The 72,089-nt window shown below is 42.7% G+C and overlaps 1 protein-coding gene across 1 annotated transcript; it reads left to right on the top strand.

Moving 5' to 3' along the window:
* The first annotated feature begins 17,256 nt into the window (after window positions 1-17,256).
* Window positions 17,257-69,055, top strand: FGF9 (fibroblast growth factor 9). Its single transcript, XM_073583034.1, has 3 exons — window positions 17,257-18,278; window positions 56,285-56,388; window positions 67,308-69,055. The coding sequence occupies exons 1-3, from the start codon at window positions 18,002-18,004 to the stop codon at window positions 67,551-67,553; spliced, it is 627 nt and encodes a 208-aa protein (XP_073439135.1). The 5' UTR covers window positions 17,257-18,001; the 3' UTR covers window positions 67,554-69,055.
* The last annotated feature ends 3,034 nt before the right edge of the window (window positions 69,056-72,089 follow it).

Here is a 72,089-nt window from a genome sequence, read left to right as displayed (position 1 = left end):
AAGGGGAAAACTAACTGCCCCAGAGCAGACCCCAAAGGAATAGACAGCCCCCACACATGTATTGACGGTGAAACTAGATTAAAACACAAACACAGGCAGGAAAATAGGCTGAGCAAACGATGGGGCCTAAACTAACTAGAAAGGAAAGACACTGTCTGCAATCTGCCCAAAACCCTACAAAATAATGTCCAACACTTCTAATAGCAAAATTAACCCTGAAGTCACTAGACTTCTCCCACTATATCAGCACTCTGAAATATTCTGAGACAGAGCAAAAAGAGACCAATCTAATAAGGGACAAAAAGCAAATTGGCAAATACAGATAAATAAGAGTGGAAATTCAGCACAGCCCCAGCCGGGGCTGGCTGACCACACAAAAAACTGAATAGAACAAAATCAAGTCTGAACATTAGCAGAAAAACTTAGCTTGAGCTGACTGGAACAGAGCTGAGAACCAAGACCTGACAAGCAGAAGGAATCACCAGCACCAGAGTAGGGCGTTGGCTGTCTTAAATCCAATATGAGATTCCTGAGGTCCAATCGTCATCCTCATTATCAGGTGGCAGATCTCTACTGATTAAATCAGCCTCACTACCTCCTGTTACCACCAGAGGGAGCCTGGAAGGAGAACTCACAACTGGTAGACCAGAAAATGAACTCACAACAGGGCCCACACTGACTAGACAGGACAGGAAAGGAAAGACACTGTCTGCAATCACGCAAAAAACCCTGCAAAAAGTCCAACACGTCTGATGCAAAAAACTCTGAAGTCACACGACTTCGCCCCCCACTATATCAGCACTCTGGTATATTCTGAAAGCAGAGCAAAAAGAGACCAATCTAAAGCCCCCGTTACACATAGCGATATCGCTAGCAATATCGCTGTAACGTCACTGATTTTGTGACGTAGCAGCGATATTGCTAGCGATATCGCTATGTCTGATACTTACCTCCGACCGGCTCCCCCACTGCTCACCGCTGGTCGCGCGAGAACGTCCTGGACCATTTCTCGTCAGGCACTTCCTGCTGGGATTCCTGTGGTGCCGACGAGCGACGCGTGGACGCGGGTGGGAGGACGTCAGGATCGCCGCGTCTGACAGGTAAGTAGCGACCCCCGACCCCTGCTATGTCGCTGGTGAGATCTGCCTGTGTGGCAGCTCACTAGCGACCACTTAGCGATGCACTAGCGATCCATATTGTTGTCGGGATCGCTGGTGCATCGCTAAGTGTAACGGTACCCTAACAGGGGATCAAATAAACTGGCACAAGCAGTAACATATGGGTTATGATTCAGCACAGCCCCAGTCGGAGCTGGCTGACCCGCACCAAGAAGAGATAGCTAAAACCAGATCAAATGCAAACAGAATAGCAAATAAACCACTTAGCTGAACATGCAGGGACAGAGCTGGAGAAATCAGACCTCAGTAGGAATAGGAAGCAAATCACCAGCAGGGATAGAGGGAGTCGGCTGTCTTAAATCCCAATCTGAAACCCCAGATCTCCAATCGTCATCATCATTATCAGGTGGCAAGCCTCTGTCAATCAGACCAGCTCCATTACCTCCAGTAACCACAAGAGGGAGCCCAGAAAGAGAACTCGCAACCCGTCTGTCGATCTGACCAGCTCCATTACATTCAGTAATAACCAGAGGGAGGCCAGAAAGCGAATTCACAACAGACCCCCTTGCTTGAGATCTGAAATTCGGCTGCCACTTAATCCTGGCTTCTCTTCAGATCATACTATCTGATATGGTCTCCCTCTCTTGGCACACAAACCCCTGTTTCACTGCAGGTCTGCAAGCAACGGGACCATAGGGAAATTCACTTCTCAATACTTTCAATATCTGCCTAACAACAGGAAACTGCATTCCCTTGTGCCCACATAATTCCTTCCATCTTGGACTGGCTTCAATAGGTAACCCTGTCTGAAGCTAACCCACTGTTGTAGAGCACAAAACAAATAAAACAACATTTAAAATATGACAATGCATTATATAAATATAATATCTTCAAGGGGCTGTGGGCAACTTCTCTACTCCTATATGCCATGGATGTTCTAAAGTTGAGATGGCGTTAAGACTACCTATAAAGGGTATTCCTATGCTAAACATTTATAACGTATCTACAGGACATGCCTATATGATTGGTGCTGGTCCTAGATGATGGTCTTGTCGATCAGTAGAAAGGCAGTTGCCTATATGCTGGCTCTCTCCCTTGATTTCTATGGAGCTGAGCAACTGCTTGCCAATGGCAGCAGACCACGAGACTGCTATGGGGTCTGTGAGCTAGAGGGGCATCACCTTCTGCCTGGCATTTGGTCAGTCTATTTCTCCTGTCCTGACATCTACCAATGTACAGCAGAAGTCGGGAGGATTTATGTGGTTCTTAACCCATTTCAAACCTTTTGAGTTTTAGCTGTTTTACACAACATGCTCATGCTAGTAACTTCTGAAGTTAGAGTTAGGTCTGACATCTTCAGATCAAACCCTTTGCTGCCGTGGTGAACATTAACCATGGCATCTAAGTGGTTAAGCAGGGGGAGAACCTCGATCACCCTCATTGCATCATTGCAGCGAGATTGCTCAAACATGATGGCGTGGTCACTGGCAGTTCAGGTTCCCACTTAGACCTTCACAATAGGATCCCAGATTTCTATGTACACCCCTGGTGCTATTTTCAGAGTGCCCGTAAAAAAGTATGCCAACACTTTATTCCTGGCAGCATTAGACAGGGCCCATTCTGTTGTTGAACAAACTCATTACATAGATGTCCACTGTTCAAATCACTGGTTCCCAAACTTTTTCAAGCCAGAGAATCCCAAAATCAGTAGAGATCCCACTGATAAACTGTTGTCCATATGGATGACAGGTTTGAGTGTAATGGTTTGCATCAAAGGACGTTTCCCAACTGAGAAAGAATCAGAGGATGAAAATAGTCAAGGATTGGTGGGCACAACGACCAATACAGACATAAAGCCAAGCGTTCCTAAAAGGTGGGCCCCAGAACAAATACATGAATATTAATAACCTGCATTGTTAAAGCAGCTTTGAGTATCCTCCAATATTGGGGTCTAAATCTATGGACCCTCAGTGACCCCGAGTTGCTTTAGGTACTAATCACTATTTTTCTTTCTTGCCGCTCTTTCTTTCTTCCCGTTGTTCAAACAGTCATAACTTTATTTTTCTCATCGACATAGCCAAAGGAGGGCCTGTTCGTTGCGGGGTTAATTTTAGTTTTGAAAGACACCGTTCACATTACTTTATACTGTATGGAAAAAAACAGGAAATCAAATTCCTAGTGAGTTGAAATGGCGAAAATCAGTAAAAGTGACCTAGAAATATAATTCTTCAGGTCAATCCAATTACGGGATATCAAACAAGTTTTTGGGGTTTTTTTTTACTAAGTTAGTGGCTAAAAAAATTCTGAACTTTTTTTTTTTTTAAATTTGATTAGTTCCACCATTTTTTTCCGAGAACCATATGGTATTTTTTTTTATATTTCTGTCAATAGGGCTGTATTAAGGCTTGTTTTTTGCATGCCGACTCGCTGACGCTTTATTGATACTATTTGGGGTTACATTGCCCAATTTGATTTTTATTGAAATTTTTGTAGGTGTTGAGGTGACAAAAAAAGACGACAATTATAAAGTTTGATTTTTTTTTTTACTTTTATGGTGATAAGCGTACGGTTTAAACAATTTTATAATTTCATACACTGGACTTTTATAGATGGGAAGGTTTTGAGGTTTTAGTTTGTTTTTAATAAAAAAAAAATATATTCTGCATTTATGAGAACTGTATACTGCAATTCTTCAAGAGATCTAATCACGGTCTGCTATGTGCACCATATTGAAATTAAGCAGCGGACAAAACGAAGAGAACCAAAAATAAGAAGTAAAATATCAAATTTATTAATAAATATTAAAAATAATAAAAGACATAGTTCATTATTACTTAGAAAATACCCAGTGAATGGACCAAAAAGACCAAACACACAGAAAATATCATCAAAGGAATAAACACATCCCTTGGCAAGTTTAGATTAATAAAACCATACTGCACATATATTATCAATACCATGGTAAGGCTTAACTAAGATCATGGGTAAACAGACAGTGTGCTGAAAGATAATAAAGTAAAAGGCTATGTGCACACGCTGCGGCTTTTGCTGCGGTTCCGCTACGGTTTCGGCCCTGCAGAACTGCAGCAGTTCCGCAGACATGGTACAGTACCATGTAACCCTATGGGTTTTCAAAACCGCTGTGCTCACGCTGCATTTTTTTCCGTGCGGTTTTGCTGCGGTTTATAAACCACAGCATGTCAATTGTTTCTGCGGATTCCGCTGCGGTTTCACACCTTTAACATAGTAGAGGTGTGAAACCGCAGGGCAAAACCGCAGGTCACTTTTCCTGCGGTTTTACCTGCGGTTCCGCGGGGAAAAACCCGCAGGTGATTCCACAGTGTGTGCACAAAGCCAAATAGTGCATTGTAGTATCTAAAAATCAATCAAAATAGACACTACCTGATAAATCCCAGTTGTAACATTATTGCACATATGATAGAAATATATTACCTCTGCTCTGGAGCGCCAATTACACCAAAGGTACAAAAGAACGATGTGGATGGTCAGCTGGTTCCACCCCGCCCCGACGCGCGTTTCGCCCTTAGCTTCTTCCTGGACATTTGGGTTTATTATGGTAATTTGAAGTGCCAATAATTGTTGTTTATTTGAGGACAGTTCTTGTGTGTAATTATATGCGCACCATATGACAGCTACAGGGACCTTCAACAAGCCCCCGTCTGCTATAGTTGGACGATGGGTCGGGTGATGGATGCCCAAAATGGACACCTGGGTTTGATCGTGCGGCTTATATGGCACTGCAAGTGATTGACAGTGGCCTATAAGTGGCAGCAGTGATGGTGGTAGCTACAAATGTTGCTGTTGGAAGCAGATGCTGGCTTTGCAATATGGCCGTCATCTGACCGAGTGGAGCCGGCTTATCTACTGAGCTCACGCCCCACACCACAATAGGCTCCATGATGAATATTTCAGACAGAGTATTAAGTGGTTAAAGGGAATGGGTCATAAGAAAAAGAGTAAATAACCTTTTGTTTAATTAACATAAGTTTTTTTCTTTAATTGCATTTAAGCAGTCATCTCATCATCATCATAGCAGGCAGGATAACAATGAGAGGGTAACACATGATCCATCATATATAACAATGATGTCACGGCTCACCACCTCCACCCTCTCTGCACAAGGGCGTCTGCACAGATCACAGAGCATGCCCATAAAACTCTCTCCTAGAAATCAATGATTCTCCTACGGAATATTACTATGGCTGGTTTCACATTAGCGTTGAAACAACGCTGCGCACTGCGTCGGTAAGCCCCGCCCCGATCCGGCTCCCTGCCCGCCCCATCCGGGATCACCGCCTACTATCGCATTTGCACGCATGCGATCGGCGCACCCTATCTTTAGCATAGGGTGCGCAGATCATGCGCTGCCAGTGTGAAAGTAGCGTGCTGCGCACTTTTGACGGTGCGCCGTGCGCGCCGAAATGCAACATTCGGCGCATACGGCGCACCGTCAAAAGTGCGCAGCACGCTACTTTCACACTGGCAGCGCATAATCTGCGCACCCTATGCTAAAGATAGGGTGCGCCGATCGCATGCGTGCAAATGCGATAGTAGGCGTGATCCCGGATGGGGCGGGCAGGGTGCCGGATCGGGGCGGGGCTTACCGACGCAGTGCGCAGCGTTGTTTCAACGCTAATGTGAAACCAGCCTAACTATGGTCTTTGTGACTGTTTGTCTACCCCACCTGAGAGCAGCATAATAGAGACCCTGATTCCAGCGACGTATCACTTATTGGGCTGCTTGCTGTTATTTTGATAAAATTACTTTTATTTGCTGAAGATTTAGCAGTTCTCTAAATGCTGAGCTCTGTATAAACCCATCCACACCCCTGATTGGCAGCTTTCTGCCTGTGCACAGTGTACACAGTGAAAGGTGCCAATCAGTGCTGGGGGCAGGGTTATACAGTGCTCATGAAAATGGCAGTAGGTTTACTATTCCTCTAGTGATAATTTCCTGCTGATAAAAATAGATTTGATCAAAACTACAGCAAGCAGCCCAGTAAGTGATACATCGCTGGTTTTAGTGTCTCTATCTCTACATTATGCCGCTCCTAGATTAGGTGGCAAAAACCTGGTGACATATTCCCTTTAAGTTTGCATGTAGGAAGCAATAAGCAAAAAAATTAAGAAATTCTGTGCAGAGGTTGTACATAGCCGTTAAAGATACAGGAACCTGTTCCCGATTCCTTAAGGAGCTCAACAATTAAAGAGAATGGTAGAACTATGATAAAGTGAAAGAAAAGGTTAAAAAAAAAAGAGATAGGGGGAATTCATCAAGGCGAACAAAAAGCCCATTGATATAAGGTACACTAGATATATTAAAGGGTGTACGTGTACCCCTCCTAATAAATTTAGTTTAGCATATGTTTTGGGTTGTCCATGAACTAGAAACTGAAATTAATTCATCCCCTTGCCATCTTTTAACTAAGACTTTATCTAAAGAGGCACTGAAATCCAGAGAGTATGCAGAGGATTACAAAAATGTTTCAAAAACAGCGCCACATGAGTCCACAGGTTGAGTGCGGTATTGCAATTCAACTACCTTGAAGTGAACGGGGCCAAGGTGTAATAAGATTCACAACCTAAAGGACAGATGAGGCACCATTTATGGAAGACAGTGGCTATGTGTTTCTAATCCTTGTATATCGTCTTTATACCCCCCCAATATGGTTACATCCGTAGCTGGTGTGAAACGTCATAGCTTCCATTTAATAGGATTTCAGTGTGAATCAAACACCTTTCATAGTTTATTTTCCACATTGATTCCTATTGACTCATAAAAGCCGAGCAATCTGGCATCATAATCACATCATCACATTATCACTCCCTTACGTCAGTCAGGTCTGCGCAGTTTACGTCCACTGGATTTCCGTTAGGCTTAATGCATCGGAGATAGGGGCACCATCGAAGAGGCGATAAGATCATCGCTGTCAAAATGATCAGGCACCATCATATCTCACAAAGTAAATCCCTTGCAATAACTACTTTAGCTGATTCTTCATCTACTTCCCCGGAGACTGATAAGATAATTATGAATTTGCCTGTTTGGTCTGTGTCATCGTGCTGCTTTTATCCTTTGCATTATCTTTATAGACTCATGTGATTACACGATTGGGCCGGATCCACAGCAAGAGCCGATCTTTTTCGACTCTGTGATCTAGCTATGGGCAGCTTTGAAATGGGAAAACTGATTTGCATGTGGTTACTTTTAGTTTGTAAAACCGCAGTCTGCAATTTTTATTAATTTTAAGACTCCCAGATATCCAGTTGGGTAATAGATTCAAGTTTCAGATTTCTCTCTGTAGGAGTATCCCTCCCAGTAATACAGGCTGGATGTGAAGTCTGTGTATAACCAGCTAATATGTCAGCACAGCTTCTATCCTACACTTATTTCATCTTCATGTGATTTCCTTTTTTTTTTTTTTACATTTTTTTATAGACTTGTTTTATCTGCCCTACCTCTCAACGGGTAATGTCCTCCTTTCTTAACTCCTCTAAGTATTTTGTCTTCAGATTTGTGCAATGAGAGGACATAGAATGTACAAAGTAAAGCAGCAGTAGTAAAAATGGTGTGGAGGACAATAATTGTCAGATATACCTTTGACCTCAAGGTTTTGAGCCTCTTTGTCACATCCTGTAATTTCTTAAGTTTCATGGGGTTAGATCAAAACACCCTCCACATGCTCGGCCTCCTAATTACCCTTCAGTCTGAATGTTTAACTTGTGCCTCTTAATTGCTCAGAGAGTTAACAAGCCCTCGGCCCCTAGTTTTATGTGACATTCATTGCTGGTGTTGCACATAATTGCACTGGCTAAAAGTGACATTTGTCCAAGTTTCTTCCGTTTACGGCTTTAGGCCATGTCCCCATTACTTGTCCCCAGTTCAATATTCACATGGATCTATACATTTTGCTTAGAGGTGGACCTGTAGAATAATGGGATCATCTACGAAGATCAGTAGGTGACCTTCAAATATTTCTGTAGGACGGAGCTAAGAATCTCCAAAAAGGAGATCACAAGGATTAGAGCATGGTTTTGATGCAGATTTTGCTTATTATTTTAAGTCCAAAATTAAATTTGAAATAGTAGAATGAAGACTGATGTAAGAAGTCATTACACATTTATAACGCTCATTCCTAATTATTTTCTCGAATAAACATGCAGCCGATGAACGTTGGTTTGGTTGATAATTTAAATGGAATAGGTTTTGCTATGTAATCAGTAGGAGATCGTGGCTTAAACACAGAATTCAGGGATGTGTAACTTATCAGTCTCTATGCTGTTTACTTACAATGGAGGTTTTATCACTAGGACATTATCATTGCTGTGATTAGCTTCCTCTCCTGGGATAAGCAGCTCACTTTCAATAGGCAATGTACATACAGAGCTTGGTGTGGGCTGGGTTAGCTGTGCTGTGGGTGGGATTAGCTTTTTCAGCTTTGCTACATTCTACTGCTGCAACCAGAACGTTAAGTGACACATCGCTGGAATCAGGATATCTACCCCTAAATTATGCTGCTCTCAGATGAAGTACCAAAAACCTGCTGACAGATTCCCTTTACTAGTCCGCATGAAGAATCCATTGTTGGCTGTACATTGCCAGATTTTAATCGGGGATGTGCTGTCGATAACATATATGCTTCATGGACAGAACCAATGAGTTAATGAGGATTCTGTCCCCCATACACTTCCATAAGCTATCAAAAAGCAACGTATGCAATAGATTGAAGCTCATTAATGGGCAGAAATCAGTCAACCCAAATGGCTTAAAGAGTAGGGTTTTTTAATTAGGTTTTATCTTTGTTACAGGTACTGCAAATCAGTGAGGATCCAGCTCGCACCGATCGCTGCCCAGCAGGCGGAAGCTCCGAGTTCCAGCATGCGGAAGCTCCGAGTTCCAGCATGAGCCTGCGCACAAATTACTGTATGGGCACAATGGAGTCTTTTTACACACAAGAAGCATAGCCCAAACGGTGATCTAGGATAAACATCTAACTCACATGTCCTATACAATGCAGGTAAACAGCACCACGGGCCGACCAGCAACATTGATTCTGGTGGCCCACTATTCAGCTACATGAAATATCGCATTACCCTCATTCACAAATGTTTCTATATAAAGGAGGTAGTTTTTTTTTTAAATGAAGGTTGAGAGGACGCCCTTTTCTGTACATAGTGTAACAAACATATTGTGTCAATTACTGCTCATATAGGTGGAGTGGAGACTTCATTCCTGCATGGGGGGCCCACCAGAGGATTTTCCTGTTCCCCGGTGGGCCAGTCCAAGCCTGAATGTAAAGAGTTTTCTAAAATCAGTGTGTGTGTGTGTGGGGGGAGTAATTGCATCATTTCTGATGGTTCTTGAGTGACATGGGGGTCATGGATACTTGCACTGAATGGCATCACAGAAGTGGGAATACCGAACATAAAATGTACTTGTATGTTGGACATACCCACTTCCGGCACTGGATATATCAGCATTCTAGTGTCAGGTAAAGGAGTGCAATACTTGCACAAGATTGCAGGCGATTAAATCATTGTGTAAGTAACCGTTGCTCCGATTCCTCGAGTGACTGTCCTAATAAGCCCTACACTGACACAATAAACTACACAGAATTACTCTAAGGCCTCAGTCACACCAGTACCCATTATAGTCTATGGGACTGTTCACGTCCTGGTTTTTTATCACGGACTATGTGAATGTGTTGGGAATCTTTTAGATTAATTGACGTCCAACCACTGTCGGTTACCCCAACCCCACTGATCGACCTTTGACGGTTGCTGCCTGTGTGTCAGATAGGCTTTTCACCTTCTGACATTTGGTGATTTTCGGGAGATTTTGAGTGGGCTGCTGTCCAATTCTTGATGGATTCCTCAACCCCTTGTCCTGTTTTCATCTATAACACGCATTGTAGTTTATAAGTATACGCACCATTGTGTCCTATATAAAGTATTTTATTGATATCCCGACAGGATCTTTGAAGACATAGGTGTATAACTTTGTATGTAGCCCCCCTTCTCACATACAGCACCATGGAATTAATGGCGCTATAGAAATAAATAATAATAATAATAAAATAGGTGACCATTTCAACAATTGCATAATCAGCCATTGTCATTTTTGCATGTGACACGTTTTGATTTATGTTCTTCTTTTAAAGAAGTAATATTAAAAGCTATACTAATGCTGGGGCTAAGATTGATTTGTGAATTTTTTTTCCCATACCTGATGATATTGTTATATTGACTATGTACGTCATAAAGGACATCTGAATGAGGTCATAGGGGTAAGACCCATGGACATTACCATTCTTTTTTGTTTTTTTAAATGTCAGAGTAAAAAAAATATATAATAATAATAATAATAAATATATTTTTCTTAAACTGACATTTAAAAAGCATAAAAGAATGAATGGTAATCTCCATGGGTCTTAATTAGTAACTGATGAATAGCCAAAATTTGTATTGTAATAGCCACTGATTTGCAGCGCAGAATCAGGACTACAAACTGTCCCACAAGTGAACGTAGTCGTAAAGGGGCCGAAAAGTTATATTGCTCCAGACCAACATGTCAGACGTGCCAACAGATCACGTTTGGTTGGATTTTCCCCTCCATGTGATCAGATGGCGATGCCGGCACGAAAGTGAAGCGAAGGCTCGGCTCCATGCTTTCCATAGTGTAAAGTTATATTTCGGGACATTTAGGAATGAATTTCGGGGTCGCAGAACGCATAGTAGTAAATGAGGCTTTTATATTTTATGGCAGATTCTCCCTAAGCCTCTCTGTGCTATGCAGTAAAGGACAGAGATAATCCGTCACCATAATGTCCTATGCAACAACTGTATACATAATGCCAGCCGGCCATGTGACTGTTACAGAAGTATTTAATGTCGGCTGAGATCATAATTCATCTCCCGAGGATGCGTTATGTGACCATTTAATACGTTCTGTATTAAATATATAATTTTATTTATGTGTCCATTTAATACGTTATATATTAAATATATAATTATATTTATGTGACCATTTAATACGTTATATTATATATTTATATAGAGATTTATGTGTCCATTTAATACGTTCTGTATTAAATATATAATTATATTTATGTGTCCATTTAATGTTATATATTATATATTTATATATATAGATTTATATGGCTATTTAACACGTTATGTATTAAATACATATATATAATTATATTTATGTGGCCATTTAATATGATATATATTATATATAGATTTGTGTGTCTCTTTAACACATCATGTATTAAATACATATATATATATATATGTGTCCATTTAATATATTATATATTTATATATATAGATTTGTGTGTCTATTTAACACGTCATGTATTAAATACATATATATATTTATGTGGCCATTTAATATGTTATATAGTATATATATTATTAAATGGCCATTTAATGCGGTTACACAGATAGCGTGAACGGAGACTGGAGAAAACCCCATATAAAAGCTAGGAGTAAGGCTATAGGTAGCCATCTTATGGCAAGGCCAGGATATATCTCACTTATAAGGTCCGGTGTCTCGTTATAGAAGTATAATAATCCGGAAGTTCATTCTTTGCCATTGTAATGCAGTCTGGTGCTCTCTGTTATCAGCCATTTCAGGCTCAGGAGTGGCTGACCGCCCCCATAACCAGACATGGGTTTCTGGAAAACCATTCTTTAATCTTGATGGTAAACCTGACTCACAATCAAATAACGCCCGCAGGCAAATTAACTTCAAAACCGGATGATGTGCTGCCAACGAGGGGGAACTGTGCCGTCTCCACTCTGTATCCCAACAGCTGGCTCAGTCAGTGATCCCGTAACATGGCTAGATTTCTGCAAAACGTCTCGCTTATATCCTGTCACACAGACGATCAAAGGGGTTTTCTGGTATATATATAAAAAAAAAAAAAAAATTTAAATAAATCATATATCCTACTATGGCATTTTGGCTTTAAAGACGGAGGTCCCCTGTTTAGGACCTTTATCTATTTTCCAGAGTAAAGAACCCCGTCAAATCGTAAGTCTCGCACTGGAGGACCCGGCTCATCCATCTTTATCCATAGCCTAATGATTTCATTGAGGATTGTGTAATGCTTCGTTTGTCCAGTGGAGGCACTGCAGGGATATTGAACACTTGCTGACAAACTCTCCCCCAGATTAAAATGTGATCCCTGAGATCAACAACGATCAGCTGTAAGAGGACCAGTCTAAAAATAAAGAAAAGTACTGCAGCTAATAGTTAAATCTAGGAAAGCTCAGTAATAACCCCGGCAGGAGATGAATGCTGGATATTTCTTACTATTTCTGGAGTCCTATAAAGCAGAACATAACCCACTTGTAGGGCTCCACATACCTGTTCAATTATTGTTCAAGAGACCTAAAAAGGTGGGAAGTGGTTGTAATAAAAATTGGTTATTCACTTAAAGGGAATCGGTCACCAGATTTTTGCCCCCTAATCTGAGAGCAGCATAATGTAGGGGCAAAAATCCTGATTCCTGTGATGTGTCACTTACTGCGCTGTGTGCTGTAGTTTTAATAAAATCATTATTTGTTTTATCAGCAGGAGATTATCAGTAAAGGACTAGTAAACCTGCTGCCATGTAGTCCGTTATATTCATGAGCTCTGTATAACCCCGCCCCCTACACCGATTGGCAGCTTTCAGTGCACACTATGCAAAGGCAGAAAGCAGCCAATCAGTGGTGTGGGCGGGGCTATACAAAGATCTACTTTCAGAGAACTGGGTAGATCTGAAGAAGAAGAAATGGTGATTTTATCAAAATGACAGCAAGCAGCCCAGTAAGTGATTCATAGCTGGAATCATGGTCTCGGTCTCTACATTATGCTGCTGTCAGATGGGGTAGCAAAAACCTGGTGACAGATTCCCTTTAAGTTTCCTAGAAGTAGATGTGGATACCTGGACAAGTGTCCTTTTACAAGTGATCCAGCTCTCGGATACAATGTATCACCACTTTCTGTGTCTCTGTGCTGTCGGAAGCAGTGCCAAGAGTCTGAGTGTGGATATGATAAAGAAAAAAAAGTTCCAACCTTACAGAAAGAAAATACTGCCTGAAATCAGTGGGTGTAATGCACCAACTAGACCTCTGGGGGCAGTGTTTCTCCTGGCATTAACCACATTTATATTCTCTCCTGGATCCCAATTATCTGTCCTAGTTCTTCAGCGATCTGAGGAGCGATCGCCACTTCCCGGCCATCATCCACATATCTGAAGCGGAGCCTGGTGCACAATTATAGATCCTAGAGACACTTTTCGGGTGCGATGTCCGGCTTCAGTCACACAGAAAAATCAGTGTATATATTCTCAGTAGCTATGGAGGGAGACTGACACATGACACAAAACTTTTACAAGATGATTATATCATGGAATAAAGCGGTAATATGACCTGAGAAAAAAATAATGCAGTCTAATATCCAGGATCAGTAAAGTAGCTGGAGTGAATGTGACGGAGCTGCAATATCGGGTGCAACCTGGGAGCAAGGGTGGCGCCACCTATGGGAAAAAAAAAAAAAAAGCTAAGCATTTTTTTCTTAATCTTATGCAACTCCTTTAATAATCTATGTATAGATGTGAATAGTGTCCGACAGACGAATTACAACTCTTGTATGAAATCAAAGCAATCAAATAAAAGGATCATCCCTCCCTAAAAAGAACACCCACACCTTTATGCTTTTTACACTTTTAATTGCGATCTGATAAGGCATGAAAAGCAGAAGAATCAATTGTCCAACTTTTCTCAAAATTAATACGCTGTACGTAGTCTTTACATCTACCTCCAGAAGTAGCGAGACCCTTCTAAAAAGACCCCATCTTCGAGAAGACCACACCGCCTCCTTAGGCTACGTTCACATGTTGCGTTTTTGCGGCTGCTTTTTTTAATGCTCTCTTGGCAGTAAAGAAGCCGCTTTAATAACGCAGGTTTTGCCGCTTTTTTTCATGCTGATACAGTTTGGTGTGTCGTTCCTGGGTTTTCTGCGCTTTTTTGCACTTACTCATTGCTTTCTATGGGTGAAATAAACTCTGAAAGAAGAGACACGCTGCAGTCTGCAAAAACAGCCTAAGCCAGACAAGATTTCCTGTAACAAACAGATTTTTAGTTCCAACATATAATATACCAGCAGGGACCCCTTATCTGAGATGAACACCCTGCTAGAAGACCACTTTTCAAAGCCATGTTGAAGTAGCCGCCTATAAGGGTGTGTGCACACGTTGCGGATTCTGGTGCGGATTCTCCTGCGGTGTACAGTACCATGAAAGTCAAAGAAAAATGAAAAACGCTGCGGATTTTTCCGCGCTGATATGCTGCGGTTTTGAATTTGCAGCATGTCAATTCTTTGTGCGGATTCCGCTGCGTTTTTACACCTCTTCAATCATGAGAATCCGCAGGTGTAAAAATGCAGGTGAAATCCGCACAAAAACTGCAGAACATCTGCACTAAATCCGCAGGTAAAACACAGGTCCTTTCACCTGCGGATGTAGCAAAATCCGCGCGGAAAAATCTGCAACATGTGCACACAGCCTAAAAGATTAATTGTATCATCATTGTCCCCCCCTCGGATTGGCGATAACTTGCTGATCCGCGGGGGTCCGACCTCTGGGACCCCTAACAATCCTTTGCACAGGGCTCTGGGTGTCATCCGAGTGCAGCCACACGAACACAGACAATGGGGAAGATGAGAAGTTAAGTTCTCCATCTTCTCGGCACCTGTGATACGATTCTCTCATCCACGACAGGAGACTACATGACCCGGCACTAGCGCATCAATAAAACATTTATAGAAACATATCTTTTAACCTCGTGTTAACTTGTAACACTATTTCATGTTAGCCCTCATTAGTTGGAAATCTATTTGATAGCCATAGCTTGTCGTTTAGTTACCAAGATGGAACCCCGGGGGGCATCAGTCATTGTTAATGCAACCTATGAAGATTTGCAATTCAAATGTGTGGTGCTCGTCCCCCCCTCCCCAACATGTTTCACCAATATATCGGCATCATCAGGGGATCGGACAATGGCATTAATGAAGGCAAATGTGAAATAACTTATGTTTTATTGACCCGTTAGTAAGGAGTCAATTAGGGCAGCTTCTGCCCTTTACAGCCACGTGCACATGGTCAGTATTTTACCTCAGTAGTTGAGAGAGAAAAACCAGGAGTGGGCGATAAATACAGAAGTGGTGACGTGTTTCTATTATACTTTTCCTCTGATTGTTCCTCTCCTGGTTTTGGCTTATAAATACTGAGGTAAAATACTGACCAAATACTGAGCGTGTGAACGTGGCTTTTGTAGAAATATCTTCCCCCCTACAGGCCAATTCATCTCCATCTAGCTATATATTTTGATTCTGTCATCTGAGACACCTGTCCCATAGTAATCTGACATTCTGATCGAGTGTCATTTACATCGCGGACTGGAGAGAATTGTTGCTTGTGTCACCGTGACCTAAGATGAGTCGCAGAGCCCCGTCTGTAGGATCGGGGGGAGTCTCAGGGACCCATCTTTAGGATCGGGGGGAGTCTCAGAGCCCCGTCTTTAGGATCAGGGGGAGTCTCAGAGCCCCGTCTTTAGGATCGGGGGGGGGGGGGGGAGTCTCAGAGCCCCGTCTTTAGGATCGGGGGGAGTCTCAGGGACCCATCTTTAGGATCGGGGGGAGTCTCAGAGCCCCGTCTTTAGGATCAGGGGGAGTCTCAGAGCCCCGTCTTTAGGATCGGGGGGGGGGGGGGGGGAGTCTCAGAGCCCCGTCTTTAGGATCGGGGGGAGTCTCAGGGACCCATCTTTAGGATCGGGGGGAGTCTCAGAGCCCCGTCTTTAGGATCAGGGGGAGTCTCAGAGCCCCGTCTTTAGGATCGGGGGGGGGGGGGGGGAGTCTCAGAGCCCCGTCTTTAGGATCGGGGGGAGTCTCAGGGACCCATCTTTAGGATCGGGGGGAGTCCCAGAGCGCAGTCTTTAGGATCGGGGGGAGTCTCAGAACCAACCCCTTCTTTAGGATCGGGGGGAGTCCCAGAGCGCAGTCTTTAGGATCGGGGGGAGTCTCAGAGCCCCATCTTTAGGATCGGGGGGAGTCTCAGAGCCCCATCTTTAGGATCGGGGGGGGGTCTCAGAGCCCCATCTTTAGGATCGGGGGGAGTCCCAGAGCACCATCTTTAGGATCGGGGGGAGTCCCAGAGCACCATCTTTAGGATCGGGGGGAGTCCCAGAGCACCATCTTTAGGATCGGGGGGAGTCTCAGAGCGCAGTCTTTAGGATCGGGGGGAGTCTCAGAGCCCCATCTTTAGGATCGGGGGGGGGTCTCAGAGCCCCATCTTTAGGATCGGGGGGGGGTCTCAGAGCCCCATCTTTAGGATCGGGGGGAGGGTCTCAGAGCCCCATCTTTAGGATCGGGGGGAGGGTCTCAGAGCCCCATCTTTAGGATCGGGGGGAGGGTCTCAGAGCCCCATCTTTAGGATCGGGGGGGGTCTCAGAGCCCCATCTTTAGGATCGGGGGGGGGGGTCTCAGAGCCCCATCTTTAGGATCAGGGGGGGGGGTCTCAGAGCCCCATCTTTAGGATCAGGGGGGGGGGTCTCAGAGCCCCATCTTTAGGATCGGGGGGGGGTCTCAGAGCCCCATCTTTAGAATCGGGGGGGGTCTCAGAGCCCCATCTTTAGGATCGGGGGGGGGGTCTCAGAGCCCCATCTTTAGGATCGGGGGGGGGTCTCAGAGCCCCATCTTTAGGATCGGGGGGGGTCTCAGAGCCCCATCTTTAGAATCGGGGGGGGTCTCAGAGCCCCATCTTTAGGATCTGGGGGGGGGGTCTCAACAGCAATTTATCATCTATTTTTTGGATAGGCAATAACTTATAAAGATGGGAATAGCCCCCCTCCCCCCCCAAAAAAAAAAAGTATAATAAAAGAAAATAAGTGCTCAGTGCATTCTCCGCATTATTGCAGTAATTAGAGGCCCCGTCTCCTCACACGTTGCGACCTCAATACGTAGCTGTTCCATCCACATTAATGGATCATTCTGAGACAGGACGCGTTTCCTATCCTCCGCGCAAAGTGGAGGAAAGCTCCGAGTACACCCAGGACACCGCCAGCCTCCCACTCGTGATGTGAGTGGGCCCCGTGGGAGCGCGGGTCCCGCATCGCCTGCTGCAGACACTGCCGCAGAGCCGCGGGGATGTGAGCCGGGCTGCAGCCAGCGGGCGGTAGGACCCGGGAGGACGCGGCTTGGCAGGAAGGCAGTATAGGCTACCTTAAACCCAGCCCAATGCCTGCTGCTGCGCCACTCTGCGAGCTGGATGGAAGAGCCACAGCAGCAGCAGCTTCATCAGCAGCAGCGCTCGTGTGCCCGGCGCAGACACCTGTTCCCGGGCTGCAGCCCCTGCTCCCTCCTGCAGCCGCCACCTGAAAAGTTTCCGTGCGCTCCTCCCGATGTGTGCAGCGCGCTCTCCAGCCCAGACAGCGCATGCCTCCCCGGGGTCCGTACAGTCTGACGTAGCCTGGACATCCTCACACAAGCCGGGCTGCTGGAAGTTGGCACGAGCTCTGCTGGTCTTCTGCCCAATGGAGGGCGTCCACCATCCCCCCCTGAGCGCCACTGCAGGGGCTGACCACGGAGCCCTGCTCGCCTGCTGAGGTGCGCGGACAGCACCATGTCACGAGTGGCCGCCGCGGCTTCTTCCCTCAGGTTTGACCTTGAACCTCTTCAGCGCCAGCACCACCGTGTCTTCTTGATGGATTGAGGAGCGCAGCATCCTCCCCCTCCCTCACTGAGTCACGCACGGTGTCCACATATATACACACCTGCCCTCCCCGCCTCACACGCCGCAGCTGCCTCCCGGCCTGATGGCTCCCTTGGGGGAAGTTGGCAACTATTTCGCAGTGCAGGATGCGGTGTCTTTTGGGAACGTACCTGTCCTGCCCGCGGATAACCCCCTGCTGTTCAGCGACCACCTGAGCCAGGCGGAGGCTGGGGGGCTGCCCAGGGGCTCCGCAGTCACGGACCTGGAACACTTAAAGGGGATTCTCCGAAGGAGGCAGCTCTACTGCAGGACTGGCTTCCACCTGGAGATCTTTCCTAATGGGACTATCCAGGGGACGAGGCAGGACCACAGCAGATTTGGTAGGTCACACCTGCAGGTGCATGCTGGGGGGCACCGGGGTCCAATGTGCATGACCGGACCTGGCTGTGGTATTGACTGACTACTTGTCAGGACCCCAAATTAGGGGGCACCAAGGTCTGCACCTTGCCATGGTAGTTGTTGGTGCCCCCCCCAATATGAGGGTCCTAAGTTGTAGACCTTGCCATGGTATGTGCTGAATATTCTAAGTAGTTGTTAAGACCCCCAAATTGGGGGGGGGGGGGCACCCAGCTCTGGACCTTGCTATGGAAGTAGCAGTCAGGACCTGCAGTTTGGGGGGCACCAAGTTCTACTATGAATGTGTGGACCCTGCTGTACTTGTTGGTCATTCTAAGTAGTCGGGACCCCCCAAATTAGGGGTCGCCAAGGTCTATTGTGCCTGCACGGACCCTCTGATAAGGATTGATGGCTTGGGATCTACCCTAGAGCACTGTGCAGCCCCCTCCTGGCTATTATTGATCCCTTCTATTTGGAGAGGTGGTGCAGGGTGGTCGTACAGAAGGCACAGATGTGTGTGTGGCCATTTGCTTCCCCCAAATTCCTGTGTGATCGCCAATCTGCAGGATCCAGGGATAAATCCCATGGACTCATCTTACAGAGCACATACCAGGGGGCTGTCACTTCTATAGGGTGCTATTTGTGACTCAGCATTAAGAGCTGGAGACTGGAGGGCGCATAGCTATACGAGCCCCCCACCCCAATCCCCTGCTACCTTTGATTAACCCTTGAGATGATGCTGGGACATTGATCTGCATTGCTGCAAGTTTCAGAAATGTTGCAGTTGCTTTGACTGTGTGTAGAGCCCCATCCATCCACCTGATCAGTGTCGGACATGTTTAGAGGATCAGTGCTATCAATGTGTCATCTGCAGATGCTCTGGGAGTAGTGGAGGCTGGGTGCTTTCATTGCAGCAGTGGCTGCACTTGGGAAGTACTTGCATGCTGTATTCTAGGAGGTGTGATCACTGCTATCCTGTATGGGGGCAGGACTGTGTGATGGGGGTCCAGGCTATGCCATATGGGGGCAGGACTGTGTGATGGGGGTCCAGGCTATGCTGCATGGAGGCAGGACTGTGTGATGGGGGTCCAGGCTATGCTGCATGGAGGCAGGACTGTGTGATGGGGGTCCAGGCTATGCCATATGGGGGCAGGACTGTGTGATGGGGGTCCAGGCTATGCTGCATGGAGGCAGGACTGTGTGATGGGGGTCCAGGCTATGCTGCATGGGGGCAGGACTGTGTGATGGGGGTCCAGGCTATGCTGCATGGGGGCAGGACTGTGTGATGGGGGTCCAGGCTATGCTGTATGGCGGCAGGACTGTGTGATGGGGGTCCAGGCTATGCCGTATGGCAGCAGGACTGTGTGATGGGGGTCCAGGCTATGCCGTATGGCAGCAGGACTGTGTGATGGGGGTCCAGGCTATGCCGTATGGCAGCAGGACTGTGTGATGGGGGTCCAGGCTATCCTGTATGGGAGCAGGACTGTGTGATGGGGGTCCGGGCTATCCTGTATGGAGGCAGGACTGTGTGATGGGGGTCCGGGCTATCCTGTATGGAGGCAGGACTGTGTGATGGGCGTCCGGGCTATCCTGTATGGGAGCAGGACTGTGTGATGGGAGTCCAGGCTATGGGGGCAGGACTGTGTGATGGGAGTCCAGGCTATCCTGTATGGGGCCAGGACTGTGTGATGGGAGTCCAGGCTATCCTGTATGGGGCCAGGACTGTGTGATGGGAGTCCAGGCTATGCTGTATGGGAGCAGGACTGTGTGATGGGAGTCCAGGCTATGCTGTATGGGGGCAGGACTGTGTGATGGGGGTCCGGGCTATGCTGTATGGGAGCAGGACTGTGTGATGGGGGTCCGGGCTATCCTGTATGGGGCCAGGACTGTGTGATGGGGGTCCAGGCTATCCTGTATGGAGGCAGGACTGTGTGATGGGGGTCCAGGCTATCCTGTATGGGGCCAGGATTGTGTGATGGGGGTCCAGGCTATCCTGTATGGAGGCAGGACTGTGTGATGGGGGTCCAGGCTATCCTGTATGGGGGCAGGACTGTGTGATGGGAGTCCAGGCTATCCTGTATGGGGGCAGGACTGTGTGATGGGGGTCCGGGCTATCCTGTATGGGGGCAGGACTGTGTGATGGGGGTCCGGGCTATCCTGTATGGGGGCAGGACTGTGTGATGGGGGTCCGGGCTATCCTGTATGGGGGCAGGACTGTGTGATGGGAGTCCGGGCTATGCTGTATGGGGGCAGGACTGTGTGATGGGAGTCCAGGCTATCCTGTATGGAGGCCAGGACTGTGTGATGGGCGTCCAGGCTATGGGGGCAGGACTGTGTGATGGGAGTCCAGGCTATCCTGTATGGGGGCAGGACTGTGTGATGGGGGTCCGGGCTATCCTGTATGGAGGCAGGACTGTGTGATGGGAGTCCAGGCTATCCTGTATGGGGGCAGGACTGTGTGATGGGGGTCCAGGCTATCCTGTATGGGGGCAGGACTGTGTGATGGGGGTCCGGGCTATCCTGTATGGGGGCAGGACTGTGTGATGGGGGTCCGGGCTATCCTGTATGGAGGCAGGACTGTGTGATGGGGGTCCGGGCTATCCTGTATGGGGGCAGGACTGTGTGATGGGGGTCCAGGCTATCCTGTATGGGGGCAGGACTGTGTGATGGGGGTCCAGGCTATCCTGTATGGGGGCAGGACTGTGTGATGGGGGTCCAGGCTATCCTGTATGGGGGCAGGACTGTGTGATGGGGGTCCGGGCTATCCTGTATGGAGGCAGGACTGTGTGATGGGGGTCCGGGCTATCCTGTATGGGGGCAGGACTGTGTGATGGGGGTCCAGGCTATCCTGTATGGGGGCAGGACTGTGTGATGGGGGTCCGGGCTATCCTGTATGGAGGCAGGACTGTGTGATGGGCGTCCGGGCTATCCTGTATGGGGGCAGGACTGTGTGATGGGGGTCCGGGCTATCCTGTATGGAGGCAGGACTGTGTGATGGGAGTCCGGGCTATCCTGTATGGGGGCAGGACTGTGTGATGGGGGTCCGGGCTATCCTGTATGGAGGCAGGACTGTGTGATGGGAGTCCAGGCTATCCTGTATGGGGGCAGGACTGTGTGATGGGGGTCCGGGCTATCCTGTATGGAGGCAGGACTGTGTGATGGGGGTCCGGGCTATCCTGTATGGAGGCAGGACTGTGTGATGGGGGTCCGGGCTATCCTGTATGGGGGCAGGACTGTGTGATGGGGGTCCGGGCTATCCTGTATGGGGGCAGGACTGTGTGATGGGGGTCCGGGCTATCCTGTATGGAGGCAGGACTGTGTGATGGGCGTCCAGGCTATCCTGTATGGGGGCAGGACTGTGTGATGGAGATTTAGGCTACCACCCATTACTTACTTTTCTCCTGCAGCAGCAGATCTCCCCCCCCCCCCCCATGTGTGATCCACCATGCCTATAGCTGTCCCTCCCCATTAGGCTCAGGCATGATGCAGTGAGGTGTGCGCGGTACATCGGGGAGAGCGGCACGGGCTGCATTGCTCCCAGTCCGGGCTCCACGCCTCCAGCAGGTGTCTAGTGTATTTGTGCGCCGCGCCACCCCTGGGTCCTGAGCACCGCCGGCTTCTTCCGCACGTGTGGAAGCCCGGAGAAGGGGAAAGAGCAGCAGCTGCGGCGCTACTCCAGACATTACGGGGATCGCTCAATTTCCCAGTGCTTGGAATTGACAGGACATTTATTAACCTGTTCGTTTCCGGGAACTACTCCGGCAGAAGGGAAGAATCTGTACAGTTCCCTACAGCATGACAGTGATCAGGGGAGTTTTTCATTTATAGAGGTGAAAGTCCTATAAATTGATCATGGATGATGGAAAAAAAATTAATGCACAGAGAATTAATTATTTAAAAAACTGCATTTTTTTATTTAAAATTTACATATATACATACATTAATTTTCCTAAAATGCGAGGACGCCGCGTCGAACTATTGTGACTCATCGGATTGTCACGTGAACTAATTATTTATTATTATTATTTTTATTGTGAAACGTTTTGTTAATTATCGCGTCCGTTATTAAAAAAAAATAAATAAATACACCCAACGGTTATCATTACCTGTTGCCGTTATCAGTCGTTACGGGGTGGAACACTATTTGGAAAAAGGGGGTGTGATTCCAACTTTAAAACTTTTTTTTTTTGTCCCCCCCCCCCCCCCCCATCCCTATGGGGATCTGTAGTTTGACCTATAACTAGATTTTTATTTACTTTTTTCCTCTGAAAATTTTAGGCAAATCGTTGACGCCAGTTATTCCACCTAATGGAGATCTAGGAGACGGCGATCCGTCTTTCCTATTGTATCATTAGCTGAGAGTTTTCCTAATGTAGCAATGATAGTATTCAGTCCTAGTACGAATACATTGATTCAGATAATAAAAATAAAAATAAATAAATGATAAAAAAAAATTGCCTAATGCCTGGAAGATTTTTTTTAAATTTTTTTTTTTTTTTTTTTTTAAAGGTCCGTTCAGCTTTAAAAGGCTCCTTAATCTCTTCGCCTTCCACCTGCTTACAGGTGGAATGTGTTCACTTTAGCGCACACATCATAAAAGGCCCAGCGCCTGCAGATGATAGGAATGTTATATTGTGACCATGCTGGTGGGAATTTCCTCCTTCCTTCTTCTCCTGCCTGGCCTCAGACTTCTTTATCATTTAGTTAATATGTATTTTTTTTTTTGCTGCAGTTATTCAGTGACGGCCGGGATTTGAACCTGTGAAGTTTTGTAATTTTTTTTTTCTTTTTTGCATTCTTGTGACTTTCTTTAGCCTGGAGCATGGGGGAAATCTGCATTTCAACTTGAGAGATTACTGCTTATCTATTCCCTTGTTTTACATGTGGATTGGTGCTAATTGGTTTAAGTAATTGTCACTGTGAAAAATCCTGTGTGCCTCCTTCATGTCACGACTGATTAATGACGTGGAGAAACATTTGCCGCCGTGCTCGTGGCCGCCCGGCGGATCCTAATTAATAATTGATACGATAAATATGGCTGTGTTTAGGCTTAAAAGCTACATAGGTTGGAGAACACCACCCTGTGACTCTTCCCTTTTTAAATGTTTTGCCGTGAGGATGTTGTAGTCTGCGATCAGCTCGGATTAATAAACTGCTGTGAACGGAGGCTTGGAAATGATGAGCGGAAGGGAAACCCCATTATGTTGGCGGCTGCTGTTGGTCTATATTGGTTGCGCTCGGAGCTCACACCGATTTTGTGATCTAGATGTTGATCTGACACCCAGCCTTGTAGTTTCGTCTAGACCTTGATGAAATGGGAGAACCTGTGTGGTCTGGTCAAGACGGCATTAGTCTTAAATGTGCATTTTTGTCCCATTGACTTGGTAATATATTAAAAAGTATGTCAAGATTTTCGGTGCCGGAGCAGTGAAGGATCAGGAGTGATCCCTAAAAAGTAGTAGGGCTGATGCACTTGGAAATTCTAATAACGCAAACAACTATCCATGTGCATGATAAGTAGTTGGCAAGTGATTTGTGGGCTGCCACTTTGTTATAGTGCCTGATCTGAAGGCAGTATGTTAAGAGTAGGGATGAGCAGACCCGTGGACGTTTGGGTTCGTCGTGTTAGACCAAAGTTCCGTTCTGGTACCGGAACTGAACCTGAAATCCATAGCAATCAATGTTGACTCAAACTTTGGATCTCTGTCTCGTGGTGTCTCTCATGGTTCGCTTCTCGCTAATAAAGATTAAGTGTAACTCATTTTTTGTTAAATACCTGTTTCTGTGTTTAGGAGTCATGTGGGCGGTGCTAGTTATCTCTGTATGCTCAGTTACTGAGTAGAAGTGCCCACTGGACTCAGGGTTTAAAAAGAACTTTTAAACAGGTAAAGGGTTTAAAAAGAACTTTTAAACAGGTAAAAAGTGGACAGTTTTTTGTTGTTTCTTGCTTTTATTTTATTCCCACTGTGCCCCCGATTATTCCAGTTTTTGTTTTTTGTAAATCCGCCATATGGTTCCAGAGATATGGGTCTTTTTATTAAGTGATAATTTGCCGTTTTCTAAGGGGGTGTGGTTAAAAGGCTATTTATGATGAGCAGCCTAAAGACATGCCCCCCCAGAGACTACTTTCAGCCACTCCCACCTTGGTACGTGTCATAAAAATTAGAAATAAATTAAAAGGCCCATATCTCTGGATCCGTAAGGCGTATTTCCAAAAATAAAAAAGGTTCACTCAAGGGGAACATCAGGAATAAATTAATCACAAAAGCTGGCCACTTTTGACTTGGTGACAAGTATTCCTTTAAGTGAATAAGATATAAGGAATTCTGAATCATCTAGGACTTTGGGGCTCCAGGGGCTCTCCAATACTGCTCTAAAGCTTATCTTTGGTGTAAGGCCTTGGAAATGCTGTAATATAACAGATTAACTACGTATAACTGGTCATGATGATGGATGTAATATCTCAAAAGTCTTTATATCCAAATATGCTGGAATACTAAGCCCTGTAGGATGAGTTTACGGTCTATACTGTGCTATGACAGGAGTAATTTTCTTATCTATGAGAATGCAGAACTCAGACTGATATTCGCATTATTAAGTATCCAGATGTCTAATTATCCCGTGTAAATCCAGCCTGAGGTCATTTAGTCTGACCACACCTTATGGCGAAGAGAAGTCTTTCTTCCCTGTAAAGAGAGTACGGTAATTAGTGGTCCGTATACCGTGCCGGTGACATGAGGTGAGCTGCACCTATGCAGGTGGTGCTGTAGGAGTGGCATTCTGTATTGCAGTCTGCCATCGTGTAGGGCATATCTAGTCTTTGTAAATCCAGTAATTCCTTATACAGTGGGCGTACCTCTAGCATCAGCAGAACGGCTGCACGCACAGCGCTACAAAAAAAAAGTAAGAAAAAAAAAAAATCCTTGGAGCATGCAGAATGGCAAAGTCAAGAGAGGAGGTGACCTCCATCTACTGACGCAGGGCACAGAAAATGTTTTAATGCTGCATCTCCTATCCACACAGAAATGTGCTTACAAAGCCTGGCACACTGACACCGGGCACCGCTCCTCGTTCTACTGCAGAACATTGCAGATTCACTCAAAGTAGATCTATACATAGGATCCGAACAGAACTGCCATTTTGATTTCGCTCTGCCGTTCCTGATGCCCTCTAAATGTTGGGACATGACCGCTCACGTGGATGCCATCAGATGTTTGCAGTCACTGCAGTCTTTCTCCTCCTCTGTGCTCGATGCTCAGTGATTCATAGTTGTACTCTACTTCTTGTCGTAGGATGTAGCTCATGCTCGTTTTCTTACAAAGTTGCCTAAATAGTGACTGCAAGTTTTTGTATCATATTCACATAGATCATTTTGTGAAGAACCAAGTTAGTAATCTATATATTCACCAATATGGCTACCACACTCTTTTCCTAAAGTCCTGGATAGTAAATCTTCCTTCTGCTGCCATACGGAGGTGGTGAATGTATATCTGCATGTCTAACCTAAGTCCGTGTGTGAAATGTAATGAAGGCTATATTGGTCTTAACCAAGCTTTCCAAAAAAAGGTTGAATTTTTAACATCCAGAAAAAGAAACTCAAAACTCTTCTGCCAAGTTCACAAACTTCAAATTTTGCCGTTGAAATGGAGTAAAATCTGTGCTACATCCAGATACTTGGTGCATTTTCAACCTCGGCAGCAGTTTTCACTACGAGCCTTGCCCCCTTTCGAGACGAGCCTTGCCCTATTTCAGATATTTCCATATAAACCCTGCCCTGCTCCACTCCTTGAATGTTTCTTTGGATGACATCATGGCAGTAGGAAAACTTTGGGGACCACTGCTTTTTAAGAGCTCACCAAAGGCATCTACTGTGTCCATAGATTTTGCAACTTTTCTAGGAGTACAAGAAGTTTCCTGACTTTCCAAGAGCCTCCTAAATGTTTTTGGAGTGTTGGCAACTATGTAGAAAGTACGTTTTTGGGGTACAAGGAATTGGCAGGTGTTGTAAACCTTTTGTCAGCAAGAGGACTCCTTACTTTTTACTATTTGGATCTATATATATATATATATATATATATATATATATATATATATATATATTTACTATGGTGGAAACAACCACAACAGTCACTTCTGGGAAGTGTTATCTGAACGAGCCCAATGGTCCCGCTCTACCATATGAAGGCTTTGTTACAGATTTTACACTGGGGCCCCAGGAGTGTACAGCAGCCCATATCGGTTGTGGCTATCATAGAATGATCCATAGTTGATTGCACTGAGTTACAGTTGTGCTCAAAAGTTTACATACCCCTGCAGAATTTTTGCTTTCTTGTCTTTTTTCAGAGAATATGAATGATAACACCAAAACTTTTTTCTCCACTCATGGTTAGTGGTTGGGTGAAGCCATTTATTGTTAAACTACTGTGTTTTCTCTTTTTAAATCATAATGACAACCCAAAACATCCAAATGGCCCTGATCAAAAGTTCACATACCCTGGTGATTTTGGTCTGCACAGAAGTTGACATAAATGGGTTTGAATGGCTTCTAGAGGTAACATCTCACCTGTGACCTGTTTGCTTGTAATTACTGTGTGCGCATAAAAGCTGAGTGAGTTTCTGTGATCCTGACAGACTTACATCATTCATGCAGCCACTGACGTTTTTGGATTGTGAGTCATGGGGAAAGCAAAAGAATTGTCGACGGATCTACGGGAAAAGGTAGTTGAACTGTATAAAACAGGAAAGGGATACAAAAAGATATCCAAGGAATTGATAATGCCAGTCGGCAGCATTCAAACTGTGATTAACAAATGGAAAAGCAAGGGCTCTGTAAAAACAAAACCACGGTCAGGTAGAGCAGCAAAAATGTTGTCCACAACTGTCAGGAAAATTGTTTGGGATGCAAAGAAAAACCCACAAATAACATCAGCTGAAATACTGGACTCTCTGAAAACTAGCAGTGTGCCTGTTTCAAGATGCACAATAAGGAGGCACTTGAAGAAAAATGGGCTGCATGGTTGAGTCGCCAGAAGAAAGTCATTACTGTGCAAATACAACAAAGTGTCTCGCCTACAGTATGCAAAACAGCACAGAGGCAAGCCTCAAAACTTCTGGAACAAGGTAATTTGGAGTGATGAGACCAAAATTGAACTTTTTGGCCACAACCATAAACGTTACATTTTGAGAGAAGTCAACAAGGCCTATGATGAAAGGAACACCATTCCTACTGTAAAGCATGGAGGTGGATTGCTGATGTTTTGGGGATGTGTGAGCTACAAAGGCACAGGAAACTTGGTCAAAGTTGAAGGAAAGATGAATGCAGCACGTTATCAGCAAATACTGGAGGTAAATTTGCAATCATCAGCTCAGAAGCTGACTTGTCACTGGCTACAGCAGAACAAAGTGAAGGTTCTGGAGTGGCCATCTGAGTCTCCTGACCTCAATATCATTGAGCCACTCTGGTGAGATCTCAAGTTCATGCTAGACAGCCCAGAAATTTACTTGAACTGGAGGCTTTATGCCAAGAAGAGGGCAGCTTTACCATCTTAGAAAATAAAGAACCTCATTCAGAACTACCACAAAAGACTTCAAGCTGTATTGATGTTAGAGGAGGCAATACACGGTATAAAGAAATGGGGTACGTGAACTTTTGATCAGGGTCATTTGAATGTTTTGGGTTGTCATTATGATTTAAAATGAGAAAATACAGCAGTTTGACAATAATTGGCTTCATCCAACCACTGACCATGAGTGGAGAAAAAGTTTTGGTGTTATCATTCATATTCTCTGAAAAAAGGCCAAGAAAGCAATAATTCTACTGGGTATGTAAACTTTTGAGCACAACTGTGCATGAGTCACGACACTGAAGGCATGCTGATCCATGTAGTATGTCCTTATCTACAAGCTGTATGGGTAAGTTTGCACAAAAAGCAAGGACTGCTGCGCTAGAGCTCTCTGATAGAGCACCATGCCGCTGTTTTTCAAGGTCAGGAATACTGGACATAAGTCGTAGGTACGCACATTATAAGTGCCACTCTGGCTTTTTCATATGTATTTTTACCACCAGTTAGGTATCTGTAATGCTTGTTCTGTGTATAGTATAATACTTATCCGGATACCCTCTTCTTCTGTTTCAAGCGCCGCTCCGGTTCCTTTCCACCATCTTGTGACCGCAGCTCTTACTGGCCCGAAATCGATGCCAACGGTTACTTTCTGTCTTAATGTAAGCCTATGACAGTCTCATTCGGAGTCTCATAGTGTTACCCTGAGAAGTGACTTCCGATCCACCCAACAAACACCTGAGTGGCCCGGATAGTCACAAAGTGCAGAAGAAGACCGGAGCTGCATTAGAAGAGAAAGATGCGGGAACGGGGCTTTTTAAAGGGTTGTAGGCAGTTATGTATTCAGAGTTTCAAGTTCTAAATTGGGAATATAAAAACAGAGATGGAATTATACTGTATTGTAATGGTTAGATCACTTGGGTCCCCAACTTCTCATCCCCCACAAAAAAAAAAGTTTCACTCCTATGCCAGGAACACCTTGACGCCCCGGCTTCTGGGGTTTGTTCTCCTCTAAACTGAGGTCAAGGGCTTCAGTGCAAGCAAGGTGAGAGAGGAGTTTCTATCATGTCTAATCTCCAGCTTTGTTTATCATGGCGCAGGCTTTCCTATACAAGCAATGGCACGCAGAAACCTTCAGAAAAGTTTCTATTATTTCTGAAAACTATCTATATATCCACCCAACCCTGCTCCTTGTGAATTGCAGGTGATTTCAGGATCAAAGTGATTGAAGGCTCAGAGCATTGATTCAGGGTTCTGGTATTTGCTTTGTTTCTGTCATTATTTTGGTTGGTGTTTTATCAAGACTCATTTCCTGAGTGTTTTTTTTTTTTTTTTTTTTCCCCTGCATAAGCTAAAATGTTTTGGGCAATTATATTATTAAAGGAACTCTCCGGACTGGATGGATGCACTATGTTAGGCCAAGTGCAGGGTCTGTTCAATATTTAGTTTAGAAAGTCTGAGACGGCGCCAAACTTATGGCAGAGTCTCATGCTGGATGATAAATGTGGTGCACTTTGTCAGTTTTACTTTCGGGCTACTTTTTTGGCACGTGTTTCATTTTAAGCCATAACTATGTTCATCTAAGCCATGCCCCCTTCCTTGTCAGTGTGAGGGGCAAAAATTGTCTAAAGCAAAAGTTGTTGCTTCAAGTTTTATACATCAAAGTGGTTATGTAAATATGTCGAATAATTGCAACATTGAGTTGTGCTAAAATTTTGCCACTTTTGGTGTTTTCATACCAGAGCTGAAGAGGGGGCCGGATGCTGTGTGGTTACACCCACCAGTCAATTTCAGGAAAAGTTCCACTGTTTTTTAAGCCAGAAATGATACTCCAGTCACTGACTGGAGTTATATTTCTGCCAAAGTGCCCAGAGGTGCACTCCAGTGATATTCATTAAGTGGTATGTGCCTCTTAATGAATTTGGCACATCTTGTTCCTGCACGTCCCTCTTTGAGGATGGTGTACGAAACGCCATTCTTAAAGGAGTTGCCATGGACTTTGATGGTCTCATCTACCCTCTATTGATTTGAATAGTTGGCAGTTGTGCAGTACCCGGCCGTGGCCACTGTTCCGTTGACTGAGCTGTGCTGTGCAGAACTGCCGCTGACACGGGGAACAGCTAATTGGCGAGGGTGCTAGGTGTCGCGCCCCCACCGATGAGACCTTGATGACCTATCCTAAGGATAGGCCATCCATGTTAAAGTCCTAGACAACCCCTTTAATGAATTGGGGCCTGTGACTTTTCATTACCTGCAAAAATGGAACACCTTTTGGTACATTTTCTTCAAGGTTTTGGTGTAAGTACATTGTTCCTGTAACTTATTGTAACACTTTCAGTAATTCTAATTTATGCCCTTGTATTTCTAAGTGTATTAAATCGGTTATATGTTGTTTTGCCATTGAAAATGCTGTATGATTATTGAGACTTGTCCGTTTTTGATCCAAGTCGTGGATCTTTGGGTTTTTGATAATCCTCATGCCTGTGCTGAATGTTTTTAATATTGCAGTGTGTGGGAGAAGCTTTGTAATTATATTATTTATTTTTGTAAAATATAATTAGTGATGAAATACAGATTGGAAATCTGAATGAGGCTTGATGGCTAGTTCATATAAATTTCAAAAACTTGGAGTTTCTGCTCCAAAAACTCAGCAAAAAAGACTCATTTTGCACATACCCTAAGAATCGCAAACTTTTCTATTTGTTTGGAAAAGTTTTATCTACCAGTTTTCTGTTGCAGCAGACAATGCCAACCTGATGTTGTTGAATATGGTGCAGCAGGGGGTAGATTGGATCATTGTACAAATGGTTTGCCTATATTGTAGTGACCAATGCCTTGTAGTGACCAATGCGTTGTATAGGAAAGATGTATATCTTTGTACCGTGTTAGCCAGTAGATAGAAAAATATTCAGAATTGAGAGTCCTCAGTGGTTGATACCTTTTTAATGGCTAACTGAAAAGATGGTAACAGATTGCAAGCTTTCGAGACTACTCAGGTCTCTTCATCAGGCATAGACTAATACAAAATCTGAAGGGTCACATATTTATGCACAATACAGCACAGAAATAACGCAATAGATAAGACAAGTGACGTGAAGCAGAATTATGATTATGGGAGAGGGAGAAATATAAATATTGCTCCAGTTCATAGATAAGGAGTCCGGATGTTTTATTGTCCTCTGATTGGGGTCTCCTAATGTGTTGTGATGCCCCCACAAGGTCTTAGGAGCAAATTCCTTAATTGATGTAAAAAGACATAAATCCATGCGACACATTAATTCCTGCTGGAGACCTGAGTAGTCTCGAAAGCTTGCAGTGTGTTACCATCTTTTCAGTTAGCCATTAAAAGGTATCAACCACTGAGGACTCTCAATTCTGAATATTTTTCAATGCGTTGTAGGGACAAGTGTGTTCTACGGACAAATGCGTAGTCCTCTCTTTAAAGAAATATTAAAAAAATCTAAACTTTTGTTAACCAATGTTGTACTATAGGTGTAGTTATGTTGGTGTATTCCGTGTGGACCAAGTTATTGTAACCTATGCATTACTTTCATTAATTTTCCAAAAGTTTTCATCCATTCCATTCAATTTGTCAGCACTATTGGCCGTCGTTCTGCAGCCTTAGCTCACCCAGTCTGCTAGATGCCTGTACCGAGGATCATCACTTTTAAGGCCTGCCATGCAGTTCTAATGTAAATATCCAGCATTGCGTCAGGCCGGCACTGATTGTATTGCCACTCATGATCAGTAACGTTCTCATCAGTGTGGTCAGCCTGACTGGCGGGTCCCTAATGTGTGCTGATTGTGGTGGACGGCCGGTGACTCACAGGATACTGTGGTGGTCAGATTTGCTTGATAATATTTCCCATAAACACATACTGAGCTTGCAGTTTCTCATGTATGTAATGTAGAAACCTCAGGGGAGAAATGTTCATCTTAATGTTGTGTAGCTGGGAAGTCTAGTCAAGCTGGATGAGATTAATAGCAAACTCCGAGGTATAAACAATCAATGAAGGAGCCAGGTCATCACTTCACTTAGCCGCTTCTTGGTGCTGTCACGTTGTGCAGGATGATGTATGCTTATATTAGTACTAGGGCGACTGAGACTCAACACCATTTTTATGTTTAGTTACAGGAGCAAAAAAAACCCCAAAATGACAGGAATTATGGATCTATTCAGTGATGGGCAACAACAACACTCCTAGGAACACGTTACAGTACACCATGATCAGTTGGGTTCTGTCATGGTGTCCATCATTTTAGTAGGAAGAATAGCTCTGTGTCCTTCCTGCCAGATATGACAGAATTTGGGTTGGAGGCTCCTAACGGAGATGTGAACATGGCTTTACTTACAGGGTTGTCCATTATTTTTATACCGGTGACCTCTCCTTAGGTGTTCCCTATTCCTATATAAGAGCGGTGGCTGCCTGGTCACACAGATCAGCTCCTAAACGGTGTATGGAGTGTCAGGTGTCGGACCTCCCCCACCAATCTGATATTGATGACCTCTCTCAAGGAAGACTCATCCATACAAAGATGGTGAACAAACCCTTTAACTTTTATTTTAAAAAAAAATTTCTTCTTGTAACTGAAGTTAGCCATTTTGAAAATTTGCTTTTAGTTCCAAAACAGTGTTGTAGCTGTAATTTATACATCCGCTTTATGACCACAATTTCTGGCCAAACCGTCCATTTATGCCTATGCTCCAGGTCACGAGATCAGCGGTTCTGCTGTTGAATTGTGTCAGTAATGTGGGGAAGAATAGACGGTTACAACACAGTCGTGTGTGTCTTCCACTTCTTTTGTGTCTGTCTCAGTCACTCTCTTGTGCCTTGTAAGGGTATGTGTTCACGGTGTTTTATAGACACCATTTTACCCGCTGAGTCTTTCCTGCAAAAAACTCACCTTTTATGTCTTTATCTGATGCCTTTTGAGACCGTTGTCCTTTTTTTTAAATAGCTTGTATTAATGGTGAGCTGTAGAAGAATGGACAGGTCACTTATTTTAAAGAAAACCTGACTGGTACACATGTTGCTCGATCCACAGGCAGCATGTTTCAGCCATATATCTTTGACGGAAACGTAGCGTTTCAGAGAAACACATACTTTAAAATCTGGGAACCTGCTTATCCGTCCAGTCTCCCATTCTGCGCAGGCCATGGTGTCTTCTCCCCGCCCGCTTCCCTTGAGTGACAGGTCTCTCTTTGCATGGAGAAAGGTTGAACTTGATGGACCTAGGTCTTTTTTTCACCCTAAGTAACTAGGAGCATGTATAGGGAGAACCCTTTTACTCCAGGGGTGTGGGCGGGGAGAAGCTATGATGGTCTCTCTTTTCTGACTAGTCTTCCGTGCATCTCGGACCTCAGATACTTTAAAAGCATGTTTTTGTCTGAAATGACTCGGCGCCCTTTCAGTCCAGTTCCCAGCGGAATTCGAAGGAAAGACGCAACGTGCAGATTCCCTTAGTTTGCTTTTGTAAGAACGTGGAAGGTTGGCACTTTACTTCAATGGGTGGAAAAAACATGGAAGAAAATTTATCGAATTTGCAATGAAATAAAAGAACAAAAATGTTCCATAGTGCACTCCGTTAGCTGGATTGTTTTTAGGAAATGTTTGTGTGAATGACTACATTTATGTAGTGTTTTTTTTTTTTTGTTCTTTTTCTATGGCATTCTACTTACCTGTTTCGTTATCCACTTTTGAAAAGTTTTTTTTTGATACAGATGTGATCAAATACATAAATTAAATTCACATCTATCTAGTCGATCCAGTGCAGATACTCTAGCGGTCTTCCCGGTCTCTATTTACAGGCAAGTGGCTGGATTGGTCACATACCCCACTACTTGCTCCACCGCTCAGCGATGAGAGCCATTATGACAGCAGTACAGCACTTGATCGATGTGGTCACTCCAGCTGTTGAGTTCTGGCCTCTCGTACGCCAAGACCAGGAGCAGCTTAGTATCCAGGGGGAAAAGAAGAGGGCAGTAGTGTTTATTTTGTGGTTTTATCACATCTGCTCCTGCTTTTTCTTTTATAGCTTGGACGACACCTTTTAATGCGATTTTTCTTTAAACCGTAATAAATTCTAGCTCTTACAGCTCCCATAACACTAATCTGAACAGAACCATATCCAAATCTAGTGGACATCCTAGATGTACTAAAATCTTAAGCACCTCAATAAGACACTGTACACACTATCCAGTCTTCTGAAATGCTATAAATAAAGCTCTTAATCCCTCTCTAGATGTTATCACCTATCAGTGTAGTCATCCTTTCATCTGTTAATCCTTTTTTTTTTTTTTTTTTTTTTTTTTTTTTTTATCCAGCGGTTCCATAGAGAATGCATGGAACTGTGGTGCATGTTTGGCCAACACTCCATTCAAACAGAACTTTGCAGAGATCTGTTCTCTGAATCGGTGGGTGTCCTAGCAGTCCAACCCCTACCAATCCGCAAATTACCACCTCTAGGTATTCTACTAATCATGGGAATTACTCTTTACTATGTGAGAATACCTCCGGAACACGAGGTCCGATGGAGCACACCTTATTTTCGTTTTCTGTCATATTCAGTATTACTCAGTAAAGACCCATAAGGAGGTACAGTAGTGCCCCGAAGAATTTTGTGGGTACCTTACTGTTCCTCTGTAAAACTTACAATTAGTACAGAGCAGTAATACATCCTTGCATATTAGCTCTTACTATTGAAAAACTTAATAGGGTTTTACATCAAGCACCAAAAGTAAAGCTGGAAACCCAAAAATTTGTTAACGATTGAACTTGTCTCCAAGAAATTGCCATTCAATCTGCAGGCAACTTATGAATCAGGAGGAGCAGAGTAGATTGATATACTGATTTTTTTTTTTTTTTTTTTTTTTTTTTTTTTTCTCCTCCTCACAAACTATATAACTTGTGCTTTAATCATTTTTACCTCTTCTCTTTCTGGGATTTTTGTCCTACTAGTGATAGTTGTCAATCTCCTTAACACAGGCCATCAATATTTGATCAAGTGTGACATTCGGCAGCCTGTGCTGATCAGCTATTAGTAGTGCCGCCAGAACACAACAGTATCATCTACACTATAGTGGCCACGGCGGGGTACCACAGATCCACCCCTTTTTCATTTTAAGAGGGTGGATCTGCAGTGCCTGGCCGCAGCCACTATAGAGATGATGGATCAGCTGTGTTGCAACAACATCTGAGAACTTCTGGCCTCTGGTAACAGTTGATTGGTGGGAATTCCAGGTGCTGCACCCCCCACCGATAAAATATCATGGCCTGTCTTAAGGATAGACCATCAATAAGAAAGTAGTGGCCAACTCATTTAACTTTACTCCTGTAACTGGATGTACAACCCATGGATTTACTCCAGCCTTAATTGTCCATCATGCTATCCCGTGAACATTCCCAGATCTCTTATCTGTTGGAACAGGAGGACCCATTTGTTAGTGATGAACTGACTGCTTCACTTAATGATTTTTTTTTTTTTTTTCTTATAAAAAAACTTTTTTTTTTCTAGAAACAGTGCCACACCTGTCCACAGGTTGTATGTGCATTGCAGATCAGACCCATTTACCGTATTCCAATAATATGGAGTTGCAATACCAGACGCAACTTACGACTGGATTTGGCACTTAAAACAGTCATATTTTTCTAATCCTGAACATCACTATCCACATAAAATGACTATCCTCTCTTGAGTGTTTAAAAAAAAAAAAAAAAGTGTGTGTGTGTGTGTGTGTATATATATATATATATATATATATATATATATATATATATATATATATATATATATATATATATATATATATATATCTCTATCTTGCAATTATTTAATTTTTTTTTTTTTTTGTCATAATGTAAAAGCTAAAGTGTAATAACTTTCTGGACAAAGGAAAATATATCTATTTAAAATAGAAACTTTGTCCCTTCACAGGAACAGAAAAATATCTTTCTGTGGGCAAACCCAATAATCGCCCCAACGCCTTCTTTTAAGAACCTTGGATGCCTCCGAGATACGTGGGTACATAAAAAATAAAAAAAATTAAGTGATTATAAAATGGGCGGAATTCACAAATAGCGATTTTTGTAAGAACAAATGTGCTTTTAACTTGGCGCTGTCTGTAGAGCAGGCATTTTGGACAGATTATAGGATTTCTGCTCTTGATCGCACATTTGTCCCGTACATGTTCTATTGTTTCCTCGTAACTGTAAAGCCTGCCCTCCGATTATTCCTCTGATTTTCTTTTAAAGATTTCCCGTAACTTGTGCAAACCTGTTGGAAAAGCGCCTCCTCTTTGGCTCGGCATTCCTAACTTTGTTGACTTCGAGCTCTCTAAGCATCCTATTCTACTGAAAGAAAATTAGGGGAAAAAAAAGAAGATAAACGCTGTTTTCACAAGAAAGAAGAAAAAAATGAACTGCAAAAAACGTCAACAGAAGAGTGGAAAAATCCATTGAATTACCTTTATGTAGTCTCTACCTAGAAGACGTGAATTCCTTTCTCTTCAGGCCTGGGGGGTTAGGATTATGTGATTGTGTCTTGCCCATAGGAACAGTTATATGTAAATCCTAGATTAGGCGCTGCCCATTGTTCAGCCCGGTTGCGTCATTTTGGTTGTAGTATAATTAGGACCTTGTTTTCAATTGAAAATTATATCTTCCTACGTCTAGTTATTTTGGTGATATTGCTTCAGTTTATACAATCGGCAAAGATCTTGTATCCCAAATTCATTGGAATATTGTGAATGTTGGTTATTTTACTACTAGATGTCCTAGAATTGGGCATCACCTTCAAGCTTCGGAGCCCCAATACAAAATTTGTAATGGAGGCCTCCATGTGCCATTTAGAATACTGGAGCTTCCTGGCAGAGGGTTTGTAGGTCACTTCAAGCATTAGGCTTGGATCACACATGTGAGAAACTCAGATGAGTCTCACATCTTAATACCCGGCACTGCCGCCAGCACTCGGGAGCGGAGCGTGCGGCTGCGTGTATTTCTATGCACCCGCACGCTCTGATCCGAGTTACAGGTGGCAGTGCCGGGTGTTAAAGATGCGAGACTCGTCCGAGTTTCTCGCATGTGTGATCCCGGCCTTAGGGCCCAAAAATGACTGCTCTTTCTGCTCCTTTTACACTTATGATCCAGCTTACTACTTAAAGTAGAGGTTGCATTGTTATGCTCACATCCATGATGGACGCTTTAGAAGCTAAAATCACTGGCATGGTGGTTTCTATGAGGTAAAATATTTGCCTGCCTGATCATGCAGGGAAATGTTTTACCTCACAGAAAGAATCAGTTGTGATCCTATGCTGTCCTGTCTGTATACTCTCTTGTGTCCTCTCCTGCCCAGGAGCTGTGGTATGATCAGACCATGTTCTTGCACGTCCGTTACACAGTACACATCAGGGTCGCAATAAGGGCTCATACTCACATGCGAGAAACTCGGGCGAGTCTCGCACGTCAATACCCGGCACTGTGGCCGGCACTCGGATCGGAGCGTTCAGCTGCATGTATTTCTATGCGGCTGAACGCTCCGATCAGAGTGCCGGGTATTGACGTGCATGTGGGTGTGAGCTCTTATTAAGATTATCTCAGCACAGGAACATTTTTTTGATCACATTCAATTGTGGAACATCTTTTTATTCCAAGATCTATTGATTTAAAGGAATTTGTTTGTGGGACAACCCCCTTTTTGTTGGCCATACATATCAGATGGCTGGCTGACCACATCGTCTTGATGTGCTCTGTATGGGGTGAGGAAATTAAGCTTCTTCCTAAAACAAGAAAAATCTCCCCAGCATCATCTACCAGAAGGTTGACCGATGCAACTATAATTGGCGGGTTCCCCTGACTTGCATGGGGACACTTAAAGTACATTCTAACTGAACTTTTTGATGTGGATTATGAAACAGATCTGGTTCGAAATCCATTTTAAAAAAAAAAAACTGTATGCATATCCTTAGGCTATGTTCACATGTTGCGTTTATACTGAGTTTTTTTTTTTTTTTTTTTAAATGCAAAGTTTACCAAAGGCAGGTTTTGCGGAGTCTTTGCTGCGTTTTTGTCAGGGTACATTTGTCTTTTGTGCATAAATTTAGTGCCTAAAAAAAAAAAAAAAAAAAAAAAAATTCTAATTCAACTTCATCAGGGTTTGGTACCAATAACGCAGCAAAACCTGATACCTGCATTTTTGGCAGCTTTTTTTTTTTGTGCATTGCTTTCAATGGGTGGAAAACGCTTCAAAAACACAGCTCTTTGATAAAAAAAAATAGCAAAAAAAATAAAAATGGTGCTTGCATGAGATTTGATATCTCCTAGACTTTGCTGGTACTGTGACGCTGCTGAACATTGGCTTTTAAAAAAAAAAAAGCAGCAATAACGCAACGTGTGAACAGAGCCTTAATCTCTAGATATGGGTGAGGCTTACCTTCTATTACCAGCCATAGTCAATGACTGCAGTTTATTTACAATGTTTAAAAATTGTCTGGGTAAGGCCACGTTCATACCTTCAGTATTTGTAAGCCAAATCCAGGAGTGGGCGATAAATACAGAAGTGGTGGCGTGTTTCTATTACACTTTTCCTCTGATTGTTCCACTCCTGCTTTTGGCTTATAAATACTGAGGTAAAATACTTAGGTAAAATACTGAACATGTGACCGTAGCTTTATTCTGTAATCTGCCTCCATTTTGACCAGAGGTAAGGTTACTCCGCTCATTCACACGTCCAAGTTTTCAACATTCGAGAAAAACAGACCGATTATTTTGAGCGGAGCGTCATATTTTTTTCCCACCTTCTGCATGGGATCACAGGCCCTATCTATTTCATATAACTAAGCAGACGATAAAAAAAAGCTCTAGACACCTTAGCGGGCATGAAATGACCGAGAGGCTTTAATAGGGTTACTTTTTTTTTTAAATGAATGAATAAATATAAAATTAATACTAAATTAACCAAAGTTATCAAAGTCCAAATAAGAACCAATGAACTCAGGACCATTTTAGAATTAAAACTTTCCCCTCAAAAAAAGCCTCACGACGACTTTCCTTCAATGAATGTAGCAAACTCCAGGGGTCGGGTGGGCAGGTGACAGATAATTCATCTCTTCAGAGACACTGAGGAGAAAACCTGAGGGCGGGGTATAAATAGCTCGCCTTCCCGCACTTTTTCCACCAATCAGAGTGACATCTGACAGACGATCAGGGCGATCGCCCGTCTCCGTTACTTGACAACAGGGACTGTTAACCCTTTACCGTTTTGCTCATGAGGATCCTCATGAGAACTTAAGGCATCTATAAAAACAATTTTAATTGTCATGGAATCATTTAACTTGCATTTCTGATGTTTGATCCAACCCTCCGATCAAAATCGCACGTCTCCCATATTTTCTGTGGACTACTCAATCCGAGGAAAACCATTGTACATGTCCAAAGTCCCATTGAAAATCATAGGTAGGAGTACGGTCAGTGAAAACGACTGATGGCACTCGTATGTGAAAATCATCCGTGTGAATGAGCCCTAATACGGCATGCTGTGAGAGGGGAGGGAGAGGCGGCAAGAAAGATGTTTATTTGGTGCGAGTACATTGTAAACTTCTAACATCACATCAACAAAAGGCCAATCACCAGGAAAGCGTGGTGTGAAAAAAATCTGCATATTTTGGGTATTGCTCATCTTTCTTAAATGCGAAGTAGCAGGTGAAAGTGTTTTTTAGGGGGGGGATGGGAGGGTGGGAGAGGGTTTTGAGGCTGCTGATGGTTCCCAGTGGCTCTCTATCAAGATTCCAATACAGTCCTGCTTGTATGATTAGTAAGAAATGTCCAATAGAGCAGCCGAGTCCAAACCTCTTCTCGTAATCAGACGGAGGTGTAATTGTCCTTTGCCGGGAGATTATTTGTGCAATGTTTAGATCACAGTCCTGATAAGGTTGTGACAGTAGGAGATAAAACGCCCAAGCTGTATGAAAGGTGATGGCTAATGGACAGAAGGTGCAAGAAATTGTAGAATTGTGAGAGTAGTCTCTCCTAGAATGATAAGGACACGTGATCTAACTTTTAAGCCCCCGTCTCACATAGCGAGATCGCTACCGAGATCGCTGATACGTCACCGATTTTGTGACGCAACAGCGATCTCGCCTGCGATCTCTCTACATCTGACACATAGCAGCGACCGACCCCCCCCCCACTGGATATCGCTGATCGTGCTTGAATGTCCTGGGCCATTTTTTCATCGTCGGCGTCCCACTGGCCAGCATGCATCACTGTGTTTGACACAGACGAGTGGCCTCGTTGGCGGCGCAGAACTCAGGGACGCAGGCGGGAGTCGACAGAATAGCTGCTGTGTGACAACGCACCAGCGATCCTTACCAGGTCGCATCGTTGTCGGGATCGCTGGTGCGACGTTGATGAGATCTGCCTGTTTGGCAGCTTACTAACAACCATTTAGCGACGCACCAGCGATCCCTACCAGGTCGCATCGTTGTCGGGATCGCTGGTGCGACGATAATGTGAAACGGGATCCTTAACCCTCCACAAAATCTGAATCTGATGTAGATGACTAATAAACCATACAGTAGGTGTCGGGGTCATAAACTCTTCATAGATCGGTCCTGATGAACAACACCTTGATGAACCTTCTTAATTCTGATGTTCATTTCTAACTTGGAGTTAGTATGAGTGAAACTTGTCTGTGTCAGCCTCGAAGATGATGGCTCATTCTACTCAAGGATGTAACAGCTGAAATATCCTTTTCCTAATGGGCCATATTAAAGAAGCTGTCCTCTTCCCATCAAAATTTTTATCCTCTTGATATATCACAGTTATCATATTATACAACACTGTGTACTTAGCTCATTTTGCCTTTCTACCCAGATAATTCTTCTCTTTTTCCATTAGGTCTATGACATCACATGATTAAAAACTGACTAGCTGACTCCTCCTAAGCTCTGTGTAGAAACAGGAGGTCAATTTTCCCGGTATGAGTAATAAGTCACTGCAAAAGTTACTAGTGGAGGGGAGGAGGGAGTACCTGGGTCAGGAGGTGAAGAAGGAGATGATGAAAGCAGGGAAAAGAAACTTCCTATCTCTACGTAGAAAAGAGAATTATCTGGATAGAAAGGCAAAATGAGCAGTTGTAAATGCACAGTTCTGTATAATATGATGACTGCAATATGTTAAGGGGATAAAAACTTTGATGGGTCTGTTTTAATGTCATAAAGGAGTTAAGCATGTAAAGGTCAAAGCTGGAATAGTGTTACATGACCCCTTTCGGGCAATCACTAAAAATTGGATTGTATATGTTTCTTGGTAGCGATAAATGAAATGATGTGTTGGTATAAATGCTGACTGGACTTCCCATACCCTATACCTGTTTCAGCTGCAGAACCGGCCAAGTCGCATCAATCACTGTACTGCTGGATGCTGATCCATAGGATTGGATTGAACTCATTAATGCAGGCTCTTGTAATGCAAATCCGTATCCAATATGCTTTAATTATGTCTTTTGGCCCCATAAAATAGCAGTGTCACAGAATTCTAAGAGATTTACAGTTTTCTGCTTCCATCTACAGATTTCATTGATGAAAGATGGTTGAAGTAAAAATTTGTCAAAATTACCTGTGTTGCATTCTTTGGAAAACACATTGGCTCTACTTTTTACCAATTCTCTACTGTATTATATAGGTACTACTGGCACTTGAATTAATCCCTATATAATTATTGATGATTCTTGTAGATTTATAGTGTATGGTCTATGACTTAACAATGTGTGCCGAAATGTGTTATGTATTGCTTGCTTACAGCTAGTGATGAGCGAACCCATGGATGTTCGGGTTCGGCCCAATAGTTTAAAAAAAAAAAAAAAAAAAGTTTGGTTCAGGTACCAGAATGGCACACGGACCCCATTCGCTTGAATGGGGGTCCCGAATATCCAGTGTTTGCCATGCTGTCATGTTCATAACAGCGCGGCAAACACTGCCTCTGATCGGCGGTAAAATCATTACCGTCGGTCAGAGAGCTGCGGTTCCCTCAGCTGTCAGCTTTAGCAAGGTTGGTTATCAAAAATAGAGGGGTCCCCATGCTGTTTTTTTAAATTATTTAAATAATTTTAAAAAAAGCAACTTTAGGTCCCCCAAATTCTTTGACAGCCAGCCAAGGTAAAGCAGACAGCTGGTATTCTCAGGCTGGTAAGGGACCATGGATATTTCATTAGTAATGGATAGGTGTCTTATAGACGGCTCTCCGTTACTAAAGACATGGGCTTGATATCACCAGACAACACAAAGGTGACTGCAGCCCCACAAATATGAAACCACCCCTCGCCACTGCTACAGGGCAAGTGGGAATAGCCAGGCAAAGCGCCACAATTGGTGCGTTTAACACATGTGCCTTTTCTTGACGGCTGTTAGCAGCTATTTTTTAGACTGAGGGGGGTCATTGTCTATGGCCCCTTTCCAGCTTGAAAATACCAGCTTCCAGATGTCTGCTTTAGCTAGGCTGGTTGTCAAAAATGAGGGGGACCCCATGCCGTTTTTTAAAAACTTAATGAAATAATTTTAAAAAATGGCGGGGGGGCCCCTCTATTCTTGATAACCAGACTTGTTGAAGCTGACCGATGTTTGGAGCCCGCAGTTGTCAGTTTTGCCCAGCTGGTTATAAAAAGTACAGGTGGAACCACTGTTTTTTTTTTTTTTTTTTCCCAATTTATTTAGAGCACTGACATCGGCTGATGAATACTCCCATCAGCTGCTACTTTCACTGTTATTAGTGACAGCAGGCGTAGGAGTAATAGTCTCATCAGTCGATGCCAGTGACTAGAGGTAAAGCTGCGGGCTTACGCTGTCATCTGACATCGTGGGAGCCGCAGCTCTCTGACGGGAGGTATTAATTTTACGGCCGATTAGAGCCGCCGGTATTTCTCATCTCTCTCTCGTCATGCAGATGACAGCACGAGAAACACCCGGTGTTCAATGTGCCTGGTGAAACCAGTGTTTGGAATCCATGCCCGAACGGTAGGTGTTCAGAACAGACCCCGAATTTTACTGTTCGGGTTCGTCTATCGTACCTTCAATACGGTACAGTTGTCCTGTCCACTTGGCACAAAAACACTCCCAAAGTATGATGTTTCTGCCACCATGCTTTACGGTTGGGACGTTGTTCTTGAGGTTGTACTCATCCTTCTTCCCCCAAACACGGCGGACTTTCTCAGAATCGTCCTTACCCCACAAGGCAAGGTCCTGTATGGAACCCCAGATCGAGGAAGATTGACAGTCATCTTGTTTCTTCCATTTTCTCACCAAGCAGCTTGCCTATTGTCCTGTAGCCAATCCCAGCCTTGTGGAAGTCTGCGATTTTGTCCATGGTGTCCTAAGACAGCTCTTTGGTCTTGGCAATGGCGGGGAGGTTGGAGTGTGATTAAGTGTGTGGACAGGTGTCGCTTTTTTATACAGGTAATGAGTTCAAACAGGTGCAATTAATACAGGTAATGAGTGCAGAGTAGGAGGGCATCTTAAAGAAAAACTAACAGGTCTGTGAGAGCCAGAATTCTTGCTGGTTGGTAAGTCATCAAATACTTATTTCATACAATATAATGTAATTAAATTCTTTAAAAATCGTATAATTTGATTGAACAATAAAAATTACAGACCTCTCCATTTTTTTTTTTTTTCTAGGTGGGAAAGCTTTCAAAATCGTCAGTGTATCAAATACTTATTTTCCTCATTGTATATGCATGTTTAAGAATTTGTCGTGCCCTGCCTGAATTAGGTGGACATTATAAGACGTGCAGGTAGTCTTGTTAACTATATTGTTCTTAAATAGGTTTTCTCATTGAATAAATGTTGTATCACAAGTGGGTCACCCTCTCACATCCAGGGCAGCGGGGTACTCGGTACGGGGCCGGTGTCAAGGCGGGAACGTGTCACAGCAGCGGTGACCCGGTCCGTGGCCCTGTGCGCCCAATATCAATGGCGGTGATGTTAATGGTGTTTAAAGTTTATATGAATAGTTCGTGACGCCACCCGTGGTGTTTGGCAAGTAAGATGGTAAGCCAACGCTGCATACAGATCCGCTGGGACTGATGGTGAGGTGCAGCAGAGATGGTATAGCTCCCCACAGGTGGAGCTGTAGTCCCAGGGCAGTGTAGGTGCAATGGATGAGGAGAGGTGCAGAATGGTATGGATGATGTTACCCAGATGAAGCGGTGCTGGAATAACTGGAGTACACCAGAGTATGCGGTTCCAAAGCTTTACTCACTGTTTGCAGTTCACTCAACTGCCTGCCTCCATACCGTGTTCTCCAGGTCAGGGCTCCAGCCAACCTCCAGGCAGGATAGGATTCTCCCTTCCACACTCCGCCAACGTGTACCTTACTGAACGACTCCTCCAATGTGCCTTTAGGTGCGAAGTACTCCAGTACTTAGTTACCCTGGAATTTCTCTCTCTAGGTGTTCCTAGTCTTTACTTGTATGACAGACAGCTGTAGCCTGCTTCGGGGACTCCACTCTGTGTCCCGGCTCTCTATTCAGTTGCTGTTGTGTCCCAAGTCTATGATGGGAGCAAGGCGTTATCGGCTCACTACTCCTCCGGTGTCCAATCAACCTCGGGGCCCGGGCCCCGGCCTTTGCGCTCTCTGGACTGGAAGGGTTCTCTCTCTTTCTTAACCTGCTTCCCACCGTCCTTTATTCTCCTTCGTTCCGATCTGTTCTCTCTCTCTTATGGAAGGTTAGGTTATCAATCTTATCAGTCTCTTTCTCTGGTGTTTCTCGTGCCAGCAGCCCAGATCACTGGGACCTGCTGCAGCACGTCCCTCAGACACCCATCTTCTCTCTTCCCTCTCCTCTAACCAGCTAACTACTAACTTTCACTCTTCCCTCTCTCTTGTATCATCTCTCTCCACCCACCTCCCAGCACATCTCGTGTTACGAAGCAGGGTTCCACGAGGGGTGCTCTGCTAACCCCCAGCATGAAGCTGTTAGGTGGCCCCACTGAACTATCTTGTGTGTGGAATGCAGGTGTGGAGCATGGAAAGGAGTTCCCACCCTACCTGGATGGTGGGGCACTACACCTTAGGAGAAGGTGCAGTACCTCTGTGGCGACTGAAGCCTCAGGGGCACCACACAAGGATAGGCCATTATTTCATAGAATCAGAACGTTAGACCTCTAGGGTCATCGTGCTCAACCCGCTGCTCAGTGCAGGATTCACTAAACCATCTTGGGCAGATGTCTGTCCAGCCTCTGTTTGAAGATTTTCATTTAAGGAGAACTCGCCACCTCTCATGGCAGCCTGTTCCACTCATTAATCACCCTCACTGTCAAAAAGTTTTTTCTAACATCTAATCTGTGTCTTCTCCCATTCAGTTTCATCCCATTGCTTCTAGTCTTTCCTTGTGCAAATGAGAATAATGATGATCCCTCTACAATGTGACAGCCCTTGAGATGTTTGTAGACCTCTATTTAGTCTCCTCCTAGCCTTCTTTTTTGTTCTATTCCTCCCATTCTGTAGATGTATTTTTTGTTTTTCTAGCCCAGATGTAGATGTTAAATCCCATTCTATTAGACACTGTCCATTGTTCAGGCTTATCTAGAGCCTTCAGAATTTTTTCTCTGTTTTCTCTAGTGTTGGTAGTGTTAGCTGTTGGTCCAACAGCTAAAATGGACACATGGCCGCTGACTCAAATTGCCCACTCACATCCTCAAATTGCCAAATGGACCTGCTCACATTGAAGCTATACATGAGCCAAGCAGGGCAGGCAACGCTGACTTTACTTTTGTTAAGAAGTGTCAAATATTAGGGAATTTTTAGAAATACTATTTCTTCAAAGGAATCTCCAATAAGAAATTATACCTATTTGGTAGCGTAGAAGGCAGAAGGTGCACTGTGAGTGTCAGTGCTCTTAGACTGATTTTTCTAAGTGCATTCAGTGCACTTCCAGCCTGATTTGCATATGACTTCTTCTTTAGATTTTTAATGACGGGCACATCATATTTTTACCAAAAGTAGTATAATTTTTATTGGGCAACAAGCGCCTACACTGCCATACCTCTACTTCCTTATGTAAAAACATACTGGCTGGTTCACTTTAATGTATTTGGTAAACCTGTTGTTCTTGGTTGCTTAAAGGGGACTTGTCACTTTCTTAAACATATTTGTTAAATAACTAGTAAAATTCTCTCTGGTCCATTGATTCTGTAGCTCTTTTCAGTTTTGCACTGCTTTGCTGCATTCCAGAGATATTCACACTTGTTGCTTTTTGGAGTGTAGTATGTGAAATCTCTGTTTGCAGACCAACTGGAGGTTTCTCCAGTCTTTTATTAAGGTCTGCGCTTTCACTCCTCCCTCCTAGATGCTGCCAATTGCAACTCTTCAGCACCTTAGACTGCTGGATCTGCTGCAGAGCAGTGAGTAGCAGTGTCTGAGAGGGAGGGGTGCACACTCTGAGAGAAGACTCTGAAGAAACGCCCAATTGGATTGCAAACAGAGATTTTATATACTGCGCTTCAAAAGCAACAAATGTAAATATCTCTGCAATGGAGTGACGCAACAGAAAGCGGAAAAAGGTGACAGAATTAGGAGAGGTTATGGATTTTGCATAACTTTATTTTTTGAGCAAGCAACAGGTTTGCTTTAAAGCGACTCTATCAGCACATAATGGCTGTTCAAACCTAGTACAGACGCTGAGTGCATCATGGCAGGGCCAAACAATTAAATGCAGCTTCCCCCCTGTTTATTTTCCATCTATATAGTTGCTACCTACCTGCCTATTGTGCCCGGCCTATTAACTTTCTTATTAGGAAACTGCAGCAGTATCGATGGGGTTCCCAACAGTCGGAACCCAATATGATCAGTTCATTCTCTAATCTAATCGAAAATCTTAACTTCTGAAAATGGGAATTGCTCTTTAATGCAATCCGTTGACCAATAGAACAGCTCTAGGGATTATATTGGAGTATTTCGGGAAGTAGTTGCTCAGATGAACACTACAGGTAGCGAGAAGGACCATGCACATTGTGTAGATTGGGAAAGATCTGCAGTCTTGACTCGCAAACAGGTTAACAATGGGTTGGTGTGGCTTGTAAAGAAAAGTGAAAGTGACATGCGGCGTTATCCAGGGATAACATATTTGCATGAGCGAGTCATACTAAGGAGAGGAGCACTCCGCTCTCTGCCTCTGTCCGTATGGATTCCATTATTTGTGAGACATTTGGAGAGCAGTGTGTGGTCCACGGGCAGCACAAATCGAGGAACAAAGGGACAACAGGAGGCAAAGGAAAGGCCAGAAAATCAGTTACTTGTGAAATATTGGTTAATGGATGAAGAATGTTCTAGGTTTTGGCCGGCATTGTGTGTAAGTGTATATGTTGGGGTGTGTATAGAATATATGGATTTCAAGTAGTCATTCGTTCTTGAGACTTGGTCAAAGATCCATTTCCCGTCCATATCTAAGTTGCTGTTAGGTCTTAAGGTTGACATGTGGATGATGTGACTGTGGCAGATATCAGGCAAATATATAGCATGATATGGAAGGCATTTTATTAGGAAGTTCTAAATATTCCTACTTGTACCACCACTAATGCAACTACCAACTAGTGCAATTTTTTTTTTTTCTGTGTATTTTGCAAGAAATTATAGACCCCTTTTTAAATAGGGGCGGAAAAAAGTGTAGGTTGAGGTTAAAAACGATTAATAAATGTAAAATATTTAATAAATGTAACATGCAAGTGATATATTTTTTAAAAAGGAATGATCAATTTTTTTGAAAACTTTTCATTAGGAAACCAAGTGAAATTATGGATAACGTGTTTTTTTTTTTTTTTTTTTTTTTTTTTTTGAAAGTATTACAGGACTACGGTAATTCTAGGTATGGTAACTCCTTTTTCATTGTGTACATTTTTTTTTTATTTTTTTTGTCTTTAGAGGGGGATTAGTAGGATGGGGAAATAATAATATAGATTCACCCATCCCACTCATCCCATGTTAAAAACAAAAAGAAATGTGTGTGTATGTATGTGTGTGTGTATGTATGTATGTATGTATATGTATATATATATATATATATATATATATATATATATATATATATATATATATATATATATAATTTTTTTTTTCCCCTTTTTGCTAGGTAAACAATAATAATTACTGTTATTTAATATTATTGCATAATTTATTCCATGATGGTTTATATGTGAAATTTTAATTGATATAGAATATATTAATCAATTATTCTTTATTAATTTTTTTTTTTTTTTTTAGAACACCAATATCTTGGGAACGATGTGTAAAAATCTTAATTTGTTTTTTAATTATTTTCATAATTACTAATATATTGTTTAAGATTACTGTACTTGTATGTAGTATGTATACCCCTCCTCACATGTATAGCGCCATGGATTAAATGGCGCTATAATAATATGTATTCATCGCCCATGTACACGACCTCCTTACGTTTCCCCAGGTTAATAAAGTCACAAAATGTAACTGTCAGAGGCCAAGTTCTAACATAACCTGTAATAATAAAGTATTACTGTATTTTACCTATAAATACAGCTATATAGATACGATATATAATTTTTTTTTTTTTTATTGCTAAATTCAAAGCAAGTTAATATGATTTTACTTTTTAATTGAGAATGAAATGCTGTTGACTCAAGGATTGCTAATGTTGGACCAACGTAAATGCCCTGAATAATGCATAGACCAATTTGAGGAACGCATCCCTCCATTTGATCCCGGCTTTATTTTTGAGCTGCACATGTTGTTCTCCGGGGATTTAACCCATGCTTTATTAGATTTGTGCAGCACATGGCTGGTATTGATTAGTGCATAGTCTATTTTGTAAGAGATTCAAAATTAATTGTGCAAAAATCCATGTAAGTGCTTTTTTATGAGGCTCGGGAGACGGTGGACCCAGTAATATGGAAGTGAGTTATTCCGTTGTAACACATGAATTCAGGCTGCGGCAAGCTCCGGACAGATCGGCTGCTTCACCTTCTACTAAAAAGTGAATCTTCTCGTTTGTAAGCATCTCAAAGCTTCACGTTGCTGGATGGTAAAGGGCAAAGAGGAGAAACGCATCAGAATACAGAGGACGCGTCGGAGAGAGGACCTATACGGAATCCCCAAAATTTGTACTTTACCATACTAATCCTACAAAATTTTCCTTAATTTTTTTTTTAAAGATTTTGACCATGGGTAAGTCAATGAAATTGTTAAAATCGGCTAAAATACTGTAATTCTATACTTCGTGGGCAGAATTCTTTACCAACTACGGTAAATGACTTGCAATTTGAGATTAAGAATAAAAATGTATTGTGCAGTCTGTTTTGATTCTCATTATTTTTTATCTTTCTCATCATTATATAGTCATTGGTTTTTAAAGGGGGTTCTTTAAGGCTCATAATATTGATGACCTACCCACTGGCGGTCTGACACCAGAAACCTCCACCCATCAGTTGATATTGGCTCCGTGGCTGGATGTGAAAAATTGAATGGAGCTGAAGATCACGGCTCCATTTAGTGTGTAGTAGCCACTGCCAAGGACAGCAAACCGGTTCCTGTTCTTTTGAGTAGGAGCTGATCTGCAGTTGTCAGAGCTGGCCGTGGCAGATTGGCCGAGGTTCGACATTTGGCACTCGCACCGATCTGATATTGATGACCGTTTCTTATGATTGCTCCTCAATATCCTACAACTTTAAACAAAACCATTACTTAATTCTCTAGATAATGAGGCTGATCAACTTGCTGTATTTCAAAGTCTGGTGAGTTTACATCAGTGACTGAGTACATTGCTCAGTAATTACCCCTTTTTGCTTAAGATCAGTGGGAGCCCAGTTTTCGGAAGCGTGACCTATCCTTTATTCTGAAAGGCAGCCTATTGGCAATCTTATTACAATGTACAAACATATAAATGGACATTACAGAGATCTTTCTAATAATCTTCTTACTCCCAGATTCGCAATGTTGACAAGAAGGCATCTTCTACGTCTAGAGGTAAAAAGTTTTAATAATCCTCATCCTCACCACAGATGGTGATTCTTTACTGTACGAGCAGTGAGTTTATGGATTCTTTACTGTAACAGCAGTGAGATTTTGGAACTCCCTACCATGACCTGTTGTAATGATCGATTCACTGAACAAGTTCAAGGATGGCCTGGATGACTTTCTTGAAAAATATAATCTCCATATAATTTAGTATATTTCTGGTGATGGATCATTGATCCAGAAATATATTCTGATCGCTATATTTGTAGTTTATATCAATGTATGGTGACATGTCAGATAGTAAAAGGTGCACAAATGATTTACATTTTGATTCATTTTAAATCCAATTAACAAAGTTAATAGTCCATCGTCCACATTTCTTGTGCTGCCACATGGTGCCTTTATACAGCATGTTGTTACAGATTTAATCTCCAATACTATAGATTCATGGCTTCTACAGGACTCCAGTTCTGTAATTTGGCATTTGATGGATCTGTTTTCATGGCAATCAAGTAGAGAAAACCTTTCCATTTCTTCATGTGAAATTGTAGGGCCAATAGAACCCATTAAAAGTCAATTGACTGCGTATTGCATCTCCTTAAAGGGAATCTGTCACCTATTTTTCGTATATAAGCTGCAGCCACCAACATCAGGGGCTTATCTACAGCATTCTGTAATGCTGTAGATGGGCCCCGATGTAACCCATCGGATCGGACCCCCAGGTGAGTATAATATAACTCGTTTTTCTTTCAGGTTACATCGGGGGCTTATCTACAGCATTATAGAATGCTGTAGATAAGCCCCCGATGTAACCTGAAAGAAAAACGAGTTATATTATTCAGGTTACATCGGGGGCTTATCTACAGCATTATAGAATGCTGTAGATAAGCCCCTGATGGCAGTGCCGGCAGCTTATGTACAAAAAAAAAATAGGTGACAGATTCCCTTTAAAGGGAACCTGTCACCAGTTTTGTGACATGGAAGCTAAAAATATCACCTTATTCAGCGTCTGCTATGCATTCCCTAAATCCTTATAGAACCCCCTGACTCTCCTTGCATACTCCTGAAAACCTTTTTTAATTTCTCCCATGCTGTATGGTAATCATCTCAGTCAGGTGGGCGTGGTTTCGGGCCTCTGCATCCCTCCCCCTGGCTTCTGTTTGCCGTCCTCCTGATATGGATAACGATCCACATCGCCATGTGACATATCACGCCTGCTCAGAAACATCGTTTTGCGCCTGCACAGTATGCTTTGCCCTTCTGTGCCAAAGTAAAAAAACAGAAGTGTGCATGCGCTGGCAAACGTAGTTTCGGGACATGAACCTCAAGTACATGTGTCAGCGCATGACACTTCTGTTTTTCGACTTTGCCCGCAGTTGGGCAAAGCATACTACGCAGGCGCAAAACACAATATTTCTGAACAGGCGCGAGATGTTGCATTGCGCAAGAGGCGTCATCCAAGAAGTAGGATGATGAGCAACAGCCGATGGAGAAAAATGTAGAGGCCCAAAACCACGCCCATCGGACCGGACTGAGAAGATTACCATACAGTGTGGGAGACATTAAAAAGGTTTTTCGGGAGTATACAAGGGGAGTCAGGGGGTTATATAAGGATTTAGGGAATGCATAGCTCAGCAGATGCTGAATAAGGCGATATTTTTAGCTGCTTTGTCACAAAACTAGTGACAGGTTCCCTTTAAAATCTGAAGGGTCTACAAATTCATGATACAATAATGTCCTCTTACCTGGAATAACTGCAGGGCAATATTTGGGAAAGGAACATAATGCTGCACAAGATGTGCTGCAGAATCCTAACGATGACATTTAGTGATGAGTGAGCATGCTCGCTTATTAATAGTGTATCTGGTGTGATTTAATACTATGTTTGAGTCCCCACGGCGGCACGTCTTGAGTCTGTTAGACAGTTGCAACACATGCAGGGATTGCCTAACAAGCAGGTAATCCGAACAGCTGCGAGACATGCATCTGTGAGGACTCGAACATATTTGAGCATGCCGAAGACACTCTATTAGTACGCGAGCATGCTCAGATAACACCTTATACGAGCATGCTCACTCATCACTAATGGCATTTGAAGAGGCATTCCAGTATTAAAAAATATTCCTTGACCTTTAGTAAAAATATGTTGTAACTTTTATGATAACTTTCTGATAGTGAACCCTGTAATAAGTCATGAATATTTTACTTCCTGCATTGTGAACCTTCTTGTACTTGAAATATTAAGCAGCCGCTTTAAATTGTCAGCAGATATTGCCGCCCTGCAATTCCTGGGAGGATTTTATGTTGCAGTAGATTTTGCCGGTCCTGTATATATTCTAATTTACCGGCTAGGAGTACATTTAATTCAAGGGTTGGCTATGTGGATTGGCATGGGATGGCTGCTCCAAGGTGCTCAACTCGTGAAGTGCGGAAGGCCTTGACACACTATCCAATCAGTTCTGATAAAATGGATTTGAAGGCTGTGTACACGGAGCTGGAATCGCAGAGCGCGCCGCCCAGATGTGTCTCGGTTAAAATGTGCAAAGCACATGAATCATTTATGAGACAACAGGAATGAAAGGTGAAATGTTGACAATAAAGGATTCTGATGTGTGGTGTAGATAGATCTTAAAATTTGCTCTCTGCAAATGGGGTCAAGTTATGTCAACACATTTGCCACACTTCACACACCTAACCTGCTCTGGTTGCACAATCCGACAATTTGGCTTTAGGAATTCCACTGTAAGAGTAGGTGCACGCCACCATTTTTCTCTCCGTCTTAGAAAACGTATTCTGATCAGACTGACGAGTTTGCTCAGAGTGCCATCAGTTTTTCTCGGAGGTGGAGAGAGGAAAAAAAAAAACAATTTCTCCACCCTTTTCATACTGTCCGTGAAAATCAGACCGTGCTCTGACGTTCTCCCAAGTGCGGTCCGATGCTTTTCATGGACCCTTTCACTTGCTTTGCCAATTTCGACCACATACCATTCCGATTTTTTTTTTTCTAATATGAGTACAAGTGATATCCGTGAAAACCACAGATGTCGCTCGTCCGATATACGGTAATCAGTCATGTGTACGAGCCCTAATTAGAATTTTTAAGACCTTGTCCCATTGGTCCATGTATTGAAAATGCTTCTAGGAGAGTTTATTTATAAAGCTCTGTGTATTGGTTTTTAATTTTTGTTTTCGTAAGATTTTCAGCTATGGAGCAGGTGGTAAAGATCTCAATCCGTTAACTAATGCCGATCAACTATGTACAAGTAGATTGTTGCCGGTTACGTTCCTGTCTACACTGACGTATACCGAAGGGAGCAGAACGGTGGCTACTACGATTGTTCTGTCCTCATACAGAAGGGTGTTATTGGCAGCACATTCCCTGTTATCCCAGGGGGCGATATGCTGACGATCAATGATTGATCTGTTTATGCTTGGAAAGCAAAAGAAAAAAATCTGATCCCCCAACAAACAAGCATTTTACTCATTCTTCACATGATCATCGGCATTTTTACACAGGACGATACATGGGAATTCATTTACCGATTTTCTCTGCCAGTGTAAATGGACTTTTAGAAATGGGTTTTACCCAGAGGTGTAGATGAGGATGAAAAAGTGTTACATTGGCCTTACAGATATGGTTAAAAGGGATTATTGAAGCCCTGCAAATATATGGAGATATATTTCGACTTCTACAATGACGCCACGGATTTAGTCAAGTCCTGTATCCGTGACGGCTTTTTCTTCATGCCTGCTAGAAACCATAACTGTGGTCACTGCTACTTTTCATGTGCAGCACAAAAAATTAGTGAGCCGTGTCTATTCATCGATTAATCTTGCAGGACCCCGGAGGGGAACATGGCAAGAGGTAAAGTCCAAGTAGATTTGTGCTAGAAAGCGGCTCGATCACCAGGTCAAGAGACCAGTTTGTGGTCTTACATTATTCCCGTTGCTCCTTGAGATTTTTTTATTTTTTTTCCTTCAAAATTTTGTGTTAAATCCGCTTTATTTTTGTTTGGGGGATTTTTGTTTATTACTTATTATAGTCTTTACAAGGGGGTGTGACTCAAAATTATTTTGCATAGCATCCTAAAGATACACCCTCTTGGTAAGATCTTTTAAAAGATTACATAAGTACGGTATATCTGCTCATGCCTTCAGGACCTTGTGTCTGATAATTTGCTGCTTTATACCGTTTGGAACAACGACGATGTCGCTCATTCTAAGGCACAAAAGTCCGAGATCAGATCCTTTTTATTTATTTATTTTTGTGGCTTATTGTATTGTTAATGTGACAGGTTGGGAGGTTATTTTATGCATATATGTTGTTCCTGAGAAATAGACTAGGTACCGTAAATCATAATATGAGGTTTCATATATTGAGTAAATTGCTGCACCTTATTTAAAGACAACAACAACAAAAAAAATCACAGATGCATTTTTTTGGGGATCTGGGGATGTAATGATTGCCTGTTGCTTTATGCATACATTAAGCGATCTACCAAAACTCTGCCGATTTCACCTTCTCATCAATTTTTGGCTCTTTCATGCGATCGTATAGCTTGTTAATCCTTACATTTGGTCTTTATGCTAAAGTCATATGGTCATGGCAGATATATAAAAATTTCTATATATAAAATGTGTGTATGTATGTATGTGTGTGTGTGTGTATGTATGTATGTATGTATGTGTGTATATATATATATATATATATATATATATATATATATATATATATAAAATTTATTTTATACAATTTTTTTTTTTTTGGGGGTGGGGGTCTGACACGCTGGGACTTGTTGTTCCGCTGACTGTGGGGCGGGTCACGATGCCTTCCTTGGATTACAAAATCTCAGACATATTGTGTTTCCAGGACGTAAAATGAATTCCGTTGTATTAATGTACTATGTGCTAATTCACCGGGATTAAAAATAGAAGCGTTTTTACTGCACAGTCACAACATGATGTAAAGAGGGATTTCAGGGCTGGGTGCAGTGTGCCGCTGGGTTTCTTGCTGTGACACCATCCTGCTATCTGCAATGCATCATTCCGATACCCTGTTAGGGGGGGAAAGATCTACTCATTTTAACCTTTTGTATAAAGCTTAGGACATGGAAATTGGGATGCATAATACATGGAAAACTTTTTACTATTAGATTATCTATGTATCTTCTTGTAGTTTATTATGACTTTAGTACGTCTTTGGCTGTGTGGGTTTTTTTTTTTTTTTTTTTCTTTTTTTGTCTTTCATCTCCTGGTAGTATATCCTCGTCATCACCGGTATAAATATTCCAGATCTCAAGAGTTTTAAGGCTGTGACGTCCAGTAGTTGTGTGTTGGAGACTGACAGCCAGATACTATGGGTGAGACTGGGAAGTGGCTGCTTTACACCACAAAGGCGGTGGCCTGATGGCAGCTAGATGCCAGAGGAAGCAGTTTTATGGCCCAGATGATGGAGGCTGAAAAGGCCCAGAGACAAGTGAGATGGGGATAAGGTGGCAATGTGACTAATGGATATTTGAAGAGCAGGGGAACGTTGTGGCAAAGCGGAGGAAAGTCTCCACCATCTTTGTCCTAAAGCTTTTAGCTACATAGCCCTGATTGTGAAAGATGACATTGAAAAATATGGAGGCATCACAACCCGCCACAAGTATTACGCTTGACATATGACAAACGCAGAATACTAGTGCAAACATTGGGGAAATGCCAAAATTAACGTTACTGTTTTAGCTTTTCATGTCATTAAAGTGGTATTCCCATCTCCAAGATCCTATCCCAGTATGTAGTAGGTCTAATAATAATACTAGCAAATACCTCCATTTAGAAATTTAGTATAGTTCTGATTGGGTATGTCGCGCACCTCATGTGCGGTGGCATAGGTGGGCATGGTTACAACCACCAGCAGTTAGCTGTTAGTGGTCGTAGCCATGGAGATACTAAAGCTACTGCAATTCCTTGCCCCTGCCAAAAGGCATAGTGAATCAGAAGAACTATACTACATTTCCAATTGACGGTATTTGCTAATATTACAGCTACTACATATTGGGATAGTATCTTGGAGATGGGAATACCCCTTTTAAGTATATTTTTAGGGTATAGTGGATTTTTACCTTACCTTTTTGTGCATTCGAAAACCTGTTTGAGAATTTCGTTTTATCTGAAATTTGGAAAACTGTCCACCTTTTTTTTTTTTTTTTTTTTTTTTTTTTTTTTTTTTTTTTTTTTTTTTTTTTTTTTTTTTTTTTTTTCCCCCCCCCCCCCCCCCCCCCAAAATCAAGCTGCAATATTACACACAGCCCGCAGACAGGAGCTGCACTATTTCTGGAAGTAAACACCCCCTTTTTTTTTTTTTTTTTTTTTTTTTTTTTCCTTCTCCGTTAGCTATAGTAAGTGTGACCATTCATTTATAATTATTTTTATATCTTGTCTTTTGCAATGTTTTTTTCTTTTTAATAGGAATCCTGGAATTTATAAGTATAGCTGTGGGTCTCGTCAGCATTCGAGGTGTCGACAGCGGCCTGTACCTAGGAATGAACGAGAAAGGGGAACTGTATGGGTCGGTAAGTTCTTCTTCAAATTTTTCTACTGTTGCTGAAATTCGTTTTGGCCACTTGTCTTAGACTTTGCTATTCGTTATGAAATGATTGCAGATCTGACTTTTTATAACATAATAATGTATTGTACAATTTAGTAAATGTTAAGCCCCTAAAAAATAAAGTGAAATCATAAAGCTCCAATTTTTAATAGTAAAATTTAGCCCACATAGCAGAGAGCTATGAATGATTGATTAATTTTACTGTATAAAAAAAAAGGCAAAAACTCCCACAATGGAAGTTTTGATGTATGATAAAAAATAGTTTTTGCAGGCTTTACTCCAATATTTTTTTTTTTGTGTTTTAAATCGTGACCTGTGAAAATTTTGGCCAGAGTGAAGTCAAGATGATGCCTAAATTTAAAGGAGGAGTGGGGAGGGAGTTGTCACCGGACTGCACTGTTGGATGCGTTAATGTGTGATAGATGTACAAAAGTCAGATGTGCTCAAAAACGAATTGAAATGCACAAGAATACACCGCATTGTAAGGAGACCACCATAAATCAAACCTGTCAGTCCCCCGCTGGTATTCCCCTGCATACAGATCGTCATTCATGTGCCTGATAATGTCCTAAGGGTGAGACAGCTAAGGCCTGGTCAGAATGGGAAGCAGAACTTGCATAATAAAGTAACCTGAGGGCTTTCAAAATAAAGTATGTGAGGACATCTCGAGACAGGACAACACAGAGCATTTAAGCAATACGCATCTGACATAACCTTTCTGTCAGAGGACAAAGTGGGCACTCTCTTGCCGTCCCTTTATTGAACGGCCATGAATTCAATGTTTTCAAGTAAAGAAGGCAATGGGCACCAAATAATAAGACAAGACAACAATAATATAATGGGGGAGTTGGCTCCTACATGAGATACATCGACGATGTACAAAGTGAAATTACATTCAGAGGGTCACAGAAAATTGCAATGAAAAGAGGCCTTCAAGAGAAGAGGTCTTCTCAAAATGATGGCCGGTATGTAGGAACTGATAATTGTCACTGGAAATCCGGTCTAGATAAATAGGAGGACTTCTCAACTAAGGTTTGTTGTTCAAGAGGTTACACTTTTTATTACCTAAATGAAATGCAGTTTAAGAATAAGATGACCTGTCTGATATCCGAACTGGTGACATTCATAGCTTCACAACATTTCAACTTTATTTGTAAATCAATGGTGGTCTCACTAGAGATATTCATGGCATATCCATCAGATAAGCCATGAATGTATGATAGATCTGCGTTTCGATTAAGAGGCGAGACTATTTGCCTGCTTGCATAGGATTTCTAAACCAAAAATTGGAGACAATCGCCAAATTTCCACTCACTGATGGAGGGTTTGCTTTTGGATTAGGGGACCCCCATTATGGAGGTAAGCAGGCGCTTGCCTCCTTGTCAAACATTTATCGCATTTCCTGTGGATATGTCACAAATGTCTCTTGTGAGACAATCCCTTAAATAGCTTTATTGCCTTTTTATACTGAAGTCTGCCAAGCAATCTGCTAATTATTGTATTATCAGTGTAGTTATCCTGAAACCCTGAGAGTGTGAGCTAGTTTATGTAGAAGCGCCCTGATCTGGTATCTAGAGGTGGAACCCCTTTCTTAATGGTTGGGCATTCTTGTGATGCTTCTAGGGGTGAAACACCTTTCTTAATGGTTGGGCATTCTTGTGATGCGTTAACTCCTTTAAAATGAGTTCTACATTGGGGAAAAAAAATATCTAGTTCTAGGTCAAGGCTTGATTACTACTGTGATGTTGAAGGGTTGTTCCACAATTTATTTATTTTTTTTATAGTGATGACATATCCTATGGCTAGGTCATCAATATCAGATCTGTGGAGGTCCAACAACCAGCACTCTTACTGATCAGTTGATTTTAGCTACGACCAGTTGTGGAGCTGAACAGTACAGCTTTGGCAGCTGCGTAGTAAGTAGCCACAGCTGGGTACTTCAAATCTGCCATTATTTTATTCGACGGAGCTGTGCTGTTCATTCGGCCATTGCTGGTGCCGAGAACAACTCATCAGTGGGAAAACCATGTGTCACCCCTCCCAGCATACTTATATTGATTACCTATCCATCAATATAAAAGTAGTGGAACAACCCTTTTTAAGTAGACTGAAAGTGACTTTGAATAATTAGATGGAGTAAGGTTTGTAGTAAATAAGCAGTTCCCATAAAACCAGAGGGTAAAGCGAGAGTGCTCTGCCATTTACGGGAGCTATATATTACACAGAACAGAGTGGTTATAAAAAGTTTCTTGCTCTGGAAGACCTTGTCTGGCATTACGTAGAAAGCCCATCGATTTCAGTAGACGCTGTGTAATAATTACCGTAGTCCTCGGGTGGCATCTAGTAGTGGGCACTTTCTGATCATGTCTCTCGTGAATTACAGTTGATCACTTGGGATCCCGTCTAATATTTTAAGCTTGTTATTTCTATATCTGTAGGCATTGGGGAAATAAAATATATAGTTAGATGGTGTCCATCTTATAAGGGATATTTGATATTGTTTCCTCCTTTTGGTCTACGGAAACCTTTTAGACTTGTGCTCACACATTCACTTTTCTGAGTGGGATGTGTGAACTTGTCCCAGAGAACAGTAGTTTTCACACATCTTTGTGAATACTCAACAAATCACTTTGATACTGCCATGCAAATTGTGTGAATGCGGAATTGTCAAACAATGAGCAATCCATAGGTGTTGGCTACTACAAAGAGCAGTTAACACATTTCTGAAGAAGGTAATGATGAGGAAATGATTGCATTGGCCAATTTCCTGCCACATTATTTTACATGTGTACCCTTTGGTGTCAGGAGGTACATTTTTGTATAGATTGGAATTTTAATGGTTAGCTGTAAGGAATGTTCTTCAAAGCATCCCACTGGCTAACCTTACTGTTTTTCTTTCCTCGAAGTCTGAATGTTCTCCCATGTTCTCATGGGATTCCAAATAATCATGATACTATCCATGAAAATGCATTACACTTACGGTCACATTCATGTTCTGTCTTACCGAACCGACTATAGCACAAACCGCTCTCTGTAGCCACTCTTGATTGTGAACCTTGCCATTCTGATGTATGGCCAACGACAAAGATGGGCCACGTTTTCAAGATTAACCACTCTTTTTGAAAATTGCTGACTCAACAAGAGGGCTAAGGTCAACTACATAATATCCTAATTGGTCATATGGGAAGGGGATGTCCCCATAAGGTAGTCTTTCCAAAACATCAGAAGCATGGGGTGATTTAGACTAGAGCTTCAAAAAATGAAAGTATCTCTAAAGCTGGCTATAAACAGTATGTAGCTATTTGAATTGGCCAGTTTGGGCATCAGCTATTTCTCCTGTAGACTGCCTATTAGAAATGAGCAGTTTTATTCAAGTAGAATTAAATTTTTCTTGAATTAAAAAAAACAACAAAAACAAATGTTTTCTTCAGAGTACAGATTTTTTTATTGTTTGCAAAATGGTGTCTATCTAGACTAGCTTGAAGTTCAGCCTCGGACATGACTGCACAGTGACATCAGAGGCCTAGTCAAGCCGAAAGCCATGGCTTAGAATGAAGCGGCCATAGAGAATGGGCCAAGGGGAAAAGAAGAGGGTCCAGAGGACTGTGGGCTGCTCGAATGGTGGGATAGGTGAGTATTAAAGTTTCTTAAAACCAATGTTTATTATGCTCTGGCGAGACCCCAGAACATAATAAGGAACATTTAATACTAGGAGAATAATTTTTGCTGAAATCAAATTTCCCTGTAAGATCATCTCAATTTGGTAAAATTTGAATTTTGGCAGGTTTGATTTTTTTTTTTTTTTTTCTCTTCTTTTCGCCATACACAAACACACACCTGGTTTGGCTGAGTAGACATGTATTTGGCCAGATAAACATTGGATGCCATACGTATAACGGGCGATTGTCATTCGATTTAGGGAAGAAATTGGCTGCAGCTTTACACGGCCTTCTAAAAAATTGCTTGTCTTCACTGCCCTATTGAATAAAATGGGGCCAAGTAGAATTCATTTTTTTACATCTAGCATTCAGACCGAAAATATGGAGGTGTGAACAAGCCCTGATTAGTGAGTCGTCTTTATCGTATAATAATCCATTACAGTTTCTAAAATATAGCAAAAGAAATTAAAAATGTTAGAGCTATAAAGTTGGCAAAAACATTCAGATCCAATAACAATGGGTATGAAAGGAGCGCTATGCTGGTAAATGATTTGACATTAGGGATCTGTCAATATTTCTAGTCTAGCAAGAGGCCTAGTAATTTCAAGCATCTCTTCAATGTTCCAAATTCTGAACAATGACTATATTGTGACACAGGAGACAACATTAAATGTTCCATTGTGTCAGTCGGCAACTTTCTACTGGTCACAAAAATGCAAAAAAGTCTAGGAATACATTTTTCTTTTCCCACCCATGTGTTTATAACTGAGAACTGCCAACAACCACAGAATCCACAACACACATTGTTCAGATAAAGGGACCGCAAAATGTAATGTAATTAGTAATGCATGTAACCGAGTTTTACGCCTCCTATTTCTGGTTTGTGGAGTGATTCTAGGTCAGTTTGTTGCCGATAAACATATTCACACAAGCTACAATGTCACTTTTTTATTATGTCAGGAACAGCATAAATGGCACTACCTATATCTACCAGATTTTGGATACTATTTACCTAGTGTCTTAGAATCATAGATTTGGAAGGGACCTCCTGGGCCATCTGGTCCAACCCCCTGCTCAAAGCAGGATTCGTTAAATCATCCCAGTCAGATGTCTGTCCAGCCTCTGTTTGAAGACTTCCATTGAAGGAGAACTCACCACTTCATCTGTATCAGACTGGGGTACCAAGGGCCCACCAGTAACATTGATTCTGGGGGCCCTCTCTTAAGCTATGTGCAAATATTATTCACCAGTGATGGAGGATACTGTGTGGATTGCAGCTGGTCTTCAATGTAATTTCATTCTAGGTTTCCATAAAATAATACAATGGGTAGTTTGTTAAATAAATGAGATGCTGCCTTTGTGTGCATATTGTGCATTAAGTGTACTGTGCCAAGCACTGCTCATGTGGTGGGCCCACTCCTGCACAGGGGCCCACCGGGAGATTTACCTGTTTCCCCTATGGTCCAGTCCTCAATTCTGGGAATCTGCAATGCCATGGCATGTCTGCAATCATCAGATTTTTACGAGGAATGTACACAGAAATCTGGGGGGTGATAGAGGGCCCTCCCAGCCTAACCATTTGAATGCCACGATTGCTGTTCATCATAGCATTGAAGTGGATAAATCGCTATAATCACAATTGGCTTTAATTGTGGGTGTCTGCTGTGTAAAAGAGCCGGCACCCACTACATGGTAGATATTGGAAAAAGCTGGCAAATGCCAAGCAGGGAGTGAGGCCGCTCAGTAAGGGATATCTCCAGATCCGTAGCTGGAGCACTCCTGCACAGGGATCCACCAGGGGATTCACCTGTTCACCTATGTCCAGTCCCCATCATCTGCTAAATCCAAAGTAATTTTGAAAATCTGCAATGCCCATGACTTGTCTACAATCAGATTTTTACCAGGAACATACATAGAAATCTGCGGTCCCAATGGTGATGACGGCAGGCCCACCCTTTCGAACCATTTAGATCCCATGGTTGCTGTTCACCATAGCACCTAAGTGGATAAACTGCTATGATCAAAACTAGCTCCAGTCGCGGTGTCTTCTGTGGCAAACAGCTGGCATCTATAGAGTATGGGATTTACTGCTTATAAATTCTACAGATTTCTGTCATACATATATGGTTGCTGTCGAGAGAAGTGGGTAAATGTGAGGCATTGGGTGAAGCCACTCAGTTAAGATCACAGCCCCATAGCGGTTGTATGGTCTTCTTTCAATGGCCGTATGCCACTGATTTTTAGCACTTTGCTTTTCCCCGTACCATAGATGTAGAGGGGGAGGTAATGGTAGCAGTAGTACCTAGGTCCTGGTACCCAAGGAGACCCAAAGGTCTCTTTGCCACATAAGATGGATAAAATTTGGATTATGGATAAAATGACGTTTCCAGGAAAAATGTCAGCCATAATTGCTGATTATGCAGTTATCTTATAGTCTCCAAAGTATCTACATACGTTCAGCCTGCGTGGGGAAGTCCTCGGAGTCGCCTAATTAACCAGTCTTGTAGAATAAAACCTTCGCCTGTTTATATAACAGAATTTTTAGATTTCTTTTGTAGTTTTGTAAAGTGGGGTGAGACCGGTGTGGGGGAGGGGATGAGCTATTTGTTTGCCTTCCATGCACTGTACATGTCACTCCCAGTTAAGAGATTCCTCCGGTGATATTAAATAATGCATTTTACCTTCCATGCAGATAAATAATTAAAACTCTGAAATAGCCCACTGATCAGTACATACTATAAAAGCCTTCGGAGCACCAATCATTAAAGATCCCATACAGCGTGTACTGCCTCCCGAAATGTAAATATGGCGTGTTCTCGATGAAGCGATCATTTTAGCCATGATTAATTTATTATTGGGGGAGGGGGGGTGCGCTGCCTATAGGGACCTCAGACGGAGCTTTTCATGAGAAAATTACAGCTTTTAACTGTGCAGATCATTTAAGGTATCTCCAAGGCGAAACGGTTGGAGACCCAATTCTCCTATTTTTGTGGGACATTTATATGGATTGCGGCTCAACACTCATTATAATTAATATAGAATTATTAAAATTAGAAAATTGTACAAATTATTTGAATTACTTTTTAGCTTGAAACTTGGAAACTGTGAGTAGTGGTCCCCTAGGAAGAAAAATGTAGAATAAAACCAAATGTACAGTGTAATCCCCTCTACAATATCTTGCAGAATAAGTAGTGGCCTAACGGGATTCCCAGACTGTTTGATAGGAATTTTTGGTGCTGTCATCCAAATATATGGAGAGAGCGGCAACATCTCCACTGACACATGAGCATGGCAAGGCTCCAGCCTTAAAAAAAAAAAAAAAAAAAAAAAAAAAAAAAAGATTGACACATATCTTATATTTATGGCATATCTTGTGAATGTACTATGAATGCCCCAGATGGGACAACCACAAACTTTCAATGACCTAGTCTGATCTGAGTCCAAGAATCGAGCACACCGTTTTATTGAAAAAAGTTGTGCGGGAATATGGGTGCTTTCATATTGCTTCTTAGCACCCATTCGGTGGACCTGTCGGGGCTTATGTCTGCACCCCTAGCAAGACATGGTTTGAACTTATGCACCAATGGGGCCATAGACCGTAATGGTGCCGGCAGAGCGAACGTGAGCTCTGACGTGCATCATTTCCAGGAGTGTATGCCTACTGGAGGTGGACACTCGGACGTAGTAGACTGCTCACGTTCCCTCTGTCGGTACCATTACTATCTATGGCCCTGTCGGCACATACGTCTGGATCCCGTTTTGCTGGGAGTTTGGACGGAAGCCCTGACGGGACCATAAATTCTATAAATGCCTCCTTTAGTCCTAATATGAATACTTGTACCTCTACTCATGACCAAAACCCCAAAGGACTCGATAGATCCAAATTAGATTCACATGAAAGACATGAAATTGACCTATTGATTTATATGGACTGACCTCTTATCTCTCAAGTTGCCAAAACCTTAAGGGAATTTCGATTTCTTGACACTAGTGTTGCCAACCGGTAATTGGATTATAGAATAGGTTCTAATTACAACAAACTTTCATACGTTATCTTTTTTGAACACCGGTACGGCTAAAGGGTGACCATACGCATTAGATAAAATTATAATAAAATGGTGGATAGTGACCACACTGAACGATCATTGTTTATTTCACCAAACCAGCCAATCATTCGCTTTGATTGCCGAGCTGAAAAAAATTCTTTATGAAAATCTTCCCGACCCGTGCTTTGAATGGTTGGCTATTGATCAACATTGGCTGCAACATTGTCCCAAAAAAGCCAATATTGGCTTATGTAGTGTAAGATGTGTTTGGGTTAATTGCCAAGTTTTAATTGTTTATTGGAATATTTTCATCTAATGTGTATTTCGGCCTTAAAGGGAATCTGTTACGAGGTTTTTACTACCTCATCTTAGCGCAGCATGATGTAGGAAAGGAGACCCTGATTCCAACGATGTATCACTTAGTTTACTGGGTGCAACAGTTCTGATACAATTGGAGTTTTAGATCTAACATAAGCAGAGCTCAGAAAGCTGCCCCCGCCCACACCACAGCTTTCTGGGTGCATAGTTTATTGACAGTGAGCTGCTTATAAGAGGTGGTGTGGTCGGACTAAGACTTGCATGCACTGTGATCTGGGTAGTAATAATAAAAGGTGATTAAAACATTCATTGCATGGAAACAAAACCACAAAGCCAAATAAGTGACAAATCCATAAAATCTGAGCCTCCGCTGCTACCTCATGCTGTCCTCAGATTATATAGCAGAAGAGCAGAAACCTTTTAATTGTGAAAGATAACATATTTATTTACCTTTTTAATATTTTCTCTGTATAGTAGATAAAATAATATGAAGCAGTGCTTAATGCAATGAACTTTTTTTTTTAAATTTATTATGAGTGTTCAACTTCTGATTTCCCCCCCCAACCATCCCTTAAAATTTTCGTTCATGAGTGAGTACTAGTGATGACCGAGTATGCTCGGTGCTTGGGTAATCTCCGAATATTTTGGGCGCGCTCGGAGATTTAATTTGTTTCGCCCGCAGCTGCATGATTTGCAGCTACTTGACAGTCTGAATACATGTGGAGATTTCCTAACAAACAGGCATTCCTCACGTGTATTCGGGCTGTCAAGTAGCTGCAAATCATGCAGCTGCGGCGACACAAACTAAATCTCCGAGCACATCCAAAATACTCAGAGACCACCCAAGCAACGAGCATACTCGCTCACCACTAGTAAGTACTGCTGCATATGAATCGTCATTGGGTCTCCTTCACACGTCAGTTTTTCACATGCATACTATCCGATTTTTTTTTCTCAAACAGCACTCGTACGTATAACAGTTGACGGGGCTGTTCACACGTCTGTTTTTTTTGCAGACTGAGTGGTTCATGTAAAATCACGGAGATTTGTCCGATATCGATCCGAGTATTTGGATCAAACTATAAAATAGAAGTCCATAGATCTGTAAAAGAAAAAAAAAAAAAAATTGGACAGCACCCAGATGTCATCTGAGTGCAGTCCGTTTTTGAGTGACCGTTTAGGAGAAAGTGGAGAATTTTTTTTTTTTTTCCTTCACCAGTGAAAAATTGCTGACACTCTGCTGACACTCTGCTGACACTCTGCTGACACTCTGCTGACACTCTGCTGACACTCTGCTGACACTCTGCTGACACTCTGCTGACACTCTGCTGACAATCACTTATAGCTCAGTCCGTTTTTTTTCTCGTATGTAACAAAAACTGACTTCTGAATGAGGCCTTACTGTGGTGGAGCTAGTGTGTAGGAAAGAACAATAATGAAGCGTAGGTGCACTACTGATGAGGATTGGTCTATTTATAAGCGGGTGCAATGCCAGTGGCAGGCAAAATGGACAACACAAGAAAAAGTACCACTGTAGGGAATGCACACCACAATACGAAGTAAAAAGGCAAAACTTTATTAACATATTGCATTTATTGCCTGTGATTATTATATCACGCATGGGGGGGGGGGGGGACTTTGCTTTGGTTTTTTTAGTATGTTATTGTTAATAAAGTTTTGCCTTTTTACTTAGTATTGTGGTGTGCATTCCCTACAGTGGTACTTTTTCTTGTGTTGTCCAGTGTGTAGGAAAGAGGCTCTGAAGCCCCTATTCTGGTGGTTGATGGGGCCTCCACTGAGCACTCGTCTACTTGATAGGTGAGATGTGTGTTTTTATTTTTGTCTGGAACACGTCTTCAAGAATCCAATCGTACAAATCTAGGACTGAAGGTTTAATGAAAATTGCCCATTGATGAAATAGTCATTGCCAACCTTTGTTGTTGGAGTATCTTTTGTGATATTGAGTTTTCAGATCATCTGGGGTGTTTGTCGTCGCATACAATTCCTCCTCGAAGCTCACGCCTTGCTATATCTGCAAAAACCCTAGTCCATCCCCTCATTATCTCTCGCCTTGACTACTGCAACCTCCTGCTCAGTGGCCTCCCCTCGAACACTCTCGCACCCCTCCAATCTATTCTAAACTCCGCTGCCCGACTAATACACCTGTCCCCCCGCTATTCCCCAGCTTCTCCCCTCTGTCAATCCCTTCACTGGATCCCCATTGCCCAGAGACTCCAGTACAAAACCCTAACCATGACATACAAAGCCATCCACAACCTGTCTCCTCCATACATCTGTGACCTCGACTCCCGGTACTTTCCTGCATGCAACCTCCGATCCTCACAAGATCTCCTTCTCTACTCCCCTCTTATCTCCTCTTCCCACAATCGCATACAAGATTTCTCTCGTGCATCACCCCTACTCTGGAACTCTCTACCACAACATATCAGACTCTCGCCTACCATCGCAACCTTCAAAAAGAGCCTGAAGACCCACCTCTTCCGACAAGCCTATAACCTGCAGTAACCACCGATCGACCAAACCGCTGCATGGCCAGCTCTACCCTCGCCTACTGTATTATCACCCATCCCTTGTAGATTGTGAGCCTTCGCGGGCAGGGTCCTCTCTCCTCCTGTACCAGTTATGACTTGTATTGTTCAACATTATTGTACTTGTTTTCATGTATACCCCTCCCTACATGTAAAGCGCCATGGAATAAATGGCGCTATAACAATAAAAAATAATAATAATAATATCTGGTCATACAAAATTTTTGCAAAATCTATTGGATCACGACACCAACCCTTGTTGGAAAATCAGAGCATGAATATTAAAACTTCTCCTGTTTTTCTTTCTTCCAGGAAAAGTTGACCCGAGAGTGCGTATTTCGAGAGCAATTTGAAGAAAACTGGTACAACACGTATTCATCGAACCTCTATAAAAACGTGGACACTGGACGTCGATACTATGTAGCATTGAATAAAGATGGGACTCCGAGAGAAGGGAATAGGACTAAACGGAATCAGAAATTTACACATTTTTTACCTAGACCTGTGGACCCAGAAAAAGTTCCCGAACTTTATAAAGATATACTAAGCCAAAGTTGACAAAGACGTTTATTTCACTCGAGCCCTTAAAAAAAAAAAAAAAGGAAAAAAAATAAGTAACCACTATATTAAATCAAAAAAGGTTTCACCGATGGGTTCTTATTGGTTAGCTGGGTCATCACATCAGCTGCACTGTTGCCAAACTTTGTCGCATGCATAATATATGATGGAGGCTTGGATGGAACATGCTAATTCTGTTCTGCACTTAAAAGGATTGTCCTCCTGGAAGAAAGGCTGTGCCCATGAGTGCTTGATCTATTACAAGGCAAAGAGCTAAAAAAAAAATAATAATATAGAAACAAAGCAAGAAGGAATGAGGCCTGATGCATGCTGGAAAAATAGACATGCTTTTAAATTTTTGATCACCCCTTAATTCATCCTATATCAGCATAGCTGCCATATTTCGGTTCATCAAGAGTTTCGGCCAAAGGCCCGCTCAGTTATATGCTCATTTACAAAGGCAGGGATGGGTGCAGTCTTACTTTAAAAAAAAACAAAAAGACTTTTCAGTTAATTGCTCAATGAGGTGCCATCCTAATGAGCATGAATCAAAGACCTCTTAGAGAAAAAAAAGAAAAACCCGGAAGAAGAAAAAAAAAAAAAACAAAAATGTAAAAAAAAAAATACTATACAAAAACAAACTTTAAAATTTATTTATAGAAATTCCAAAGGCAACATTATATTTATTTTATATATTTATTTATTATATAGAGTTTATTTTTAATGAAATATGTACAGGCCAGATAGGCATTTTCGAAGCTTTAGGCTCGGTAAGCATTATCTGTTAAAAGACCATTATGAACCTGTGGTAAATTCATGCAAGTTTATTATTAAGGTGCATGGATGAAGCTAAATAATAAAAAAAAATGGAAGAAAACCAATAATGACCCTCTAGGTGACAATCTGCTCTGTGGCCATTTTTCTGTTAAGTGCAACCACCTTATGCAACCCCCATACTGAATTATTGACTGTAAAAAAAAAAAAAAAGAAAAGCCGGTCCTTTTAAATAACCCCATAATCCAGTTGTCTCATGAATATAACTTTTTTTTTTTTTTTTTTTTTTTTTTTTTTAATAAAAACTGGATTCTCTATGCCTGGTGTGATTTGCTAGGGGTAGATAATGGCCAGCCCACAAATTTTCCCTACAGTGGCCATTGCAGGGGAAAATGTAATTTTAGGTGACAGCCATTTATTCAAATGAATGGCTGATACTGTGTTCCTAAACTCCAGTCCTCACGGCCCCCAACACATGTTTTCAGGGTTCCCTTAATATTGCACAGGTGAGAGAGAACCTGTTGCAATTCCTGATGCCTTGATAATAATTCCATCATGTGCAATACTAAGGAAATACTCCAAATGATCTGGTTTGTTGGCCGTGAGGACTGGCGTTTGGGGAAACATCTGTGTAATATATGGATACGCTGGGTTCACCAGAGTGGAGACGCTCTGACACATACAGTGAAGGAATTAATTATTGGCTCCTTTGCTGATTTTTGTAAGTTTGCCCACTGACAAAATCTATACAGGCTTGTCAGCAGTTTTTGCCGATATAATATACGGCCACTGCCTTTCAGGGCTTATCTACAGCATTCTATAATGTTGTAGATAAGCCCCCTGTCTGACCTGCAAGATAAGAAAAATAAGTTTTATTACACGCACCCGGGGGGGGGCGGTCCGATGGGTGTCGCAGGTCCGTCTCCGGCGCCTCCCATCTTCTTGTGATGCCGCCCCCCTACTTGTTCATCACTCCCCGGCATCGTGCTCCTGCGCAGGCGTACTTATCTACCCTGTTCAGGGCACAGTAAAGTACTGCAGTGCACAGGCACCAGGAGAGGTCAGAGAGGCCCTGCGCACTGCAGTACTTTGCTCTGCCCTCAACAGGGTATGTAAGTACGCCTGCACAGGAGCACAATCCTGGGGAGCAATGAAGAAGCGGGAGGGCGGCATCGCAAGAAGATGGGAGGCGCCAGACCCGGACCTGCGACACCCATCAGACCGGAATGCCCCCTGAGTATAATAAGAAAAATAACTTTTATCTTCCAGGTTGGATCGGGGGCTTATCTACAGCATTATAGAATGCTGTAGATAAGCCCTGAAAGGCGGCGGCTGCTGCATCTTATAGCGGCCAAAACAGGTGACAGGTTCCCTTTTAAGCGTAGGTTAATTTTAACATTGAGAGAGAGAGAATATTTATTTTAAATATTTATTTTTACTCATTTATATAACGCCTTTAATTCCACAGCGCTTTACAGACATTATTGTCACTATCCCCAATGGGGCTCACAATCTAAATTCCCTATCAGTATGTCTTTGGAATGTGGGAGGAAACTGGAGAACCCAGAGGAAATCCACGTAAACACTTGAGAACATACAAACTCCTTGTAGATGTTGTCCTTGGTGGGTTTTGACCCCAGAATAAAATCCAGAAAATTACATTGTATAAATTATATGAATTTGCATTTTGCAGTGAGAAATAAGTATTTGATCCCCTACCAAGCATTAAGCGTTCTGGCTCCTACAGACCAGTTAGATGCTCCTAATCAACTCGTTAACTGCATTAAAGACAGCTGTCTTACATAGTCACCTTTATATGACTCCTGTCCACAGACTCAGTCAGACTCTAACCTCTACAGCACGGGCAAGACCAAAGCGCTTTCTAAGGATGTCAGGGACAAGATCATAGACCTGCACAAAGCTGGAATGGGCTACAAAACCATAAGTAAGACGCTGGGTGAGAAAGTGACAACTGTTGGAGCAATAGAAAGAAAATGGAAGAAATACAAAATGACTCTCAATCGACATCGATCTGCGGCACCATGCAAAATCTCACCTCGTGGGGTATCCTTGATTGTGAGGAAGGTGAGAGATCAGCCTAAAACTACACGGGGGAACTTGTTAATGATCTCAAGGCAACAGGGACCACAGTCCCCCAGAAAACCATTGCTAACATTATGCCGTAAAGATTTAAAATCCTGCAATGCCCGCAAGGTCCCCAGCTAAAGAAGGCACATGTGCATGCAAGCCCGTCTGAAGTTTGCCAGTGAACACCTGGGTGATTCTGTGAGTGATTAGGAGTAGGTGCTGTGGTCGGATGAGACAAAAATTGAGGTCTTTGGCGTTAACTCAACTCACCGTGTTTGTAGGAAGAGAAATGCTGCCTATGACCCAAGGAACACCATCCCCACTGTCAAGCATAGAGGTGGAAACATTGTTTTGGGGGTGTTTCTCTGCTAAGGGCACAGGACTACTTCACAGCATCACTGGGAGAATGAATGGAGCCATGTACTGTAAAATCCTGAGTGACAACCTCTTTCCCTCCGCCAGGACATTAGAAATGGGTTGTGGCTGGGTCTTCCAGCAAGACAGTGACCCAAATCATACAGCCAAGGCAACAAAGGAGTGGCTCAAAAAGAAGCACATTAAGGTCATGGAGTGGCCTAGACTTAAGCCCCCGTTACACACTGCGATATCGCTAGCAATATCGCTGTAAAGTCAACGATTTTGTGACGTTACAGCGATATTGCTAGCGATATCGCTGCATGTGATACTTACCTCCGACCGGCTCCCCCGCTGGTTATCGCTGATCGCGCGAGAAGCTGCTGGACCATTCCTCGTCTCCTTCCTACGGCGCTTCCTGCTGTGATGACGAGCGACGCGTGGAGCCGGGCGGGAGGACGCAGGATCGCCGCGTCTGACAGGTAAGTAGCGATCCCCGTCCCCAGCGATGTCGCTAGTGAGATCTGCCTGAGTGGCAGCTCACTAGCGACCACCTAGCGATGCACCAGCGATCCTGACCGCGTCATATCGCTGGTTGGGATCGCTGGTGAGTCGCTAGGTGTAACGGTACCCTTAATCCCATAGGAAACCAAAATTCCTCCTTACATGTGAGAAAAACCTCATCATCAACTACAACAAACGACTGACTGCTGTGCTTGCCAACAAGGGTTTTGCCACCAAGTATTAAGTCTTGTTTGCCAGAGGGATCAAATACTTATTTTTAACTGCAAAATGCAAATAAATTTATATAATTTATACAATGTGATTTTCTGGATTTTATTTTTGATGTTCTATCTCTCAGGTAAATTTTAACATTATCATTAAAATTATGGACTGTTCATGTCTTTGTCAGTGGAAAAACTTACAAAATTAGCAAGGGATCAAATACTAATTTCCTTCACTGTAGTTATTTGGACAGTAATTGTCATGCTAAGACAACCACCCCCTTCTAGGGGTTGTCCCATCTCACCAAGTTGGCACAGGATTGGCGATAACTTGCTGATCACTCGGGATCAAACTGCTGGGACTCTCACTGATCCATGCTAAGGATATGTGCACACAATGTCTTTTTTCAGGTGGAACCCACCTGAATAAGCGCTAAAAAAAAAAAAACGCCAAAAAGAATGATCACATGCACAACAATGTCAAAACGCCTTTCTGTGCATATGTTCTGTCTTTTGTTACTTCTTTCAACGGCTTCGAAAGCCACGAAGCTGCTAAAAGAAGTGACTGGTCCATTCTTTTGGAAGATACTCTCTT

Source organism: Dendrobates tinctorius, unplaced genomic scaffold (genome assembly GCF_039654945.1).
Source record: "Dendrobates tinctorius isolate UK_male_01 unplaced genomic scaffold, ASM3965494v1 ptg000075l, whole genome shotgun sequence".
Taxonomy (NCBI): domain Eukaryota; kingdom Metazoa; phylum Chordata; class Amphibia; order Anura; family Dendrobatidae; genus Dendrobates; species Dendrobates tinctorius.
The sequence above is the reverse complement of the archived record's forward strand: the minus strand, read 5'-3'. Positions and strand labels throughout refer to the sequence as shown.

Bases quoted from the DNA above. Each gene is read 5' to 3' on its own strand.
- FGF9 (XM_073583034.1), top strand. From the start codon at position 18,002: ATGGCTCCCTTGGGGGAAGTTGGCAACTATTTCGCAGTGCAGGATGCG. The intron at 18,279-56,284 runs GTAGGTCACACC...TCTTTTTAATAG, and splicing joins GCAGGACCACAGCAGATTTG to GAATCCTGGAATTTATAAGT. The intron at 56,389-67,307 runs GTAAGTTCTTCT...TCTTTCTTCCAG, and splicing joins AAGGGGAACTGTATGGGTCG to GAAAAGTTGACCCGAGAGTG.